This window comes from Orcinus orca, chromosome 9, assembly GCF_937001465.1.
Source record: "Orcinus orca chromosome 9, mOrcOrc1.1, whole genome shotgun sequence".
NCBI lineage: Eukaryota > Metazoa > Chordata > Mammalia > Artiodactyla > Delphinidae > Orcinus > Orcinus orca.
Window position 1 is genome coordinate 11,543,169 of NC_064567.1, and position 71,567 is coordinate 11,614,735.

Below are 71,567 nucleotides of genomic sequence, written 5' to 3' on the forward strand. Positions count from 1 at the left end.
AGCGGCCATGGCTCACGGGCCCAGCCGCTCCGCGGCATGTGGGATCTTCCTGGTCCGGGGTACGAACCCATGTCCCCTGCATCGGCAGGCGGACTCTCAACCACTGCGCCGCCAGGGAAGCCCAAGAGTTAATGATTAAACACAGTATCTGAGATAGTATCAATGCGTGAAATTATCAATGTGTGGATATTAACACTTTTTTTTTTTTTTTTGCTGTACTGGGGCCTCTCACTGTTATGGCCTCTCCCGTTGCAGAGCACAGGCTCTGGATGCGCAGGCCCAGCGGCCGTGGCTCACGGGCCCAGCTGCTCTGCGGCACACGGGATCCTCCCGGACCGGGGCATGAACCCGCGTCCCCTGCATCGGCAGGCGGACTCTCAACCACTGCGCCACCAGGGAAGCCCATATTAACAAATTTTTTTAAACATAAAACTTAAAGGTATAGATTACTAAAGATAATTATTTTAGTTAAAAAAATAATCTATACTCATAGTATACATTTCAACAGTTAAAAAGGATTAGAGGGGCTTCTAATTTCATTATACTTTATTACATATCTATCCATCACTTTATCCATCAATATATCTTATTTTTTGATACATTTCAAAGTAGGCTGCAGACATCAGCACACTTCCACCTAGCTACTTCAGCGTGCATAAAAGTAACAAGAATTAAATACTAGTTTACAGTTAACTTTTTTTTTAAAGTAAAATTTGCATGCAGTGAATTGCACAGATTTTAACTGGACCATTCCATGAGTTTTGATAAAATTTACATTGGTGTAACCCAAACTCCAATCAAGATAGGAAACATTACTATCACCCAGAAAGTTCCATCATTCCCCTTCCCACTCAACCCCATAGGCAAAAAGATGTTCAACATTATTAGGGAAATGGAAATTCAAATCACAATGAGATACCACTACACACCAATCAGAAAAGGTAAAATAAGAAATTGTAATAACACCAAATGCTGGTGAGGATATGGAAAAATTGGATCACTCATGAATTGCCGGTGTGAAGGGAAAATGGTATGGCTACCCCGGAAAAGTAGAGCAGTTTCTTTACAACACTAAACATTCGCTTACCACATGACTCAGCAACTACTCCTGGGCATTTACCCCAGAGAAATGAAAATTCATGTGCACACACAAACCTGTACATGCATGTTCATAGCAGCTTTACCTGGGATAGCCCCTGTGATATTGTGATTGATAAGATATATATATATATATATACATTTATATACACGTATTTGGATATTCAGATGACCAAAATATATTTCTCATATATATGTGGTTTTAGTTCCTGGCTCACAGCTTCCAAAAGCCTTGTAATTTCCTAAGCGTTGACAGTGATAAGGGTGTCTTTTGTGAATGAAGTGACTTTTAGAAGCACCTGAAGATTGGGGGGGCCTGGTTGCCAGGAGAACCAACCAAGTGATTAGAGGGTTGGAATTTTCAGTTCCACTCCCTGATTTCTGGGGAGGAGAGAGGAGCTTGAGGTTAAATCCATTGCCATTGGCCAGAGATTTAGTCAATCATGACTATGTAATGAAGTCTCCATAAAAACCCCATTTTCGGAGAGCTTCCACAATGGGAAACCAGGATGCTTCCATGTGCCACCATGCTGGTCCCCAAGCTCCATGAGGACAAAAGCTCCTTTGTTCAGGACCTCACCCTATGTATCCTTCATCTCCATGAGGACAGAAGCTCCTTTGTTCAGGACCTTGCCCTATGTATCTCTTCATCTGGGTTTTGAATCATATCCTTTAATATACTTTTATAATAAATCAGTAATCTAGTGAGTAAATGGGTTTTATTGAGTTCTGTGAGCCGTTCTAGCAAATTAATTAAACCCGAGAAGGGGGTCATGGGAACCTCTGGTTTATAACCAGTCTGTCAGAAGCACAGGTGACGACCTGGACTTGCACCTGGAAGTGGAGGGTGGTCTTACACGTGGAATGTAATGCTATCTCCGGGTAGATAGTGTCGGAATTGAGTTGAATTCTTGAAAACCCTGCTGGCATCCGAAAATTGCTTGCTGGTGTGGGAAAGCCTACACACACACAAACACACAAACACACTCACGCTGGAATTTGAAATTTTTCAGCCCCAAAGTGGAAACAACTTAAATGTCCTTCAACAGGTTAAACAAACTGGCACATCCATACCAAGGAACAGGACTCAGCAACAAAAAGAAAAAAGCTACAAACTACAGAGACACATAGTACCTTGGGTGGACCTCAGGGGGTTATGCTGAGTGAAAACAAGCCAATCTGATTCCGTTCATACAGCCCTCGTAAAATGACAACTATGTGAACAGATCGTGGTTGCCAAGGGTTAGGGAAGTGGGGAGGGAGGGAGGGAGGTGGCTATAGCTACGAAAAGGGCAGTATGAGGGTTCCCTAAGCTGGAAGCATTCTGTGTCTAGACTGTGGTGGTGGTGACATGAGTCTACAGGTTATAAAATTATACGGAATTAAACACAGACACACAAATGTGTGCATATCAAACTGACGAAATCTGAATGAGGTTGATGGATTGTATCAATGCCAATTTTCTGGTTGTGTTATTGTACCAGACACGCAAGATGTCACCATTGGGGAAACTGGATGAAGGGTATATGGAATCTCTGTATTATGCCTGACATTTGTGTTAAAAAAAAAAAAAGGGGCATTTCTCAAAGCATACACAAAAAAGTGAAGAGTGGGAAAGGGAGAACTCTTCACTTTTCATTTCACACCTTGCTCTGTTTTTTGTTTTTGTTTTACCACATGCATGCAATACTTTGTTGTCTTTAATTACCACTTGTGTTTTGGTTCTGTAAAAAAATATCACTTTTGGGACTTCCCTGGTGGTCCAGTGGTAAAGAATCCACCTTCCAATTCAGGGGACGTGGGTTTGATCCCTGGTCAGGGAACTAAGACCCTACTTACCGTGGGAAAACTAAGACCACGTGCCACAACTACTGAGCTCACGTGCCTCAGCGAGAGCCCACGTGCTGCAAACTACAGAGCCCACGGCGCCCTGGAGGCCGCACGCCATAGCTAGAGAGAAGCCCACACACCATAATTAGAGAGAAGCCCGTGAAGCTGGCGCACTGCAACAAAGACACACGCAGCCAAAAAAAAAAAAATATATATATATATATAATTTTAAAGAATTTTACCTAAAAAAGTTGTGTTTTAGGAGCATAACATTATTTGGTAAGCTTGGAATTTGAATTACAACACAAGGAAGTGGTTCAGTATTGAATTCTGAGCATTGACATAATTGCAAATTTTATATTACAACTGTTGATCAGAAGGAGAGGAGAGGAAGCAACTAAGCATGAAACGGTTTAAATTATAGAAAAGAGTGTTCCTTAATTGAAATAAAATAGAGCTGCATTTGGAGGCTTTTCCTTTTCTCGCTGTGATGGTTAGTTTTATGTGGCAAGTTGACTGTGCTAACGGATGCCCAAAGAGCTGATAAAACATAATTTCTGGGTGTGCCTGCGAGGGTGTTTCCAGAGAGATTAGCATTGGAATCCGTAGAAGAGGTGGTTCTCACCAATGCGGGTTTTCATCATCCAATCCATTGAGGGCCCGAATAGCACAAAAAGGCAGAAGGGAGAATTTGCTCTGTTTGAACGGAGACAGCCATCTTCTCCTTCCCTCGGACATTGGCTCTCCTGGTTCTCAGGCCTTTGAACTTGGACTGGAACTGACCCCAGCTTTCCTGGGCCTCCAGCTTGCAGATGGCAAATGATGGGACTCCTCAGCTTCTGTAGTCATGTGAGCCAATACCTCACAATAAATCTTTCTATATATTTATAGACATCCTATTGATTCTTTTTGGGAGAACCCTAATATAATCATTTTTTATTCTATTTGGCATAAGTTCAGACATTAAAATCTAGATCACACGTGTTAAGGATTAGTCTAGAAATTGTCTCATTCCTTCAGTGAAGACTAAATTCTTCTATTGGATTAGAAAAATAGGATGCTAGGACTTCCCTGGTGGCGCAGTGGTTAAGAATCTGCCTGCCAATGCAGGGAACATGGGTTTGAGCCCTGGTCCGGGAAGATCCCACATGCCACGGAGCAGCTGAGCCCGTGCGCCACAACTGCTGAGCCTGTGCTCTAAAGCCCATGAGCCACAACTACTGAGCCCACATGCCACAACTACTGAAGCCCACGCACCTAGAGCCCGTGTTCAACAAGAGAAGCACGCACACCGCAACGAAGAGCAGCCCCTGTACGCCGCAACTAGAGAAAGCCTGCGTGCAGCAGCGAAGACCCAACGCAGCCAATAAATAAATAAATGAATGAATGAATAACTGTAAAAAAAAAAAAAAAAAGAGTACTACTCTTAAAAAAAAGAAAAAGAAAAATAGGATGCTAGAGCCTTTAAAGGAAGAGTGGCCAGGACTGGGAAATCTGCCTCTACAATAAGAGATTATACCACATTAGTCTGGGATGACAAAGAAGTCCAGACCCTATCGAAACACAACGCATTCTGATGATCATACGGGGGCACAGAAAGAGCAGGGACTTTGGATTAATAACTGGGGGAGTGGGAAAGCTATTGGTTTGTGTGGGAGGGAACAGGGGTCATAATAGGCCAGGAGAAAGGCCTGAGTTTTCCTTGGGATCTGCTTTGTCGGTGAGGGGAAGGAACCATAAGGGGACGAGCAACGTCTTCAGGCCGTGGCAGCTCCGGCCAGTCTCCTTGCCTGGCCTTGTCCTGGTTAGAGTAGCTGGACCCCGTTTACATATCTGGATGCAAGCTCAGTCATGCTCTGGCTCCCTCCAGCCTTCAATCCCCAGGGGCTTCGGGCCCCAGCCCTGTCTCAGGCACCACGGCTGGTCAGAAGACAGTGCCCAACTGGTTAGGGGGCAAAATCCATCCGGCTTAGTTTTCTGTCTCTGACAGACTCAGGAAGCTTCTGGAGAAGAGAAAGAGGGACTGTTTCCTGCTCCCTCCACATAAGCTGCCCCAAGGTGGGCAGGGGGCTGGGAGCACACAGTGAGCTGCTCTTCTCAAACACCTAGAATGGCCAGGTGTGATCGCAGGAACAAGAACACACAAACACCAGGGAAGACACAGACCCAGAAATATGGTGCCTGATGGCATTAGGTTTATTTTGTGGGAAGCAGAGTTTGGGGCTCTCGAAAGGCACTCAGGCACAGAAGTAACGGCAGCCGTGAGACTAACGGTAGACGGTGTACTGCAGAGCCCCCCGCCGGCATCCCCCAGGGCCGGAGAGGAACCTCTGAGACAGGAAACCAGAGTCCCAGGGCCCCACGGTGGAGGAGGGGTGAGGAGATAGTCTGCTTTTTTATACCAGTAATTCTGCTGCTTCTGGGCTTCCTTAAAGTCTGGCAGTTGCAGCTGGAGGCACAGGGCCCATCCACTTCTCTCCTGGATGGAGAAAATCATGCCAGAGGCTGGCCGCACAGGCCCCTGGGGGTTCTCTAGGACGAGCTCCGCCTGGCTTCAAGGTACAGAGGCTTCCTTCTCTCCTGTGGGAGAAGGTGGCCCCCTCCCCATTCCACCTCAGGCACACCTGTGTCTGTATGAGGCTCCATTACTGGAAGGGCCTAGAATATCCTTTTTTGTCCTCTGAATCCATCCTTCTGGGCAACTGATATCACGCAGCGGTGGGGTCAAGGGCAGCTCAGCATGAACCTGTAACTTACCCAGAAGGTGTGCCAGCAGCTCCATCCGGTCAGAGCCAAACAGCATATAGGTTTCATCATCCAGGTGGGCCACAGTGACAGGCAGCCCAAAGGCCTGGAGAAAGCAGTCGGCGTGCAGGAAGGAGGGTGATGGAGCAGGTGGTTATTGGGCTGCCATTGAAGGCTGCACATCAATACTGGTCTGAGGTCACAAACACAAAGCAGCCAGAGGCGTCCGATAAGAGGCTCCGGGTCTCTAGGGAGAGTTCTGTCTCCTCTCTCACCATCTAGCTCCCTCCCTTCCTTTCCTGGGGTCCAGGGAAAGGAAGGGAGAGGGTGAGGGTGGCCTGGGAGAGCCAGGAGGGCTCACGGTTGGTGAGCAGCTTTTGGACAGGAGCATGGGGACCCTGTCTCAGCACTGAGGCTGGGGACACACAGAGTTGCTCACCCCGTATTTGCAGGCTGCATCAGTGGTCTCCTTGAGTTGGTTCTTCACCTGTGGTGTTGAGACCCTTTCCAGAAGTTCCCGGGCTCGTCCCGTGGACATGCCAGCCTTCTCTGCAGCCTGAAGGGATGGGGTAGGGAACACAACTGTGTCTGCATTAGTGGGGGAGGAGAATCTCAGGAAAAAACCGGTTTTTTAAATTTTGTGTCCCCACGTTATCCTGGCAATGCCTTTCCCCACCCATGAGTGGAGGTCTATCCTTGCCAACGGGGGCTGTTTTTCCCTTCAAAATCATGAGATGGGTGGAAAGAGTGGGTGGCAGAGGCATAGTTGCAGAAATTTAATGCCAGAGGGCATCTTAGAGACCAGCTTCCCAACCACTTTGTCAACAGATAAGCCTGAAGTCCAGAAACGGTACATATCTTGGTCAGTGTTGAAGAGCTTGTTAGTAGCAGAGCCAATGCTAGAATCTGAGTCCCCTGACAGTAAGTCTGGGGCTCGTGCCTTCCTACTTCTTAGAACTCCTGAATCAAGGGCTGGGCTCTAATTCCTATAGAATTTCCTGCGGACTCTGGACAAGGCACACGGCTACAGCTATGAGTGTCTGGCTTCAAGAGAACGTTGAAGGCTTCAGTTTGGGGTTTGCTGGGATCGGTGGCTCTTCACTTTAGCTGCACATATGAGAATCTCCTGGGGGAGCTTTTGAAAATCCCAGTTTGCATGTCATCCCTGAGTACAAGTACGTCGGAATTTCTGGGCCGTGGTGCGCAGGTGATTTTAACATACAGCCAGGGTTGACAACCACTGGGACCTGACCTCCACGACCTGGACTGGGAAATGCAAAGTCATCCATGACGTTGTCTTTGACCACATGAGGGAATTGTGTTCTGACCAAGGGTTCAATAATAGGGCAGTGGTTAACTAAACAAATCCACTGAATGGAATGCTATGTGGAAACTAACAATTATACTCTCCAAGAGTTTTAAATGGCATGGAAAAGGACTGTTAAATATTAAGTGAAAAAGCAGACCTATGCATAGACTTTGCAAGAATAAAAACATGAAGGATACATCGGCATGCTTTGTATGTTTAACTTTTTTGTGACTTGTCGTTTTATCTATTACATTTGAATATGCCTCAACTGTCTTTTGTAAACTTAAGGGAAAAAAAAATATGGTGTTGAATTTTCCGATTCAATCCTGCAGAAACACTTACTTTTCATAGCCCTATCTATGGCTGGCACACATTTTAACGTTTTGAGCTATTTCCATTTTTCTCACTCAGGCTTCTGCGTAATTTTGGCTTGAGTCAGTTATCTCTTTTTGTCTTTTTTTTTTTTTTTTTTTTTTGTGGTACGTGGGCCTCTCACTCCCGTGGCCTCTCCCGTTGCGGAGCACAGGCTCCGGACACGCAGGCCCAGCGGCCATGGCTCACGGGCCCAGCCGCTCCACGGCATGTGGGATCTTCCCGGACCGGGGCACCAACCCGTGTCCCCTGCATCGGCAGGCGGACTCTCAACCACTGCGCCACCAGGGAAGCCCTCTTTTTGTCTTTTTAAAGCCTGTTTTTAAAGTCTCCTGGATGTGATGGTGAGGTCTGTGTTGGAGTCTTTGGGGCCAAGACTTGCCAGTACTTCACATCTGCAGGTGCCAACATTCAACACCTCTCTCCCACTGGCTTCTTGCATCAAATACGTGCTACCCATGTAGAATGGTGCACTTCCTCTTTCAACCATGGGATAGTCTTTCGCGAGTCCTCTTACTTCCAACCCTTTAGTAATTTCGCCTATCAAAGATCCTTTCTCCCCTAACTATGACCTCTTCTACCCAATAAGAAAACGATGTCCTCTTTGCCCCCGGATGTCAACTGTCCTCAGACTCCCCACGGGAGGAGTGGGGACACTCACGGCCAGGATGCTCTGGGGCTCCGTGATGTCTTCGTCCTGGAAAAAAGAGGACACTCAGTACAAGGTGAGGGGCGTGATGGAGGACACTAGGTCAGTGAACGATGGGGAAGGCAGGACCTGGACTGAGCCTAGGACAGGGTCATCGAATCATCCAGGGTCTCCCTGCAAGTGGGTTCCCAGAGCCCCGCCCTCACCCGTGACCAGACGCGCATCCACAGTTCCCTGGACACTTTCTCCAGCAACTCCGGGTGCTCCAGTTTCACGATGGTGAGGAAGCGCATGGCTGTCAAACTTCCTGTGGGACAGAGGCACTCAGAGGTAGGGCTCCTCTAGCTTGTTTCCTCATGGAAGACCAGCTCTTTCCTGCTTCTGACACCGCCCAGTGCTCCAACGCCCTCAGGCTCCCACCCACGTTTCTGATAACCCGTTTGTCCTGCTCTCCCTCCCCTGACATCCTCAAACCTTCTGCTCCCTTAACTCTGATCCTGAGTTTTCCCAAAGCTTGTTTCACTTCATGGAATCACCCGAACCCCTCCCTTCTGGCCCTGCAATCTCCAAATCCACTCCTCTCTACTTGAGGCCCCATCTACATCCCACTCTCTTCACCTTTTTCAAAGATCACAAAGAAGAAATCCTTGGGTAAGTGGATGGGAACCTGGAGATACCGTCCCAGGCGCCTAACGTCATTTTTCAAGTATAGGGCTTTGCGGGGAAGCAAAGCTGGCGGCTGGTTTCCTGCAATCAGAAAGTTGGGCTCACTGGTGAGGGACGACCTAAGGGTCCCAGGACTGGGGGACCCCTACCGGGGCTTCAGGTAGAGGGCATGTTACTAGCTGCTGCCGCCAATATGAAGATCCAGTGGAGGGCCACTCCCCTGGGCCTTTGCAATCAGTCTTCCCTCAAATCCCTGCCGAAAACGCTGCGGCCTTCATACCGCTGTCTTTCATGATCCCTGCAATTAAGGTCGGGCGCAGCTGCAGGCTGACGTTCCAGATGTTCTTATACCGGCACAGGACCTGCAGGGCGGGGGCGAAGATAGAGAGTGAAAATGGCTGAGGGAGGGGAAGGGTGCTTCACGGCAGTCATCAGCCAGAAGCTATAGGCGCAGACAAGGGGTTATGAGGACGTCCTAAATTGTTTGGTTTGAAAGGGCAAAACCCTCTCCACTGCTAGAAATCGACCCCAGGACCTTTGCTCCTGTGGACAGTTTTTAATCTGTTCTTCACTCCACACACACCCCCACCAAACGGAAATCGGAGGGCTACGAAGAGGGCTTATATCCTGATTCTCTGAAGTTGATCATCTTCTTAACCACTGGGGGAAGCCCCTGCCTTAGGCTATAAGGGTTCGACCTGGAGCCAGCGATCGTACCCGGTTTACCGACAAAGTGACCTTCAGCCTGGCTCTCTATCTGCTTGTCCTAAACCGCGTCGGGCAGCGCCAGGACTTTCACGAGATTGCGGTCCCTACGCCCTTCGCTCGCCCTTCCCTCTGCCCTCGTCCTCCAAGCCCCGGCCGAAGCGGCTCCCCCGGCGTCACCTCGAAGGCCAGCCAGGAATAGGGGGACAGCACATCGTAGAAGAGTTCGAGAGTCCGCGGTAGCGGTCCCATGGTGCAGCTGGGCGCAGGCGAAGCTACCACGGCCCCGGAAGCGCGCTGGCGGGTACTTCCTTCCTCCTGCGCGCGGCGACCCCGCCCCGGCGCCCGGCGGCCCCGCCCCGGCGCCCGGCCTCCCCGGAGGACCGCCCCGCCCCGCCACGCCCCGCCCCGGCCGCGCAGCCTCGCAGGGGAAATCCGCCCCCGGGACAGAGTCAGGTGGTTGGTCGGAGGGTGGGGGGCTACCCGAGGGCGGCCGTGGAGGGCGAGGGTGAGGGGCGTCCCCTGGGGAGCGCGCCGCTGTGGTGACCCGCTCACCTCGTGGTCACCGCCCTGCCCTGGGGTGGAGTGTGGGGCAAAGGGGCGTGGCTTGAGATGCACTTGCCTCTTGCTTAGCTGTGCACCTCTGGCAAGCCTGTTGACCTCTCTGAATCACAGTATCCTCGTCCCTCGTAAAAATAGGCATAAAAATACGGGATATATAATGATAACCCTACCTATAGACTTGTGAGGAGTGAAAGAGTTCCTATTCACGTTAGTTATTAGTGTTAGTTGGCAGTTACAAGAACTTTCTGGGACTGGGGCAGAGTAAGAAGTGCCCCAATGATACTTTTGTTTGTTTGTTTTGTTTTTAATTTCTCAAGAGTTTAGGACGATGTCTGGAATCTATTTGGTAATCAATACATATTGTGAGTGAGTGAAGGAAAGGAGACCTTATTGCAACGATAATTGGAGGGATAATGGGAATGGTCTGCCCTACTTTTACCGGTAAGTATGTCATGTTGTCTTATACTGGGATTACATTTAATGCAAAGAAACAGAACTTTCTAAGTTCCATTTAATTTTATTAAAATTATTTTTAATATTACTAATTTTATGAATTTTAAAACATAATAAACATTTCACTTCTCATTTGTACGCTTTGGAAAAACAATCCTAGGCCTTCAGAATACAAGGACACAGTGGAAACCTTTACAAAGAGTAAAACAAAGAAAATGGAATGAGAAATGAGGTTATCTTCACTCACTTTCACATTAAACTAATTTCTTGATGATCACTGAAACTAAAAAAATTATACTTTGTTTTCCTCCAGTAATACTGATACTAATTTAAAAGTATCCAAGAGCTAATTTAGCCCGGTAATAAGATTTTATTTTGAAAATACCTTTATATTTGGAAATAATTTTAGACTTACAGAAGAGTTGTAAAGGTAGTACAAAGAGTTTCTGCATATCCTTCAACCAGCTTCCCCTAATGTGAACATTTTACATAACCATGGTATAACATCAAAACTGAGAAATTAACACTTAAAAATTAACTAGATTACAGGCTTCATACTGCACCCGTCTTTACACTAATGACTTTTTCTGCTCCAGGAACCAGTTCAGGGTACCCCACAGCATTTAGATGTCATGTCTCTTTAGTCTCCTCTTTTTTTTTTTTTTTTTCAAGTTTTTATTTATTTATTTATTTTTGGCTGCTTTGGGTCTTCGTTGCTGCACACGGGCTTTGTCTAGTTGCAGCAAGCGGGGTCTACTCTTCCTTGCGGTGTGTGGGCTTCTCATTGCGGTGGCTTCTCTTGTTGAGGACCATGGGCTCTTAGGGGCGTGGGCTTCAGTAGTTGTGGCTCACGGGCTTCAGTAGTTGTGGCTCACGGGCTTCAGTAGTTGCGGCACACAGGCTCAGTAGCTTGGCGCATGGGCTTAGTTGCTCCTCGGCATGCGGGATCTTCCCGGACCAGTGATCTAACCCATGTCCCTGCGCTGGCAGGTGGATTCTTAACCACTGCGCCACCAGTCCTCTTATCTATGAAAGTGTTTTGGCCTTTTCTTGTGTTTCGTGATCTTGACACTTTTGAAAAGTATTGGGCAAGTATTTGGTAGAGTGTCCCTCAATTTGGGTTTGGTGTTTTCTCATGCCAAGGCTGGGGTTATGGATTTGGGGGAAGTATACCACAGAGGTGAAGTGCTCTTCTGCACTTGAGTCAGGGGGTTTCCAACATAAACATGATTCATTGTCAGTGATGTTAACTTTGATCACTTGGTCACTGTTGATCAGTATTTCCCTCCTTTCCGTGTTGTATTCTTTGGAAGGAAGTCACTAAGTGCAGCCCACTCTGGGGGGTGGGGTTAGGGGTTGGGTAGATTAAACCCACCTTCTGGAGGGAAGAACATCAAAGAATTTGTGGACATATGTTAAAGCCATCGCAGTAATTAAGACATATTTTTGGGGGAGATACTTTGAGGCTTGCATAAGTCTTGTTCCTCAAACTTTCACCTACCGGCTTTATCATTTATCAGTAGAACTTGCCTGCAGCAATGATTACTGTGGTGTTCTAATCGAGATTTTCTATTTCCCTCATTTCTTCTACATTTATTAATTAGAATTCTTCCGAAAGGAGAATTGTCCCATTCACTCGTTCATTCATTTGATGATTTATTTATATCACTGTGGACTCGTGGATATTTATTTTAAGAGTCATAGAATGGTAAACATTGATCTGAGTCTCTGTATCCTGCCTCATGCACCATTATTATTATGACTATTATGAATTAGATTGGGCCCTGTTGTGGGTAATATGGAGTGTGAACAACAACAAAAAATATGTACACTTCTGTGCAGAATGATCTGCACTTTGCTGAAAGGAGTGTCTTGGTACTGATTAGTTGGAACTAGAAATAGTGGTGTAAGTCAATGATTTAAGGTAGCTAAAGTAACTAATAGTACTTAGTAACAGAGGAACTAAACATGATGTACTTATCAAGCTTTGGAGGAGGGAGAGAAAGGGTAGCGTATGGAAACTAAATCCCAGCTTTCACACACAAGTCAGTGAAGTAGCCTGCATTCAAAACACCGCTACAGCTTTAATCATGTAATTTCCAGTTACATATTTGATACCAGAAATGCTTTAAATAAGTTGCTTTTTAAAATCAGTAAAAGATGGATTATTAAATGGTAGGGGGCAACTGGTAATTTTAAACAAAATGTAACCGGGCCCATACCTCACACCTTACACAAGGAACATCTCTAGATGGATCAAATATTTAATGTTAGAGAAAGAAACCAATAAAGTACCTGAGGAACTTAAGGGAAAAAACCTTTAAAAAAAATTCTGGGAGTAGAAACAGCTTTGCTAACTAGTACCAAATACAGAAAGCCTTAGAAGAAAAGATTTATATATTCAATTACATAAAATTTTAAAAAAATCTGTTTGGCAAAATCCAGCAAGTCAAAAAATAACTGGGAAAAATATTTGGGTTCATTTCACAGTCAGAAAGGTAGTTATCCTAGTGTAGAAAGAGCTAAAACATCAATAAAGTAAAAGAACAGAAGCCCAGTGGAAAAGCAGGCAAATGATATGAACAGAACATTCACAGAAATGGACAAATAGATTGCTGTAAAACACAAACCTGCTTGTATACACTTACGAAAACTGTGAGCTAAAATTACATTATGATATGTTTTCATCTATCAAGTTGGCAGAGATCAAAAAGGGTTATGACTCAGGTAGTTGGCAGGAATCCATGGAAAATCATTGTCTTATGTAAGTGGTGGGAGTGTAAATCAGTACAACCTCTAAGCAGGGCAGTTTAGCAATATCTCTCTGTTTTAAAAATGCACACACCCTTTGACCTAGCAATTCCCTTTTTAAGAATTTATACTATAAACATGTTTACCTACGTGATGTGCTATGAGGTTATTCCAGCGTTGTTTGTCATAACAAAAGATTGGAAAACTACCTAAAGCTTCACCCATGTGGGTCTAATTGAATACACCAATATTTATAATATCTTCAACTTTAAAAAGAATTTGGAAGCTCTTTATGTGTTAATATCGGATAATAGCCTGTATATTGAAAAGTGAAAGACAAGGTGTAAAACAGTGCAAATAATTTGCTATCTTTTTCTGCAGGGTTTAAATACTCTCTAAGTGTGTGGATATACACATACCCATATATGCTCATTGATACTGATAGATGGAGAGCTAAAAAACTGATAAAACCAGTTGCATTTGAGGAGGGAAGCTAGGTGACTGGGGGCAGGGCAGGAAGGAGACTTTTTGTTGTATATCATGTTTACTACTTTTTGATTTTTGACCCATGTAAATATATTATCTACCCACTAAAGGAAGACAGGAAAGAAGGACAAAGAGAGGAAGGAAGGAAGAAAAATTAAAAAAGGAAGGAAGGAAGGTGCCTTTAGGAATTTGTACTGGCAGAAAGCGGGGGGAGGGGATTTCAAGGAGATTTACTTATATGATTTATTAGCTTTTGTATATTTTACTTTGATTTAAGGAAAATGTCAATTATGAAGGCCATGTGGCAACACATGTGACACAGTTTTAAGATATAATATTTTCCAAGATACAACTGAGTATTTACATCACTGGTTCTCAGCGCCTGACATTTTCCTAAGGAGATGCCAAGGGTAATGTGGAATTCTGTGTGCTAGCTTCCACACATAAGAAACCATCCCAAAATGCAAGAGACTCAAGTTGACATTATTATGATTCTAATCTTGGAATATGCTGTGCTATATTAAAAGAGGTAAACCTTGGCAAACCAGGTTTTTGTTTCTTGTGGTACGCGGGCCTCTCACTGTTGTGGCCTCTCCCGCCGCGGAGCACAGGCTCCAGACGCGCAGGTTCAGAGGCCATGGCTCACGCGCCCAGCCGCTCCGCGGCATGTGGGATCTTCCCGGACCAGGGCACGAACCCGTGTCCCCTGCATCGGCAGGCGGACTCTCAACCACTGCGCCACCAGGGAAGCCCCAAACCAGGTATTTTAAATACGATTAATAACAAATTTAGTTGGAACATCTTGTAGCTCATCAGGACATACCAGTGTGACAACATCGCAGCTGAGAACAGCTAATATATGCTGTCATTATACCCTTGTAAAATACGCACATATTGGACATAGGGACAAAACCAAAAAACAATGGAAAAAATGAAAATAGCTGTATTAGGGATTATACATAATTTTCTTAATTTCTAAGACTCCCTTTCAGGCTTTGATAATTTCTTTTTCTTCCCCCTTCTAAAACAGCTTTATTGAGGTACAACTGACATACGATAAACAGCACGTATTTCACGTGTACACTTTGCTAAGTTTCGACATATGCATACACCTGTGAAAGCATCACCACAATCAAGATGTGAACATACCCATCATCCCCCACGTTTCCTGTGTCCCTTGGCAATAATCACACCCCAAACAACCAGTGACCTGCTTTCTGTCACTAGAGGTTAGTTTGCATGAATCTTTCTGTCACTGTTAGATTAGACTTTTATACATTAAAAATACTTATATTCCAAAATAAATTTTAGAAGCCAGAGCCATTGTTTCCAGTTGTCACGATTGGGAGGTTGATTCCTGGAGATTAGAGAGAAGGAGCTCTATTAGGGATTGATTTTATGATTGACACCTGTGGAAAGGAAGGGACAAGAAGGGGAGGAGAGAGATGCTGGGCTGTGATGCTGTCTTAACAAAGGCCTCAGCCAACCCCCAAGGAATTCTGAAGCTGAGTTGGCCCTTCAGAGTTACCCCGAGTTGGGTGACTTGCTGGCCTGTTACCTGCCACCCCCCTCCCGCAATAAACCTGGCATAGGATGTAAGCTGCCCTGGGAAGAGGGCTTGACCTTGGCTGAGATGACTTCCCACCTACAGGCTGTCAGCTGGCAACACCCCACGAGATGGGGGTCACGTCTGAAAGGTGATCTGTGCAGAGCATCACAGCGCTCCTGATATAATAATTCTGACATTTTGCCCATCCTGGGGACTTCTTTAAAAATATTATTATTAGAGCAACAAATGTCAAATCGTGGAAAGGGAAGGGGTGTTGAAATATTTTTAGAGATTTTTCTTAGAATTTGAGAGGACAGTCCTTAAATTCAAGTGTAAAAAACGATTCATTGGTTCATCGATTCACACTTTCATTCCACTCGAGCAGGATTTCTCAACCTCAGCACTACTGACATTTTGGACTGGGTAATTCTTGCTGTGGGAGCTGTCCTGTGCATTGTAGGATGTTTAGCTGCATCCCTGGCCTCTACCCACTAGGTGGCAGTAGCATGCTCCAACCCCAGTTGTGACAAAATATATGCAAAGTGAAAGAAAACAGATGCAAAGGACTCCATATCATATGGTTTCATTTATATGAAGTTTTCAGAGAAGACAGAAAGCAGATCATCGGTTTCTCCTGAGGCTGGGAGTAGGAGTGGGTATTGACTGAAAATTGGCACAGCGGAACTTTCTTTTTTTTTTAAATTTTATTTATTTATTTATTTTATTTATTTATTTTTGGCTACGTTGGGTCTTTGTTGCTGGCGCGGGCTTTCTCTAGTTGCGGCGAGCGGGGACTACTCTTTGTTGCGGTGCGCGGGCTTCTCATTGCGGTGGCTTCTCTTGTGGAGCACGGGCTCTTGGCGCGTGGACTTCAGTAGTTGTGGCGCACGGGCTTAGTTGCTCCGCAGCATGTGGGATCTTCCCGTGTCCCCTGCATTGGCAGGTGGATTCTTAACCACTGCGCCACCAGGGAAGTCCACAGCAGAACTCTCTGAGGTCATATAATTACTAGATGTCTTCTCAGGGTTTGAATCACCCCACTGCATGGATGGACCACGTTCTGTTTATCCATTCACCAGTTGATGGGCATTTGGATTATTCGCAGCTGTTTACCATGATGAACAACGCTGCCAGGATTATTTGCATACAAGTTTTCGTGTGAAAAAGTTTTTATTTCTCTTGGATAGATACCTGGCAGTGAAATTATTGGGTCTAACGATCAGTTTATGTTTAACTCTTTGAGAAACTGACAAACTGTCCGCCCAAATGGCTGTTCAGGTAGGTACTATTATCACCCTGGTCCCTGTTTTATTGATGGGGAAACTGAGGCATGGAGAGATTCAGAAACTTGCATAAAGTCATAGAGCCGATAAGTGGTGGAGGTGGGAATTGAACCTGTGGAATTTGGAGCTGGTCTCTGTGAACGTGACCCTAAGCTTTGGTGGCCACTTCCTGGGTTGGAAACTGTTCTCAGTTTCAAAGAATGCACCTTGTGTTCTTTCCCTGACCAGATTTTGGTTTCAAAACTGCTAGAGAACATGTTATTCAGCTCTGTCCATGGGAATTGTGCCTGAAAGAATGTCTGTGATGTCCTTTTCCTTCTTTCCTTCCAAGGTCATTCCCTAAGCAAATTTCAGGCCACTCAAGTATTTCTGTCTTCGTGTTCCTTCCATGAGAAAAATGAACAAACCTAGCGAGTGTTTTGCAAATGGGATTTGTAAACTCTCCAGTGATCGAGTCCCTTTCTTGGACCAAGAAACACATCCTTAGGACAAAATAACATTCTAGCTACTGACTCAATGTGTGTGTCTGGTGGATTTTTTTTTTTTTAATGCGGCAGCTGGTAGCCAACAGTACACGTGCCAGTGATGGTGTGTGGGCCGCCTTGCAGCCACTCACGGGCCAGTTGCTCAAAAGACCCTTTGCAGCTGACTGGTTACGCCTCCTGATTTCAAAGGCCAGCGCAGTCATCACTCCGTTCTGCTTCCAAGATTTGATATGATCACCACTGTCTGTTCCCTTCCTTTGCTGAAGACTGCAAAAGAATGCCACAGCCCTGCCCCCCTCCATGCTCTAAACAAACCAGGGAGGAGATGCATATTTAGGCCTTTAGGTTACTGTACACATGCTTGACAATATGCACTTTTAGGGATTGTTCTTAAAGAGATGTGAACTGCCTTGAGAGAGTGTTGATCACAGTTAGGGTTATGGTGAGGTTCCGCTGGGGTCTTTGAGCTCTAATAATATATTCTTAGGGATGGGTGTTTTCTAGGTGTCTTTACTCTGGGAATTTTACTTGCCAAAAATCATACAGGCTGGTAGGAGGCACAACTGTGATCCTAACTCAGGTGCCAAATCTTAAGCCCTAAACCATACTGCCCATCAAGACTCCTATCCTCCAGAATCCCTTTGTGAACCTGCAGGTTATGCTAAATGTCTCTCTTCTGGGTTCTTGTACTGCCCTGTGCATTCTGTTACCATGTCTTTGCCATAGTATATTGAAATTTTCAGTTTCTCCCATTGTATTGCAAGCTTCTGCAGGGAGGAAGACATGTGTGTTGGTGTGTGTGCGTGGATGTGTGTGTGTGTGTGTGTTTTAACTTCAGGTACCAAGTTAAGTTAATCGTTCCCTTCAATTCATAGCTCACTATGATCATACATACAAGTCCCCACACTTTTTTTTTTTTTTTAACTTATTTTTGGCTGTGTTGGGCTTTGTTGCTGCGCGCGGGCTTTCTTTAGTTGCAGCAGGCAGGGTCTACTCTTTGTTGTGGTGCGCGGGATTCTCATTGCAGTGGCTTCTCTTGTGGCGGAGCACGGGCTTTAGGCGCGTGGGCTTCAGTAGTTGTGGCATGCGGGCTCAGTAGTTGTGGCTCGTGGGCTTAGTTGCTCTGCAGCATGTGGGATTTTCCCGGACCAGGGCTCAAACCCGTGTCCCCTGCATTGGCAGGCGGATTCTTAACCACTTCACCGCCAGGGAAGTCCACACACTTGTTTTAATTTAATTTTCTCTTCCACTCTTGCTCCGCCACTCATATTATTATGGCTAATAACAACATCACCACTCAGTACTTGCTGACAGGCATGAAGTGTTTTTATTAACTCTGCTCATGAACCCCACTGAGTAGTTAGTTACTATTATTATCTCTCATTCTTCAGATGAAGCTGATTAAACACAGAGGTTGAGAGACTTGCCCAAGGTGACCGAGCAAGTAAGCAGCAGAGGCAGGATTTGAAGCCAAGTGGTCTGGCTCCAGAAGCCCTGTTCTGTGCTTTTCCCAGACGCGCTGCTGTGGGTGATGACATCCCACAGCTGTTCTACCGCTGTTCTGTGTGGGAGGTGTTTTCCACATGCGTAGGTGGTGTTGGGCTACAGATCTTTTTTTTGTTTGTTTGGCATACAGTTTATTTTGACCATGAAGATATGGAACAGTTCCATCACCCCCCGAAATACCTCCTGCTGCCCACCTGTGGGCTACAGATCTTGTTCGCGTCTTCCACTTTTCTCTACACCCTCTCCACGGTGCTGTTTGTCCCTCTAGCTCACTGAGTGTGACTGCTCCAATGCCATCCTGCACCGGGCACCCACTATACCTTGCTGACCCGTCTCCTCTCTAGGGGTGACTTCAGCTCCGACCTCCACAAATCATGCTGTGAGGGCCATCCTTATCTCTGTCCCCCACGAATTTGTGCTGCAGTTTCTTTTTTGGAATGTACCCGGGAGTGAGTTTCTGAGTCAAAGCATGTGTGAATCTTTTATTTCACCAAGTCCTGACGGATTGCTCTCCAGAATGACGGTGCAATTTCACACCCCTTCCAGCAGCACCAAGCTTTCTTTTCTTCACATCCTTGCCAACATTTGGTAATTTTTGGCCATTCTGATGAACGTGAAGTAGTATATTATTGTTGTTTTAACTTGGATATTTCTGGTTACAGGTGAGGATGAGGACCTCTCCTGTTGTGCGTTTGAGTTTCCTCTGCCTCTGAGTGTGTGTGTGTGTTCCCCAGTTTTCCTTGTATAGTCTAGCTAGTGGTCTCCTATGTTGTGAATGTTTTCTCCCTGTCATCTGTGCCTTTCATTGAATGGAACTCCAGCCAATTTTTGAGCTTTTGGGATTTTGCCATTCCTCACCCTTTAGTCACAAAATTATTCTGTATTTTCTTCTATTAATTTTACCTTTCACATTTAGGTCTTTTATCCATTTGGATTTACCTTTGTATAAAGTAAGAGGAAGGGATCCAACTTTATTTTCTTCCAAACAGTGAGTCTCATTCATGGTACCACTTAATGAATGATCTATCCTCTGCCCACGTATATGTGGTTCACATGTTATCATATCTGAAGTTCCCGTGGATGAATGAGTCCATTTTTATGCTCATTTTCCTGTGTATTAGTCTCACTATAACTCACTAGCATGCCTTCATACATGGTTGAGGTTACTATGCCTTACGATCTAGTAGATGCCTCTATTCTTCTATATAAGTTTTAGAAATAAGTTGTTGAGTTCATTTAAAAATTAATATTTTATTTCTGGGAAAATCTTGTAGATTTGTTGATAAGTAAGTTCCTTGCTTCTGTATGATTCTTATTTACCTTTATATCCTTACTGCTTGGCCTAGTACCTCACATATACAGTAGCTAAGTAAATATTTATAGAACTGAACTATTGTTCAATTGATTTAGGTCTCCTTGCTGGGCAGGGAAGCGAGTGATGTGGTAATGGACGTCATATTTGAAGCCATCTTGTTTTCTTTTGAGCAAGGGGAGAGAGATGAGGAGAGCAAATGGCAGGGAGTTGACCCCTCTGTAACAGGGACAACTGCGACTTTGGTTTGATTTCTTATAAGATTGAAAATATTAATAGCTTCTGCCTAGAGTTGTTTTTTTTAATATAAATTTATTTATTTAAATAATTTATTTATTATTATTTTTGTATGCGTTGGGTCTTTGTTGCTGCGCATGGGCTTTCTCTAGTTGCGGAGAGCGGGGGCTACTCTTCGTTTCAGTGCGCAGGCTTCTCATTGCAGTGGCTTCTCTTGTTGCGGAGCACGGGCTCTAGGCACTCGGGCTTCAGTAGTTGTGGCTCGCGGGCTCTAGAGCGCAGGCTCAGTAGTTGTGGCGCACGGGATTAGTTGCTCCGCGGCATGTGGGATTTTCCCGGACCAGGGCTCGAACCCGTGTCCCCTGCGTTGGCAGGCGGATTCTTAACCACTGCACCACCGGGGAAGTCTTGCCTAGAGTTTTAGAGGTGGCTACACTCAAGGGTCAATAGCTGGGTTCCTAATGGATTTTCAGAGGAAAATATGAAGCTTAAACTGGGAGATGAAAGGGGAACATTTTTGTCAGTTCATACCTATGATTGAATTAATGACTTGTTTCGTATCGAATTGCGAATACCTCTGCGGAAAGGGTTTTTGCTACAGAAATGAGGAGGGTGCCATCTAGTGGCAATACATTTATACAACACCATTTGATTTTCAGTCCCAAGTAATAACAGGAAATGCGTTACTGTACAGTGGCTGCAGTATGTTAGGCACTATTCTAAGAATTTTGCACGTTACGACAGTAACCCCATGAGACAGACATGTTATTATCCTTATTTTAAAGATGAAGAAACTGAGGCTCAGAGGAGTTAGGCACCTTGCCCAACGTCACAGAGGTACTACTGTGTTAATATCTGGACTGTGTAGCTCTGGAATCAGTAGGTACAATCTTTCTGCTATTTTTCCCGAGAGGAAGAGGGAGTGCAGGGCTGTAATTGGCTCCTACCGCCAAGAGGGCGTAGATGGTGTGCATCTCTTCCCCGTGATCCATCCACTGACATCTCCTTGGTAGTTCAAAGTCCATCATGGTGGGAGAATTTACCCAATGGAAATCAGAAAATTCTACACATTAGGGATTTCTTTCTTTTTCTTTTCCTTCCTTCCCTCCTCCCTCCCTCCCTCCTTCCTTCCCCTCCTTCCTTCCTTCTTCTCTCTCCCTTTCTTTCTTCCTTCCTTCCTTCCTTCTTTCTTTCCTTCTTTCTTTCTCTTTTTCTTTCTTCCTTCCTTCCTTCCTTTCTTTCTTTCTTTCTCTCTCTCTGTCTCTTTCTTTCTTTTTTCCTTTCTTTCTTCTTTCTTTCTTTCTGTCTTTTCTTTCCTTCTTTCTTCTCCCGAGAACCACTTTGCCTACACACCCTAGGTGAAAATGTCTGAGAAGGCACACATTGCAGCACTAAGCTTTCTTTGAGAAAGCTGGAAGAGAGATTTGCAAAGTAATTAAAACCTAGTTTGGCGGGGGCAGGGGGGATAAAGAGATCTTAAGACTTTTCTTCTTGAGTTTTTATATGAGAACAGAAACGGGTAGTTTATGACTAACGTAGAACTCCTTCAAATGAAGACAGACATATTGAAGAGTGATGTGAAATTGTTCAACTGCTTTATGAGAAGGGAAAACAGAATAGTTGCAGGGTCTGTGTTGCATCACAAATGGCCAAAGAGACAGAGGAGTCAGGAAGAACAAGCAGAACCATTTTTAGAGGAACTTAAGCTAAATACAGCGGGGCCTACTTGACCATTGTTGAAACAGGCAAAGTAGAATTGGAAGAGCTAAAATTCAGAGAACACACGTGTGGCGATCTGAAGGCAAACAGATCACAGACTGAGGATGTTCACGGCGTTTAGGGGAAGTGACACAACGTTGCTACAGTTTTCGACTTTAGAACCCACAGAATCCTTTGGGCTAAAGCTACTAGAAATATTTGAATCATAGAATAACCCTACTCAAAACTTTCAATAGATGGGGCTTCCCTGGTGGCGCAGTGGTTGAGAGTCCGCCTGCCGATGCGGGGGACACAGGTTTGTGCCCCGGTCCGGGAGAATCCCACATGCCGCGGAGCGGCTGGGCCCGTGAGCCATGGCCGCTGAGTCTGCGCGTCCGGAGCCTGTGCTCCGCAACGGGAGAGGCCACAGCAGTGAGAGGCCCGCGTACCACACACACACACACACAAAACAAAACTTTCAATAGATGGTACTGACAAAATGTTGATAGTACTTGAGGCTTAATACATAGAGGATCCTCGTATATTTCTTCTCTTTTCTGTATGTTCGAAATTTTCCATAATTAAAATTTAAAAAGATAACCAAGCCCTTGTAAGCGATTATATTCCGTAGAGTGAATGAAATAAAGCATCAAGATCTGTCAGAAAAAGTAGGCCTGAGATGCAGTTTGCAGGGCTTTGCGTGCCAATCTGAAGATCTGTGGGTAACGGGAACCCATTGGAGGATTTTAAGAAGGTGGCATGTATGTGTATGTGCAAAGTTCAAGTGTGTTCATATCTGCTTGTAAAGGAAGGGCACTGGAGAGAATAGCATGACTGCAGTTGGAAGGTAACACTTGAAATCTGAATATCGCCTCAGTCATTTGGGTGATGCTATAGGGTGACCAACTGTTCTGGTTTGCCCGGATCCGAACGTTGTTCTGAGATGTGGAAATTTCAGTTTTGAAATCTGGATGGCTGGTCGCTTTAGCGTTGGCAGCAGATGAAGTGTACAAATTGTGAGTGACTTCTGTGTTTGAAAGGTGTTGATGGATAAGGAAACAGGAGAAAAAACAGGCAGCTGAACAGATTCTGAAGCCAAGAATAGAGCGTTTTAAAAGGGGTTGGGGGCTTCCCTGGTGGCGCAGTGGTTGAGAATCTGCCTGCTAATGCAGGGACACGGGTTCGAGCCCTGGTCTGGGAGGATCCCACATGCCGCGGAGCAACTAGCCCTGTGAGCCATGGCCGCTGAGCCTGCGCGTCCGGAGCCTGTGCTCCGCAACAAGAGAGGCCGCGATAGTGAGAGGCCTGTGCACTGCAATGAAGAGTGGCCCCCGCTTGCCACAACTAGAGAAAGCCCTCGCACAGAAATGAAGACCCAATGCAGCCAAAAATAAATAAATAAATAACTTTAAAAATAAATAAATAAATAAATACTCCGGTTCTCTGTTTAAAAACAAACAAACAAAAAAAAAGTCATCTACCACAATGTTCATGGAAGCTCTATTTACAATAGCCAGGACATGGAAGCAACCTAAGTGTCCATCGACAGATGAATGGATGAAGAAAATGTGGCACATATATACAATGGAATATTACTCAGCCATAAAAAGAAATGAAATTGAGTTATTTGTAGTGAGGTGGATGGACCTAGAGTCTGTCATACAGAGTGAAGTAAGTCAGAAAGAGAAAAACAAATACTGGATGCTAACACACATATATGGAATCTAAAAAAAAAAAAACCGTACTGATGAATCTAGTGGCAGGCCAAGAATAAAGACACAGACGTAGAGAATGGACTTGAGGACATGGGGGTGAGGGGGGAAGGCGAAGCTGGGACAAAGTGAGAGTGTAGCATTGACATATATACACTACCAAATGTAAAATAGATAGCTAGTCGGAAGCAGCTGCATAGCACAGGGAGATCAGCTCGCTGCTTTGTGACCACCTAAACAGGTGGGATAGGGAGGGTGGGAGGGAGATGCAAGAGGGAGGGGATATGGGGATATACGTATACATATAGCTGATTCACTTTGTTGTACAGCAGAAACTGACACAACATTGTAAAGCAATTATACTCCAGTAAAGATATAAAAAAAAATTAAAGGGTTGTGCTTTAGGGATTGCAAAGATGTGGACAAAACCTGGAGAAATTATAAGTGGCAAAAATATTTGGAAAGTTGCAATGTTCAAAACATTGCAAAAACTGTCATGATAAGTGTCTCTGGTTTACGGTGAAGATAAGTGGGGTTTGATGGTAAGTTTTGATGCCCCCTTGGGTTGGAGAAAGTACCAAGTGCAGGGTTGGTAAACTGTGGTTTGGGGGTCAAATCTGACCCACCACCTGTTTTTGTAGAGCTTATGAGCTGAGAATGCTTTTTGCATGTTTAAATGGTTGAAAAAAGTCAAGAGAATATTTCATGATGTGAAAATTATATGAAATTCACATTTCAGTGCCAGTGAATAAAATGTTGTTGGAGGACAGCCAGACCCATTCACTTACATGTTGCCTCTGGTGGCTTTTGTGCTACCGTAGAAGAGTTGAGTACTTGTGACAGGGACTGCATGTGGCCCACAGAGCTTAAAATAGTTACTGTATGGCCCGCAACCGAAAGTTTGCTGACCCCTGACCTAGTGCCCTGCTTTGTTCAAAATAGGGACTTGAATAATTGCCGGGGGGCTATAAAGCCTGGAGTCTTTCTGATGTTGTCCGGAGTGGGTGCAGGAGCGGAATCCTTCAGGGCACCCCCTCTCCCTCCCTTCCTCCCCGCTGGAGTGACTGAGCTGCTGCAGATTGAACTGTGTTTTTCCGGAGCCCCTGGTATGGGCCTAGCCCTTTCCGTGCATCCGGCCCAACCTGGGCGCTGGCTTTTCACATCTGACCTGCTCTGAATGTCCTCATTCTAGACACCTACCTCTCAACCTCACATCCCTTACCTTCAGACTATAAATGGCTAATGTTTATTGAGAGCTTACTCTGGACCAGACAGTGTTTTATCTCACTCATTTCTTAGGGTGAGATAGATAATCCTAGGAGGTAGGTATTATTATTGTTATTCCCATTTTACAGATACAGAAACTGAGGTTCAGAGTAATGCACTAACATGCCTGCGTCACACACCAGTAAGTAGCAGAGCCAGGACCCCAAGCTTAAGTCATCTGGACTCTGGGGACTGCAGAGCAGCAGGGCGAGGGGTGTGGGTGGGGAGTGGGGCGCAGCTGCCGCTCACATGAGATTTTTCCATTCATGTTCCACCTTGGAATTCTTTTCTCAGGTCCGCTCTCACTGCTGCTGCCACACCGAACCAAACCCAGCCCAGGGGATTATTGATGCTTTTTCTCCTTGAACTGTCTTCAAAACCACTTTTCTCTTATTTTCTCCTGATGCAGCTGAGAGAGGGCAGAACATTCTCTAAACACTTTACTGAAAACAATGAGGAAGACCAAATGAGAGATAAACCAGAAACTTAAAAAAAAAAGTCCATTTCCCCCTCAGTAAGGCTGGTTGACAGGCTAGCTTTGCAGACACAGAGCACCTCTGCCATACTGCACCCCAAACTGTGAAGGGTCCCACCCAGAAAGTTCCTCTGGAAAGCTCTGGGAAGATGTTCTGTTTGGTTGCTTGCTTGCAGGGATAATCCCCAGAGGCTTCTCCCAACGAGACCGGCCAAGTTTGTCTTCCGTGCTCAGCACCTTCCCACCTTCCCTTTCCCAGTACCTGCTGCTCTGTTCTCCACCCCTCACTGCTGTGCTGCTGTCTTCTGCCTGGGCCTGCCCTGTGTGGGCCACCTGAGCTGTGTCCCAGGCTCCAGAATGCTTCCGTCTTCCTTCCACTGATAGAAACGTCTAACTGCCTGTAACCTGTGACCTCCCCGCAGAGGACCCCAGAGATGGGCGTTTCCCCCCATCTTTCACCTCTCCTGTAGAAGGCACTGCCTTCCGGTCTAGAGGAGGGGTCCAGAGAGCTCCCCCAGCCTTCACACGTTGGGGACTGGCCCCCCAGCTTGTTTATCCCTTCCTCTTCCCACAAACCCATGTTACTGAGTGTGGAAGAAATTTCCATTCCTCCACCTTCCTCTAAGGAGTCCGCTTCTCTCCAGATGGATGAGGGAAACAGGAGCTGGGTGGAAGGCTCCCTCCCCCTCAGCGTCTCTTCCTTTCCTGCCCCGATGGCTTCAGATTTCTGCCCTTGGTTTCTGTCCTCTCTCAACTCAAGACTTGTAACTGGTTGATTGAACTTATGGTGTCTTGTCTCTTATTCAATAGATGCTTAGGAGCCCAAAAATAAAATAATGTAGATGTTGGCCTATAAGATAAAACTTGATCACTGGTGGACTAACGCTGTCCAACATTAGGCAGTACAAGACAAAACACAACTGCGGGCCAGATTTTGCTTTATGTTTCCAAATGGTAAGAGACAAAGTGAGAAGAAAGGGAAGGGAGAACAAAGTAACAAGAGAGAATAATGAAAGAGAATTCCAGCGGAATTCTCTCCCAGAAAAGCAGGAACCACAGTGGAATTTAGCAGACACTGAGGTACTAGAAGGGGAAGATGGTGCTGGACTGTGGGAAGATCTGGTGCCTCTCAAATCCCTGCCCTTGGCTTGACCCCAGCTGCTAGTTCAGTTCTCATCTGCAAGGACTCAGCCAGGTCTGAGACACCTGGCCCTGCACTGGGCCTTCCAGACTGGACTTCCACGGCAGCCAATATCCCCTTAGCTGCTGCACGTGGTGGATGATGTCTGGGATGAATTTGCGGGTAAAGAAATCCCTCACACTAACTTTCAACATCTCTCAGGGGACAAGGGTGTTGTGTAGAGTTTGCAAAGTGGATCCCTTAGGAATTCTGTTTTCTGTCCAACCAATTCAAAGACAGGGTATTGTGGCCCATTCTGGAAGTTTAGGTGTGTTTTACAGAAAGAAAGGAAAAAAAAAAGGGGGGGGGAGGGAAGGAGGAGTGGAGAGAACTTAATCTGGTTAAAGTAGGGCAACATACAGTATTGATAAGGATGTTATCATCCTTAAAGCCCTTGTTAGCTCTCTGCTGCCTTCGGCTTTTGCAAACAATGAGATAATATTTCTTTATAATAAGCACGGAGAGAGATTATACAGTTTATTTTCTTGGCAGGGTTCATATTAATGACATGATGACTTTAAATCAATTTTCTGTTTTTCAGTGGGTACGGATGTATGTAGTATTTGGAAAAAATGTATATTTCTCTATTCTTTAGGAATTGAAATGAAAACTCAAAATCAGATTTGTTTTGCTATAACAGTTATGCCAACCTTAAATAGTCCTAAATAGGTATCACTTAGGAAACCTATCAAAACAGTGTGTTTTCATAAACATTTTTCTTTACAGCTGAGTAAGTCCCAAGTTGTCTGAACTATAAAGGGACAAATGTGAGAGAGGGAGAGTGAGAGAGAGAGAGAGAGAGAGAGAGAGAGAGAGTGTGTGTGTGTGTGTGTGATTTTTTTGCCATTTAAGAGGTGAGGGACTCTCTGAAATATGTGCTTGAGGACCCAGGAACTCAGAATTTAGTCTTTGCTGGTGACCTTACAACCAGTTACAAGCCCCTTAAGCTTGATATGATCAGTAGCCTTCTTTTCAGTTACCTCCGTAATTCTGATTTTAAAAATACCAAATACAAGAAAACCCAATCTCCTAACTTGTAGTTCCAAGATGTCTGGGAGGTGGGGTGTCTCACTTTGTGACCAGCCTTCTGAGGCCTTGCTGACGTTCTCATTCTGGAGAGTGACAGTGAACAGTAAGGAGTGTTTCCTTGTCAAGCAACCCCTCCCAGGTACCCTGCCCCACCCCCCTGGTTACCCAGAGGTGACCCAGAACTGGAAAAGCCCGAGGCACGGGTGTCACGTACATTGTCACAAACCCAGGAGTGAAGCAAAAGAGACTATTCGCTGGTCTGGTCTCTTTCTCTCTATTTTCTGCTTCTCGCACATGTCACTCTTGTTACTTTGTTCTCCCTTCCCTTTCTTCTCACTTGGTCTCTTATCATTTGGAAACCTAAAGCAAAATCTGGCCAGCCGTTGTGTTTTGTCTTGTACTGCCTAACGTTGGACAGCATTAGTCCACCAGTGATCAATTTTTATCTTATAGGCTAACATCTAAATTTAGGAGATTGCATATATGTACACACAAAAGTCTGTCTTCTCTTGAAAAATTAGAAGATTTGGCAATATTGGGTCTGCATGGTGAATTGTTTGAAGTAGAATAGTGGCTGCCCATTTTAAACAGGTAGATATGCACTTTTCAGTGTTATAGTATCCACCAGTTCCTCTTGACCCTGAGGCCTCATGCCCGTGTGCTTGCCCTATTATAATTGTTATCATATAAATGGAAGGCTGATAAAATGGATTTCCCTAATCGCACATTAATTTTATTTCAAATTAAGTGAGAGATTTATTTTTATTATAAAATTGTATTATTAAATCATATTTGTTTAAAAATAGCACCAGACAAAGCAGTATACTGCCAAGTTAAGAAAGCATTGTTTAGAGACATGAAACTTCATGCAAAATTCAACACAAAGACTGGTACAAGAATGACTTTATTCATAATCGCCAGAGACAGAAAACAAGGTTCTTTGACAAATTCCGCATCTTCAGTAAGAGAGTCATGTTACTTATGTTACTTCTACTAATAGAGGAGAGTAGTATTGGTCACCAGCTTTCATGTATGACAAAGCAGTGAATTCACCTTTCTTATTTTGTCCCAAGTTATACAAGTTTGTAATAAATAACATCTCCCCAAATTTCTTGCACATAATTATTGATTTCCATTGATTTGGTAGCATCTTCTATTGGTGTTCATTCACGTTTATCTCTGATTTTTTTTTTTTTTTTTTTTGTAGCGCACAGGCTCCGGACGCGCAGGCGCAGCGGCCATGGCTCACGGCCCCAGCCGCTCCACGGCACGTGGGATCCTCCCCGTCCGGGGCACGAACCCGTTTGCCCTGCATTGGCAGGTGGACTCTCAACCACTGCGCCACCAGGGAAGCCCTATCTCTGATTTTAAGAGGTGAAAGCATAGGGGGCGTGTGGGCAGGCACCGTATTTATAGGGATGGGGGGCCGGTTTATTTTTTGATCCTTTCTCATTTGGGGAGCTAGAATGGAGGCACCTGTATTTTGGGGAGACTCTCACGGTGGAACCAAACACCAAAGGTTTCAAATTCTTAGCTATTAAGTTCAAAAACTTTGGTCCAGGTGTAGGATAGAACAGATTTGGAAGAATATGTGATTGGGGAACCATTTTCCTTTCACTTCTATCTCAAGCACCACCATGCAGACTAGAAAATGCTTTTCCAAGTTAGGGAGGAATCAGAGAAGTGGCAGGGAAGAGTTGGAGAGGGTAAGCATCTCTCTGAAAGGGGCCCTACGTCTTGGCCCATCACTCATGGCTGCGTGGAGGTGTCAGTGGCAGAGGGGGCTTTGCAAACTCGCTCCCGAGTCTCCCACAGCCCATCCACCCTTGGGAGAATCCCTGTATCTTCCTTGTGTTCGCAAAAAGGGTTTGGAAATTTGCTGATGGAGTTAGTAGATTCCAAGGGGGTCTGGTGGTCGGTCATACCAAGGAGGCTTTGCCAGCTTGGGTTCTGATGAAGCCAGTGCAAGGACAGAGGAACATCCACCTTCTGCCCCCTCCAAGTCTCTGTTTGATCCCCAAACACAGATACCTCACCTCAGGGAGGATAGGAAGGAGGACTCCTAAGAAAATCTTGTAATCCTAGGGTTCAAGCCTACTATGACTGAGAAAACACGAAAGAATAATTGGTTTAGGGAGCAGTGTCAACTCAGTGAGGGGGATAAACATGAACAAGATTTCCGCTTCAGTCATAGCGCTCAGCTCTGTGCTGTGGAATCTATTCCCATCCTGTTGTCGAACCCAAGTTCACGTGCCCGATGCACAGTGAGCCCAAACTGAAACAGAGTTTGGAGCAGAGAAAGGTTGATTAGTAGAGGAGGTGCCAACTCAGAAGATGGAGACCTAGATTCATCTCAAATCCAACCTGTTGGCTGGCTGGGGTGCGAGGTTTATTTTTTTGTTTATTTTTTTTGCGGTACGCGGGCCTCTCACTGTTGTGGCCTCTCCCGTTGCGGAGCACAGGCTCCGGACGCGCAGGCTCAGCGGCCATGGCTCACGGGCCCAGCCGCTCCGCGGCATGTGGGATCTTCCCGGACCGGGGCACGAACTCGTGTCCCCTGCATCGGCAGGCAGACTCTCAACCACTGTGCCACCAGGGGAAGCCCTGGAATGCGAGGTTTTTAAAGGCAAAAGAGGGCGCAGGCGCGGCAGCTCGGCCGGAGAGCGGCGGGGGTCGGGCGAGGAGCGGACGGCGCTGGCCAGGATGGTGCTGGAGAGCGTGGCCCGCATTGTGAAGGTGCAGCTCCCCGCGTATCTTAAGCGGCTCCCAGTCCCCGAGAGCATTACCGGGTTCGCCCAGCTCACAGTTTCAGAATGGCTTCGGTTATTGCCTTTCCTTGGTGTACTTGCACTACTTGGCTACCTTGCGGTTCGTCCATTTCTCCCGAAGAAAAAGCAACAGAAGGATAGCTTGATTAATCTTAAAATACAAAAGGAAAATCCCAAAGTGGTGAATGAGATAAACATTGAAGATTTGTGTCTTACTAAAGCAGCTTATTGTAGGTGTTGGCGTTCTAAGACGTTTCCTGCCTGTGATGGTTCACATAATAAACACAATGAATTGACAGGAGATAATGTGGGTCCACTAATACTGAAGAAGAAGGAAGTATAATAGTAATGAATTAGAGTGGAATTCAATTGTGTGCTGTAAAAACTTATAACAGTATTTTTCCATTCTTTGTTTATAGAAGATCTTTCAAATGGTGGTCTTAATTATTGCTACTGGTTGAATAATTATTTCTGCCAATTTATTTTCTTGTTACACTACTGTTTATATTTGATACTTTGTATATTCAAACAGTCATTTGTATAAAAATTAAATTGTGCAACCCTTTCATTCTGACTTCAAAGAATTAATGTATCTTCCTACAATAAAACCAACATGTTTAAATTTTAATTGAGAAAGCTTTTGACAGTGAGTCCAAAGCTGTTTGTTTGAATGTCAATATTTTCAAAAGAAACTGTACTTTAAAAATTTCTCTCTACATTATTAAATATATTATTTTTTAGTGCAAAAAAAAAAAAATAAATAAAGGCAAAAGAGGTAAAGGGGAGGGGGTCTTTGTGATCTCACCTTCCCGATAAGGCCTCCGTTGCAGACTTCCTGGCACCGTCACGTGACTCGGGGTGTCCTTGGTGACTGTGATTGATCTGTGAGCGCCTGCAAAGCAAACTAGTAAATCATGGCCTTGTGATCCCTTAACTTCTTTCCAGGAGAGAGCAAAAGCCTCGGCTGAAGCATTTTTTTATTTACTCAGAGCTTTTGTGGTGGTTCAGAAGCTTCATTTCTTAATTAGCCCTCCTGGTGTCATCAATTTTAAGTTCACTTGGGGCAGCTGGTTGAAGCCACAGGACATTAGCTCCACAGTTTGGGGTCATAAATCAAGGCATTAGTTTAAGCTAACCATCATGGAAAAGATTTTGTTGGGCTTGCTTTTCCTTTGTTTCTGCATTCCCTCACCTCCCTAGGTGTAACTGTTTGAATCTGCGCTTTGGAACTCAAGGAAAGGTCTAGGAGTCTAAAACCTTTTTCTACAAACAAGAGACAGGAGACATGGAAAGGTTTTTGTACCCAGTGGGACCCCACAGGGTCCTGCTCGGTTTCAATCCCGTAGTGATATCTTGGGCAGGTTGCATCTTTCCTAGTCTTTTTTGGTTATTACTACTCAATCCAAGTTAGTGTCATATTTGGTTTAAACCTTACCTTCTCCCTTTGTCCCAAGCACAGTTTGAGCTGAGACCCATCTGCTTGGGTTGGATGGGAAGGGGGTAGGCTCTGAGACACCGGTCTCTCCTTCCTCTTCCTCCAGGGTGCTGGTGTGGAGAGGGGGGCCGGAGGATGTCTCATTATTTTACTGGCTGCTGTGGTAAATGTACTGTCTTGCGGGTGCTGCTTCCCCTACACCATCTGGCCATGGTGCCTCTGGGGGCCAGGCATCCCTGTACTGGCTATCTCCTGAGGAGCACAAGTGAGTTCCTTGAGAGGGCTTTGTGGCACTGTCCAGCGTACTGCCCATGACTCATGTCACCCTCCTTTTCTTTCCCTCCCCTCCCCTTTTTAAAAGTATGACCAAGGTGGACAGTTGCTGTTGGGATCCTGGCTGGTTACAGTACGGCTGGCATTTCCTCATTTTGGTAAACTTTCAGGGTAAGTACGTAACCTTAGTTCTTGGCTGCTTTCTTTAATCTGTCCTTCTTAACCCTGTCTACATACCACAATTGCCTGAATTACCTGAAGGGCTTAAAAAAAAAAAAATCCACACCCAGGTCTCCCACCCTCAAAAATTCTGAGCCATCGATCTGGAGAAAATCTAAGCATTGGCATCTCCAAAGCTCCCCATTGCAAGTCTGATTTGGAGCAGGGGGTGGTTGAGAATGACTACAGGTAAAGGGTACTTTCCTGTGTGGTTTATAGTGTGGGCTCTAGGGTCAATTCTGGGGCAACAGGAACCAAGCCACCCAACATCTTCGTGGAAGTGACTGACTGACTTCCTGGAGGAAACTAAGAGGACAATTCTCCCACCAGGTAGAGGGATACCAGATCCAGAGGTTGAAAATTATAATATTTTTAAAAACTGAGATTTGAGCTTGTGAAAATCACTTCTACTACATAATGTTAGGAAAGCAAAGATATTTCTCATATCTCTGTGAAAAGGAGGAAAAAGAAGATAAGCCTAGAGGGTCAAATGTTCTTTATAAACTGAAAACCATTCCTATGTGCTTATTTGGGAAAGGATATGGGGACAAAAAAATATTGCTTGGATTTTAGTAAACAAAGAGTGTTGCCTGCCATTACAGTAAACAATGAATTATGCCCACCATCGAGCCGTCAGTCACTGTTGCCACCCCACTGTGTGCCCTGAGAGGAAATTCAGGATGGTGAAAAAAACTATCTGGCCCTAGATATTTAAGATGCTTATCAAAGGAATAATTTCAATGGACCCAGTCTTTTGCATCTTCCCATATGTAGAAAAGCACTAAAATCATTAACCTGACATGTCTGTTTTTTTGTGATTAGCAGTAATCTTTTGATGTTCAGCTACATGTTTTTTTGTTTTTTGTTTTTCCCCAGCAAAAACTATATATCCTGGCTCTTCCCTTACCTCTTTGGAACAGTTCCTTGGAGCTATATGAGAGGCTGTCTCCCAGTCCATAGTCCTCAGTAATGTCCCTGAATAAAACATAACTCTTTAGGTTGTACCTTTTGTTTTTTCTTAGTTGACAAATGTAATTAAAGAAAACAGCCTAGATGCCCTATGAAATAAACCACTGTAAGAACAAAGACCAGGGATGTGGAAGCGATGTGATCAAAGCCTAATGCGCTCCCAAGAGAACTGAAGTGTCAGCAAGGTTTGTGCTGGTTGTTCATAAAATAAGCAGTTATGTGTTTAAGGGGAAAATCTGCCTGGGACATCAAAGTCTTCACAGACCGCAAGTTGTAACAGAGTATCTTTTGAATGTAGCGGAAATTGTGTGTCCTGAAAAGACGGAAGCCCGGGCAAATGTAAGCATAACTGGAAATGCTGTTGTTCAATGTCCTGGAAATATGGCTAGGAAACGAAAAGATAAATTGTGTGAAAAGTTTTAAACATTGTGACGTTTGCTATTACAGCTGATGAGGTTACATATTTAGTAGTATTTAGATGTAATAATTAGCTCTATTTATTCACTCTGGGTTTGAGGGTTTTTTTTTTAATTAATTAATTAAAAAATTTTTATTTTTGGCTGCGTTGGGTCTTTGTTGCTGCGCGTGGACTTTCTCTAGTTGCGGTGTCCCCTGCATTGGCAGGCGGATTCTTAACCACTGCACCACCAGGGAAGCCCCAAGGGTTTGAGAATTTTTTTTTTTTTTTTTGCAGTACGCGGGCCTCTCACTGTTGTGGCCTCTCCCATTGCGGAGCACAGGCTCCGGACGCGCAGGCTCAGCGGCCATGGCTCACGGGCCCAGCCGCTCCACAGCATGTGGGATCTTCCCGGACCGGGGCACGAACCCATGTCCCCTGCATCGGCAGGCGGACTCTCAACCACTGCGCCACCAGGGAAGCCCTGAGAATTTTTATGATTGAAAATATTTTGGACAGCATGCCCATGACAGGCACAATACAAGGAAGTGAGTAAGAAATTCATTTTTGTAACAGAGGAAACTTTCGAACAATTTTATGTAGATGATGTTCCTGGGATAGATGATGCTCATATTGGACTTGCCATTAAATGTAAGTTTCATGTCGTAAGTTACATGAGGACACAGCTTTTACATCTACTCATTTGCATCATTCAGCAGAAATTGCTTTCTGCTGGAAGTTAAAAATGGAATACATCACAGACACAGAGCTCACCACCTGTAAGCTGGATCTCCTCCTAGGGTTTGGACCACAGAGTGTTCCAGGTGCTGTTTGATGAATTGGACACGTAACACAGCAGTCTCCTCACGGCAGGTAGGTTGAGAGGCTTAGTCATGGCTGAAGCTAAGGAGTATCATTGAACTGTTGAAACAAACTCATTCACATCATCTGAGGAAAAAGGAAAATCTTTGCTTATGTTAAGCAGCAAAGATTGTTGTCACATACTTGGCCCTTTGGGTTGACAGACACTTTGAATATTTCCTACAAAGCCATCCACAGTAGTTATACAGCATGATGGAGACAGTTATCTGGCACAGTGTTACCTGGTCCTCTTTTCTGTGCTAGAATTAGTTTCTCGAACTGTAACTGATGGCCTGAATTCCGTGATGGATACACTGACAACTGACTTTCCAAAGTGGTTTATTGATCTCAAACTCTGGAACTAACCTCCCACTGCTCTGTGCTCCTTTATCAATTCTTACCTATAATGTGGAAGATGGTCCATGGTGTCATACAGGATGGAAAATTTAGTACAGTGACACTAGAAAGTCAGACTCCTGCAAATACCTTAGCAATTGTGCAGAGACTTTTGGAAAATCTTTGAAAATGCCTACGTTTTTCAACAGCTCTTTTCCAATGTCAAACATCACTTCTAGTCAAGACTACCTGTCAAGGCTGAATTCTGAGTTCATATCAAACTTAAAACAAGATTTAGCAATGAAATATTGCTGCCAAAGAAAAAGTTGCAGATTTCTGGTTCCAAAATAAAAGTCAACAAATTGTGAAAGAAAATATTAGAAGTAAAAGATTCCAATTTTTATCTTGGTTTTTATTTATTTATTTATGGCTGTGTTGGGTCTTCGTTGCTGTGTGCGGGCTTTCTCTAGTTGCGGCGAGCAGGGGCTACCCTTTGTTGAGGTGCGCAGCCTTCTTCATTGTGGTGGCTTCTCTTGTTGCGGAGCACGGGCTCTAAGCGCATGGGCTTCAGTAGTTGTGGCACGTCGGATCAGTAGTTGTGGCTCACGGGCTCAGTAGTTGTGGTGCACGGGCTTAGTTGCTCCGCGGCATGTGGGATCTTCCCCAGCCAGGGCTCGAACCGGTGCCCCCTGCCTTGGCAGGCAGATTCTTCACCACTGTGCCACCAGGGAAACCCTTTTATCTTGATTTTTTTTTCAATTTTGAATTTGAGATACAATTGTCAGTATCACACATGCACATATTATGTTGTTTGGTTGCAGTCATAGTTCAGAAAAATACAGTTTGATTATTTTCCTGGCACTTGGTTTGTTTTTCTTACCCGGAAAATAGACCTTTATGTTCCTGGCTTCTGTAGTCCCTGGAGTTTTCAATGATCTCTTCAATTCACCTCTCGTGCAGGCAATGAATTATGTGGCTCTAAAGCTTAGCTAACAGTTTTCACCATAAGATGAAGTCAATGAATCCTTCTTGGAAAATCAAGCAATTACTTAATTCTTCCACTAGTGGGCGGGCACGCTCTTTCTTTCTAAATAGGAGCCTCAGGGAAGTATTTTTTTAACATCTTTATTGGAGTATAATTGCTTTACAATGGTGTGTTAGTTTCTGCTTTATAACAAAGTGAATCAGTTATACATATACATATGTTCCCATATCTCTTCCCTCTCGCGTCTCCCTCCCTCCCACCCTCCCTATCCCACCCCTCCAGGCGGTCACAAAGCACTGAGCTGATCTCCCTGTGCTATGCGGCTGCTTCCCACTAGCTATCTATTTGACGTTTGGTAGTGTATATATGTCCATGACACTCTCTCACTTCATCCCAGCTTACCCTTCCCCCTCCCCATATCCTCAAGTCCATTCTCTAGTAGGTCTGTGTCTTTATTCCTGTCTTGCCCCTAGGTTCTTCATGACCTTTTTTTTTTTTTCCTTAGATTCCATATTTTAGCATATGGTATTTGTTTTTCTCTTTCTGACTTACTTCACTCTGTATGACTCTATAGATGGAGAGATATACCATGTTCTTGGATTGGAAGAATCAACATTGTGAAAATGACTCTACTACCCAAAGCAATCTACAGATTCAATGCAAACTACCACTGGCATTTTTCACAGAACTAGAACAAAAAAATTTCACAATTTGTGTGGAAACACAAAAGACCCCGAATAGCCAAAGCAATCTTGAGAACGAAAAACGGAGCTGGAGGAATCAGGCTCCTGTACTTCAGACTATACTACAAAGCTACAGTAATCAAGACAGTATGGTACTGGCACAAAAACAGAAATATAGATCAATGGAACAGGATAGAAAGCCCAGAGATAAACCCACGCACATATGGTCACCTTATCTTTGATAAAGGAGGCAAGAATATACAGTGGAGAAAAGACAGCCTTTTCAATAAGTGGTGCTGGGAAAACTGGACAGCTACATGTAAAAGTATGAAACTAGAACACTCCCTAACACCATACACAAAAATAAACTCAAAATGGATTAAAGACCTAAATGTAAGGCCAGACACTATAAAACTCTTAGAGGAAAACATAGGCAGAACACTCTATGACATAAATCACAGCAAGATCCTTTTTGACCCACCTCCTAGAGAAATGGAAATAAAAATAAACAAAGGGGACCTAATGAAACTTAAAAGCTTTTGCACAGCAAAGGAAACCATAAACAAGACCAAAAGACAACCCTCAGAATGGGAGAAAATATTTCCAAATGAAACAACTGACAAAGGATTAATCTCCAAAATTTACAAGCAGTTCATGCAGCTCAATATCAAAAAAACAAACAACCCAATCCAAAAATGGGCAGAAGACCTAAATAGACATTTCTCCAAAGAAGATATTCAGGAAAGTCTTTGAGAACCTTTTCTATTTTAGGCGGTTGGCCAAGAGTTTTATCTACTCACTTTTACGGAGAGCTCTGAATCTTTATACTCATGGTCAGAAATACCTCAGAAAGCTTTTATAGGAAAATTCATATTGTCTCTCCTTTTTTTTTTTAAATATGAGATTTTGTTGTTGTTGTGTTTTTTGTTTTGTTTTGTTTTGGCTACATCGTGCAGCATGTGGGATCTTAGTTCCCAGACCAGGGATCAAACCTGTGCCACCTGCAATGGAAGCATGGAGTCTTAACCACTGGACCATCAGAAAAGTCCCTATATTGTCTCTTAATAGTGTATCTTTTAATTATCATGTTGGTTAATATTTATTTTTGAAAGACATATTGCAAATAAAAACTATATTCCTTAAATAGACTAACTTTAGGTGACTACAGAGGCTGTTTCCAAAGAATTCAAAACATCAGAATACTAGAATACCAGTAAACACTGTGCTTGACCTGAGAGCTGGTTTAGTACATCGAGCTCACCATTCAGAGGTAAGTAGACATCGTTAGGCGATGAGGACGTTGTTGAATATTAAGTACTGCATCTTGGATAGTCCCTTTACACTTGCCTTTGGATTTCTACTGAAGTTCTCTGCAGACTCTCTCTTTATCAGTGTGTAGTTACTTGCCTAATTACTTTCTTCACACCCAGTCCAGGAAGTGGTAATGAAATCTCATTTAGGCCCATCACACAACAATCTTTTTTTGCCCTAAGTTAAATGATTTCTTGCACTCAGGAAGTGTAGATACATACAATGACCATTTTTTTTTCCTAAAAAAAAAGTGGAGTTTCCTTCATTCATTCATTCAACAAATATTTATTAATTGCTGACTATATCCCAGACGTTGGATATAAACAGTAAGTGAGACAATTTTGTCTTTGTGAAACTTAGTTTAGTTTGTGTGTGTTGGTGGGGGGAGAAAATATGGGGGGAGAGGAGTGAGGGAGTTTGAGAAGGGCAGATGATATAATTTCAGATGGTGATAAGCACCATAAAGAAAATAAAGTATTGATTTTCAACAAGGTGCCCAAACTGCTTAATGGGGGGAGAAGAGTCTTTTCAAAAATGATGGAACAACTGAATATCCTCATGCAAAAGAATGAAGTTAGATTCTATCTCATACTATGTACAAAAATTAACTCAAAATGGGTCAAAGACTTAAATGTAAGAGCTAAAATTATTGAATTCTTACAGGAAAATATAAGTGTAAATTTTTGTGATCTTGGATTATACAAAGGTTTACTAGATATGACATATAAAGTGCAAGCAATGAAAGAAAATTTTCAAATATTTCAAAATTTTCAAATATTTCAAATATTAAAGCTTCGTGCTTCAAAGGACACTATCCAGAAAGTGAAAAGACACCCCACATAACGGGAGGAAATATTTGCAAGTCATATATATGATGAGTCTAGGACCCAGAATATATAAAGAACTCTTACAGCCTCAGCAATAAAAAGACAGCTCAATTAAAAAACAGGCAAAGCCAAACTATTACATTTAGGATGGATAAACAAGGTCCTACCGTATAGCACAGGGAATTATATCCAGTCTCTTTACCATAATGGTAAAGAATATTAAAAATGAATGTGTAAAGCTGAGTCACTTTGTTGTGCAGCAGAGATTAGCACAACATTGTAAATCAACTGTACTTCAAAAAAAGGAAACAGGCAAAGGATTTGAAGATATTTTTTCCAAAGAAAATATACAAGTGGCCAATAAGTATGTGAAAAAAAGCACTCAGCCCTATTAGTCATTAGGGAAATGCAAATCAAAACTACGATGAGCTACCATTTCACATCCATTCGGATGGCAAAAATAAAAGACAATTACAAGTGTTGGGAAGGATGTGGAGAAATTGGAACCCTCATACATTGCTAGTGTGAATGTAAAATGGTGCAACCACTTTGGAAAACAGTTCAGCAGTCCTTCAAAAAGTTAAACATTGAGTTACCATATGATTCAGAAATTATATTCCTAGGTAGGACAAGACAATTGAAAACATATGTCTACACAAAAACTTGAATGTGAACATATGTAACAGCATTATTCATGATAGTGAAGAAGAGAAAACAACCCAAATTGAGAAATGTTTAAAAATGTGGTATATCCTTTCAAAGAAATATTATTCGGCCATGAAAAAGGAATGAAGTAGAGATGTATACTACAACAGGGATAAACCCTGAAAGCACTATGCTAAGTAAAAGAAGCCAGAAACAAAAGGCTGATTCCATTCATATGAAATGCCCAGCATAGGCCAATTCATAGAGATAGAAAGTAGGTTGGCGATTGACAGGGACTAGGGAGGGGAAATGGGGAATAACTGCTAAAGAAACAGGGTTTCTTACTGGGGTGATGAAAATGTTCCAGACTTAGATAGCAGTGATTGGTTGCACAAATCTTGTAAATATACTAAAACCCACTGAATTACACACTTAAAAGAGTGAATTTTATGGCGTGCGGTTACATCTCAATTAAAAAAAGAAAGAAGAAGGGTGAGAGGATGGAAAGTGGGCATAGGGTGGTAAGTGGGTTATTTTAAACACTGGTCAGGGAGAGTTTTGATGGAAAGGTCATGTTTGAGTAGAATATTTGTTGAATTCATGAATGACTAGATGAAGCACACAGACCCCGCCATGCTCTCTATATGCTTTTCCTTCGTTTGTATATGTCCTTTCTCTGATACATACAATATTAGAGTGTGTCTCTACCCATTCCAATTCTACAAATTTGTGTGAAAGACACATTCAGGAAATGAAAATCGTCATTTCATGGAAATGTTTGCTTACAATGCTTCCCTGCAGAATCAGTTAACAGGAAAATCTCTAAACTCTAACAATGCCTTAATTGTCTTAAGGAAGGTGTGTTAACAGGATGTTAAATGAGGCTCTTGAATGTTTTCTAAACCATTCAAGTGGAATACAATTGGTGATAAGTGGCCACATAATCTGGAGAGAATTCTTAATTCATCTCTGTTGGAGGACGGAGGGAATGAAAAGTGCCCACCAACTGAAAAGTTATCTTTTTTTTTAAACATCTTTATTGGAGTATAGTTGCTTTATAATAGTGCGTTAGTTTCTGCTTTATAACAAATGGAATCAGCTGTACATATATCCCTGTATCTGCTCTCCCTTGAGACCGAAAAACAAGGCAGGCAGCTGCATAAAATCAGTGGATCAGTTTCTTTCTTTCTTTTTTTTTTCTACGCGGGCTTCTCACTGCTGTGGCCTCTCCCGTTGCTCCGCGGCCATGGCTCACGGGCCCAGCCGCTCCGCGGCACGTGGGATCCTCCCAGACCGGGGCACGAACCCGTGTCCCCTGCATCGGCAGGTGGACCCTCAAGCACTGCGCCACCAGGGAAGCCCTGGATCAGTTTCTTATAGGGTGACTTACTCACAGTGTGTGACCAGGAGACAACAATCCAGAAGCGTTAGAAGCTGCACTCTGCAACCCTGAGGGGCCCCTGGGACAACTTTATAGTTAACCTATGAGAGGGTGTGGGGGCGCGTGCTTGGAAAGGAGCAGGATGTGCATTCCTAAGTCAGGATTTATGAACGGGTAACTAGTCTTTGGGAGTTGGGAACACATCAGCACAGTTCTTCATTGTTGGGGGACTAACAGAGCATAAAGGCCACTTGGTCTTAATGCTTATTAAAAAATGTCTATTAGGGCTTCCCTGGTGGCACAGTGGTTGAGGGTCCGCCTGCCGATGCAGGGGACACGGGTTCGTGCCGCAGTCCGGGAAGATCCCACATGCCGCGGAGCGGCTGGGCCTGTGGGCCATGGCCGCTGAGCCTGCGCGTCCGGAGCCTGTGCTCCGCAACAGGAGAGGCCATGGCAGTGAGAGGCCCGCATACTGCAAAAAAAAAAAAAAATGTCTATTAACTACAAAGCCCTTGATGACAGGGAAGTGATATGCCACACAGCCCTGGGTAGGGTCAGCGTAAGGACTGGAGCAACTGTATGGAACCAAGATGGCGTCAGTTATGACAAGAGCCATACAACCTCCCACCTCTAACCTACAAAAGAGAGGATCCTTCAGTAGGGGCTGCATGAATTGGGGATGTTTGGTGAGCCAAGAAGGCTCATTACCCTCCTCTCAGGCACAGGTGGTAGGAGTGAATCAATCTCAAGTTATTTTGAAACGACCCTCTTGGAGGAGAGAGATTTCTAAGAAGCCAAAGAGTTCATTGCTTGCTTTAGAGTAGGATTTTTCAGCCTTGACACTACTGACATTTTGGACCTAATAATTGTTGTAGGAGTCTGTCCTGTGCATTGTTGGCTGGTCAGCTGTATCTCTGGCCTCCACCCACTAGAAATCACTGCCCCCCTCCCCCGTACCAGTTAATGTAATTGAAAATGTTTCCAGACTTTATCAAATACCCCCTGGGGGTGGGGGGCAAACATTGCCCCTGGTTGAGAAGCAGTGCTTTCAAGAAAGGTACGTGTTGTGTTGTACCCTGAAGGCCTACAAGGCCTGTGCGCATGCCCAGCTTTAAGACCGAAGAAAGAGCCCGGAGTCAGCAACAGGGACGTCAGTGGTTTAATGGATGGGGGATCTTACATGTTGGAGGCAAGGTCCTGGAGCCACACCCCACCATGTGCGGTGGACCGCAGGCTGGACAAGATGGCAGTCGTCCCTCCGGGGTGGGGGTGGTAGAGGTAGGGGGGTGGCCACGGAGGGGGAGAGATTGCTAGTTAAGGGGGAATTGATGTCAGATTGGCTTATCGGTTACCAGGGAAACTAGCAGAGGGGCAAGGTCAGTCGTGTGAGTAGGTGTAGGTGAAGCAGGCGCTGGTCGAGTAGGGGATGTACAGAGAACAAGAGAACAGCCACCTTGAGCAGCCTGGCCATACAGTACATGCCAAGATACCCACTGTGGGAGTCTGGAAAGTTCTCCATGAGTCAGCATATTAGTTTCTTATTGCTGCTCTGATAGATTACCAAAAACTTGTGGTTTAAAACAATGCACATTCATGATCTCATAGCTCTGGAGGTCAGAAGTCTAACATGGGTCTCGGGGGGGCTAAGATCAGGGTGCTAGCAGGCTTGTGTTTCTTCTGGGAGCTCAAGTGGAGAATTTCTGTCCTTGAACTTTCCAACTCTTTGAGGCTGCCCTCCTTCCTCAGCTCCCAGCTCCCAGTCAGCAATGATATCACCTGACGTCTGCTTCCACCATCACACCTCCTTCTCGGACTCTGACCCTCCTGCCTCCCTGTTATAAAGACACTTGGGATTACATTGGGCCCACCTGGATAATCCAGGCCAATCGTTCCCATCTGAAGGTCCTAAACTTCATCACATCCACAAAGTCCCTTGTTCAATGGAAGGTAATGTATTCACAGGTTTCACAGATTAGAATGTGGACAGCTTTGGGGAAGGTATTTTCTGCCAATGACAGTCGGTATTTGGGCATGGAGTAGCCAGATGGCATCAGCACTAGTTAAGTAATATTCTGTGCTTTCTGCAGTCCTCCCTTGGTATCTGCAGGTGATTGCTTTCAGGATCCTCGCGCACCTGCCTGCCCCACACCCCCAGGGTATCTGCAGATTCCCAAGTCCTTATACAAAATGGCAGAGTAATACAACGTAAATACTTTGTAAATAGTTCCCGGGTGCCCAGCAAATTCAAGTTTTAGTTTTTGGAAGTTTCTGGAAATTTTTTCCCCGAATATTTTCCACCTGTAGGTGCTTGAATCTGCAGATAAGGAACCTGGGGATACCGAGGGCTGACTCAACTTCCTTCTTTCCTGGCTCCTCCCAGGAATGGGAGGTGCCTGAGCTAGTGGGAAACGAGGTTGATGAAGAGATCTCACCCACTTCTTCCCCGGCCGTGGGGCGCAGCGGCTGTGTAGCTCAGGCCTAGCTGGAGGGAGGACGGACTTTAAATTAAGTGGAAGATAATGGTTTTGATTACAATAGAACTGAATTTTTTTTGTTTTTAACTGAAGGTTATGCTGTTTTAATTCCTGACTTGTCTGGAAAGCCACGGGCTCTACCTGGAAGGTTGCTCGAGGCTGGAAAAAGAACTTTTAGGCTGTAAAACCAAAGGCAATGATGGGGTGAGAAAATCGCTTTTCAGGGTCCCTTGCAGACTCCGGCTCGTTGAATAAACCTGCTACAAGATGATTTTGGGGGAGAGGGGATTTCAAAATTCTACTGATTCACCCCATGAACTAAAAAGACCCTCTTCCTAGAAGGGGAGAGGCGGCTGAGTGCGGAGCTGTCTGCAGCCGGAGGCCGAGCAGTGGGGAGGCCTCCGGAAGCCCGTGGTTTTCCCTATTTTCTCAGGAACGCCGGATGATTTTTCTCTTACGTAGAAATTTGTGGGAGGAAGTAGAGGAAGGAGAGAAGAGAAAAGAGTGGGAAAAGGCTGGAAGGACCCGGACTGAATTACTGGCACTCACATAGGGAAAAAGATGTAGACGGTCTTTCCAGTCTGTGCTGGCAGGAAAAGCCAGGGCATACGGCTCCACAGGAAGGGGCTCAGCTCACACCTCTGCAGCTCCGAATCCAACCAACATGCTTCCCAACGTGTAGATGTATGGCTGCCCGAACCCAGAAACTATCGCCAGAAAACTTCCGTGGGCTTCTTGAGGACACCAAGGAGATAGCGAAACCCCAGTTTGTCCCCTTGTGGCTGGACAAGCCTGCTTCCTTCACTCCTGGGACCTGCAACACAGTGGACCAAGCCATAGACAAAGACAACTGTGAGTGGCGACCATTATTAAAACCAAAGTTACCTATTGTTTTTTATTATATGGGGTGTGTTTATAGATAATTATAATGACTAGTTGAAGCATTCAAACATGACAGCTATATTCTATTCACAGTTCTTTCTGAAAGAGAGAGGTAATGATTTGGGGTGAGATGGCTTTGTTTTGCTTGTTGTTGTTTTGGAGATCATGGAGTCCCAAACATGGATGCAGGTTTCATGCGTGAAATGAGGTGCTGGTTTGTTTGAATGGAGTGGAGTAGTCACGAGAGAGTGCAGCAGGCAATGAAGATAACGCAATAAGATAAACAAATGTTGTGTGCCTTCCACATCAGTATAGGGCCTGGGGAAATGCGAAGCAGGAGAAGTGGGCCCGGCCCTCGTCAGAGCTCCAGGTCCAGAGAGAAGAAACACGCTCAAAAGTGATGTGGGGAGAGGCAGGGAGCAGTTAAGCAGAATTCACCTTTCTTTAGGTTCTAAATAGGAATGAACTTTGTTTTTCTTTAAATCAGTTTTTGTTTTTTAATGTATTTATTTTTTATTTTCGGTTGCGTTGGGTCTTCGTTGCTGCGCGCGGGCTTTCTCTAGTTGCGGTGAGCGGGGGCTACTCTTCATTGCAGTGTCCGGGCTGCTCATTGCGGTGGCTTCTCTTGTGGAGCACGGGCTCTAGGTGCGCGGGCTTCAGTTGTTGTGGTACGTGGGCTCAATAGTTGCGGCTTGTGGGCTTAGTTGCTCCACGGCATGTGGCATTTTCCCGGACCAGGGCTCAAACCCATGGTCCCTGCCTTGGCAGGTGGATTCTTAACCACTGTGCCACCTGGGAAGCCCAGGAATGAACTTTTAAAGCTTTACTCCAGGTGCTTGGCAGGTATTGGAAGTAGGACGTTTTTTATGTATCTACCCCTGTGGGTGTATGCTGCTTTCATGCCCACAATACTACCCAGGATGGGCAATGAAAAAAACCTGGATTTTTTCTTTCTCCTCAGGTGGGTGGGCAGAAATATCCAGCCGGAGCTGGATTCTGTCTCTCTGCATGTATTTCTAGCTATCTACCTGGGAACAGGTGCTTCTTACTTTTAAATTGAACGTTGTAAAGTCTCATTTTCTAAATTAAGGAGATTGTGCCTGGCCACACGTTAGGATCTTGGTAAGTAATTTGTTGAAGGAAGGAGAGTAGGGAGGAAAGAGGGAGGGAAGGAAGGAAGAAGGCAAGAAATAAGACTTACCTTAGGTGTGTTATCACACGACTTTGCTTCAGGAGGTGGCCCAGGAGATGATGGAAGAGCTAAGCTCTGGGAAGCACACTCCAAGGCTTAGGGCTGTGACTAGAGGAAACAGGGGGGTTACTCTGGTGCCAGATTTTCAAGGTTTGTGGTGGGAGGAGTAGAACCGTCCTTATTCTGTGACTACGGGTAAGAAATGTTACCGTGAAGGTGGGATGAGTTACCAGTGAGCTCAGGGACCCTTGTAACTCGATTCTCCCTGAAGAGCTGCTTAATTGCCTTTCTCTCGGTGCAGAAATCAGTAAAACCCAAGCAGCCTTGTGCTTTCTTCATTTACTGCCCTGCTTTAAGATCACTCTCTTCTCTCCCTGGAGCCTTGTTCTCCCCCATCTGTCTGGGTGTTTGATGCTGTTAGCCCTGTGCTCTGCACTTGTGGTTTTTGTTTCTTTAAGTAGGGCGGTGGGTTGTTACCTACATTCTGTGGTCGCCCCGGAGATGGCTGTTGCTCTGGCCTCACACACACCTTTTGTGCTGTACTGTGACCTCCAAAATTTGTCTGTTCCAAGGTGGCTGGAACTTGGCTGGGTGTAAACAAGCTGTTGAGAATATTAAATGTGCAGAGTCCAGGTGTGTGTAGAGTGGACGTTCGTCAGTATTTGTGGATTTGGGAAATTCTTACACGCTTATTGTTTACTCTTTGCCTGTCTTTATTCTCAATGCTGTCTTCATTTGTTGTCCAGTCAAGACCCCACGTCTATGATACACATGGTGGAGAGCATTGTTTTCTGTTTTGACAAGCGTAAGCCACTACACTTCTGAACAGGGGTGGCCTGATCTGGGCCGTCCCTAAAGGAGGCGATGCTTCCTGCTCTATTTGACTGGGGGTCAGGTAGGGAGTCCAGGTTGGAGCATTGCGAGGTGATGAGAAGAGAAATGAAGGAATAAAGTAAGATATATACCTTTCTTCTCCTTTTCCTTTCCCACATATATTGAGAAATACAAGGGTTCAGCAGAAAATGGGAACTCGAGGAGATACTGGAGCAGAGACAGGAATGCTCCACGATTATGGCCTGGAAGTCCCTGCATTTCCTGCCCCCCTTACAGGTAGGCGGGGCTGTGTCATTTGTTCTAGCCCTGAATGGAAGGAGATTTGTGACATCCTTACCAATGCACAGAAAAGCAAGGGCAGCAGCTCACAAGCTCCCTTCTCTTGCTAAGGTGACCCCTGGGCCTCGTTTGAGGTGGTGGAACATTAGCTCCAAGCAGCTTGAATGCCTGAGATGGAGAACAGCTGCGCTTGGAGGGCGTGGGCATGTAGAAGGCTTTGAAGGAGCAAGAAATAAATGTTACTGAACCAAAGTTGGGTTCGTTCGCCCACGCGCAGTAAAGCCAATCTACGGACACTGGATTGTGGTGAAGGAAAGTACAGTGTTTGCTGAAGGGCACCAAGCAGGATGGATTTCAGCAAAGTATTTTTAAAGGCAAGGTTTGGGGGGTGGGGTGCATCCCAGGGTATGTGATCAGCTCATGCACAATTCTGATTTGTTGATGGTGAGGTAACAGGGTGGTGTCACAGGGGTTAACAGTCTTAATCCTTAGGTGCCAGTAGGTCTGGGGGCTACGTGCTCGTGGTCATCAAGTAGTTAATTTGTTCAATTTGGTGGGAGTTTTAGCATCTGTGAAACAACTCAGGAAATGTGCATCAGATACTATTATCTAGGTACTTCAGAGAGGCGCTAAAGCAGAGGATATGGGGGAGGGGTCCATCCGGAAAGGCCCCATAAAGCCCTACTGCTCTGTTACAAATACGTGTTTTCTTAAGCCACTGAAACTTTAAAATTTTTTTTAACTTTAATTTTTTAAATTACATCAAATGAATTTCATTGATGTAATTTTCCAGTTTAAAAACACTTATGTAGCAGTTTATAATTTATAGAGCATTTTTTCCATAGATATTATTTCCTTTAAAGCTCACAGTGCTCTTCAGGTAATTTTTCTTTAACTTTTTTTTTTTTTTTGGCTGTGTTGGGTCTTCATTACTGCTTGTAGGCTTTCTCTAGTTGCAGCGCAAGGCTCTAGGATGTGCGGGCTCAGTACATGTGGCACACGGGCTTAGTTGCTCCGTGGCACGGGGGATCTTCCCGTACCAGGGAACGAACCCGTCTCCCGTGCATTGGCAGGCGGATTCTTAACCACTGCGCTACCAGGGAAGTCCCTCTTTTAACTTTGATTTTGACTTAATTTCAGACTTTTAAGACAAATCGCAAGAAGAGCACAAAGGATTCTTGCATATCCTTCGTCCAGATGATCGAAATGTTACCATTACTGCATTACTTGATTCTGTTTTTTTAATATAAAGTTATTTATTTATTTTTATTTTTGGCTGCGTTGGGTCTTTGTTGCTGCGCGTGGGTAAACGGCGAGCTGGGGCTACTCTTCGTTGAGGTGCCCGGGCTTCTCATTGGGTGGCTTTTCTTGCTGCAGAGCATGGGCTCTAGGCACCTGGGCTTCAGTAGCTGTGGCACGTGGGCTCAGTAGTTGTGGCTCGCAGGCTCAGTAGTTGTGGCTCATGGGCTGTAAAGTGCAGGCTCAGTAGTTGTGGCGCACGGGCTTAGTTGCTCCGCGGCATGCGGGGTCTTCCCAGAGCAGGGCTCGAACCCATGCCCCTGCATTGGCGGATGGATTCTTAACCACTGCGCCACCAGGGAAGCCCACATTACTAGATTCTTGTCTTTCTCTCTAAATGTGTATACAGTTGTCCCTTGGTATCTGCAGGGGATTGATTCCAATCACCCCCAGTTCCCCTGTGGATACCAAAATCGGAGGATGCTCAGGTCCCTTTTATAAAATGATGTAGTATGTGCATACAACCTTCCACATCCTCCCTTGTACGTTAAATCATGTCTAGATTATTTATAATACCTAAGTAAATGCTTTGTAAATAGTTGATAGTTGCCAGGAGCTGGCAAATTCAAGTTTTGCTTTTTGGAACATTCTGCAATTTGTTTTTTCCTTTTTCAATATTTTTGATCTGTGGTTGGTTGAATTCGAGACTGTGGAACCGACGGATACAAAACGCCAGCTGTATACATATTACTTTTTTTCTGAACTGTGTGAGAGGAAGCTGCAGATGTGATGCCCCTTCACCCCTAAAGACATCAGTGTGTTCCCTAAAAACAAGGACAGTAGGACCATGGGTTCTGCAGCCTATTCTAGACGAAAACAGACAAATTTTGTGGAATTCCTAAGTGGGGAAGGTTGAGTACAAGTTGAAGCCGCAGACCAGAGGTCACAGCCCATTAGGGAAAGCCAGGTCAGAACTTGGAAGCATAGAATCTTAAAGAAAACAGGTTTTTAATTTTGTAACTGATGTTTTGATATGATATGGTATTTAGGGGGCCAGATAAAGAGTTAATGGGATTCCTACCTTCAGGTGTGTGGGTAGAAGTGATTTCAGGAAAATCTGTTTCCTAAGGAAGATAAAACTGGACTTGCTTTTTTTTTTTAACATCTTTATTGGAGTATAATTGCTTTACAATGGTGTGTTAGTTTCTGCTGTATAACAAAGTGAATCAGCTCTACATATATCCTCATATCCCCTCCCTCTTGCGTCTCCCTCCCACCCGACCTATCCCACCTGTCTAGGTGGTCACAAAGCACAAGCTGACTCCCTGTGCTATGCAGTTGCTTCCCACTAGCTATCTACCTTACGTTTGGTAGTGTATATATGTCGGTGCTACTCTCTCACTTCGTCCCAGCCATCTTGAAGGTCCCCCCTGGACTTTGTTTCTACTTTGTGCCATGGTGGGCTACTATTATCACTGTTTATTGACACGTTTTCAGTAAAATCACTTCTGTCTATTCCAGGCCTGAAAATGTGTCCCTGGCAATGATGACGTTCTTTAAAAGGATGTAGTTAATGAAAGTATAGGAAGGTGTCTTGGGCGGGGGGGGGGGTGGGTGGGAGGGAGGGAGGGCTAGCAGTTGCAAATGACACCCATTGAACTAAAGGAACATTGTCGATACAGTTCAAAGTCAGGTTAGGGTTAGACACTGAGGAATGTGCTGCCCCCTTCTCTTCTGACAGTGACTTGGGCTCGTTCATCCCAATTTCCAGAGCTGTGTCCTTTTCACCCCTTCTTCCAAATCCACCTCCACATGAGTTTTCAATCTGTGCCTGGGTTCTGGTTTGAACGAGCCACTGATTTATTTGCAGACATCCGGGACCTGGTGTGCAGATGCAAATGGCAGTTTTCTCAAGAAGTGTTGGTGGCAATCGGATCCTTTTCTGATTTGCATTCTCAAGGCCTGCAGGTTCTCAGAAAACCACATCTTACAGGCAGTCTGGTGAGGGTTATTTTTAATCTCAGATGTAAATGCCAGTCCGTAATAGTTCTTCAAACGGAAAGAGCTTTCGCTTGCAAGGCAGAGGGTAGTTAGAGACAGTTATTAGTTTAGCAAAAATCTGCGTCCAAAAAGGAGATGGGAGAAAGGACTTTGGGGACACAGAGGGCTTGGGGTTCCAGAGTGAGATATGGGACGACACAACTTTAGAAGTCATTGGCTTTTTGAAGCTCTTATTGAATAGTGAGAACAGAGGGGTTTGCTCAGGGAGAGAGAAAAAAGTGCAGTATGGCTCTACCTTGGGCTTTTCAAGCACCTGTATTTCTCTTTCAAAGTCAGTCTCATTATAATTCATCCCCATTTCTGATATCGGCAGTGCCTTCTGAGAGTCCGTCTCATCTATTCCCACCACTTCTCAGCCTCTTGTCCTTTGCCTCTCACTGGTCCTGCCTGGAGACGACGTTACTCCAATTTCTAGTCCAGCGATTGGAATTGGTTTCTGTGCAGATGTATGCCCTGCGAGGAATTTTTGAGATCCCAGATGAGATAAGATAGGGATGAATTTTTACATTTGCAAATCAAATGTGTGAAAAAGCAGCTTACATTTTAAAGTAATTGGTTTAGTATTCGAGTAACCCCCCCACCCCCCAGCCACCTGGTGGGTGAAAACATAATTCTGGGAAAACTCACTCACTGCATGTTACACTCATCCCACTCAAGATAGTCTCTCGTGCTTTGCGCCTGTCTGCTAGTTAAAGGTAGAAGTTGGTCTCCAAGCCAAATAACTATCCAGTCACCAGCCCATCTTTCCCATCTGCAGAGTTACTACCTGTAACCCTCTTTCCTCTCACTGTGACCCCTGTGTCCAGTATGTCACCTTTTCTTCTCTCTTAAACTGCCCCTTCTCTTGCTCATTCTCCTGGCGCTAGTACCTCCATCTGTGTGTTCAGCTAGGTTTGTTGTACAGAATCCCATTACTTGATGGCTGGAAGAGTGTCTCCATGGTGAGATAGGCACAAGACTTCAGGGAATCGGCCACCATGCCTTCTTATATACTTGGCGGGCAAGTTGGAGTGGGCTGGGATGGCCTGTGTTCTACTTTTATCTTTTCTCTGTTTGTTCTCAGCTCATATGAAAAAAATTCCCAAGGTAATGGTGAGGGACATGCACACTGCTGTATAGAGTACATGCTAAGAGGTCCCATATGGATGTTTTTCTTTATTTTAAGGAAAACAACACTTAACTAACAACTTACTGATAAAACCTCTCATCTCTAGCCCAACAATCAGCTTTCATGAATTTAAGCTTTCTGGAAATTTTCTATGAAACTACTGAGAAAAGGGAATTGGGAGCTGCCACTGTTTCACCAACTTAAAGGATTGATAAACTTTCCAAAGAGGGGAGTCACAAAATGGAATTAACAGGGCTTCCCTGGCGCAGTGGTTAAGAATCCACCTGCCAATGCAGGGGACACGGGTTCGAGCCCTGGTCCGGGAAGATCCCACATGCCGCGGGGCAACTAAGCCCCTGCGCCACAACTACAGAGCCTGCACTCTAGAACCCGTGAGCCACAACTATTGAGCCCGCATGCTACAACTACTGAGCCCGCGCTCTAGAGCCCGTGCTCCGCAACAAGAGAAACCACTGCAATGAGAAGCCCGCGCACCGCAATGAAGCCCCCGCTCACCACAACTAGAGAAAGCCCACGTGCAGCAACGAAGACCCAAAGCAGCCAAAAATAAATAAATTAATTAAATTAATTAAAAAGGAATTAACAGGTCTGTTAACAGGTGATTAAAACACTGACATAAAACAAAAACAAGATCAGCCTGTTATCAATGGAGTTAATGTTCCAGTTCAAAAATTTCTTTAGAAATTTCCTGTAGAAAACGAGTTTGGGGGCATTTTTATGATCCAAAATTAAGATATGGGCCATACAAGATGGTCCATGATAAAACATTGTAGGCATCAAAGATTAAGCTGCTGAAATATGCTTAGAGGTTCTTGCATAATAAAAAAGTTTATAGAAGGTTTCTGATTTTAAATGTTAGACCAAACAGATGCATTTGCCTCCCCTTTTGAGACTCCATTGGCAGAAAAATCTTAATGATGAAGAGAGAGGCTTGGGGATGGCCAACAGCAGACTAGAGAATTCATCCCATTTCTTGGATGTGGACCATCAATGAAAATGTATCATAGGCAAAGTGGAGTAGAGGATGCTCAGAATAGGCACGTGGTTGACCTCTGGGAACGTGCAGAGTTAGCTCATCAACTTGCCACATCCAGGGCCCTGGATTTAGGGTTCCTAGCTTTGGAGAGTGAGAGTGAGGTATGGTGCAAAACCAGAGGTATCATTAAAATTTTGTGTGCCAGATAGCTGCTTCAGTGATCCCTTCCAACTTTTCCCCACCCCTGCACACAGAACCGTTGGCAACCCCCATATGGACAATTCATTTCTAGAGAAATTGAATACATTTCCCAGGAAGAACTAGGGCTTCTAGTGCCGGTGTGTGCACATAGATTAGAGTCCTTCTTATTGTGACATTTTAGATTTCCAGGCTAATGTCAGATTCCTCACTCTCATACCTCCAAGAAAAGCCACTTGTCAGAAGCCAGTCCTGGTGAACCGGATGGATGACCCAGTTACAAAGCAGAGCTCTCCGTCAACCGTTCTGTTCAGGAGACTGTCTTACTAGGGAATAACACTTTTTATGCAAAACAGCCTTTCATTTTCCCTCATGAATTAGTAATCAAGGATTATCAGAAATAGCAAAATCCATAGCTTGCAAGAGATAGCCAAGATAAGCTTTCAGAGTAAATGACCCCTGAAGAAATAAAGATCAAAGGACACTTAAAAATTCAAACTTATATCCTCAGAGAAGATATTGTATCCATAAAAGAAGAAAAGGATGCTATTACAAATAAAAACAAGAAGAAGCTTTTAGAAATTAAAAATATGATTTAAAATTACATTCAGTTAATATATGACTTCAGTAAAAATAAGAAGAAGTTAAGGTAATTTCTCTGAATGCAGAGCACAAATCAGTGATAAAAACGAGGACAGAAAGGATAAGAGACACAGATGTTTCATCCAGGAGGTCTAGAATCTGACTGAGGAATTTCAGGGAGCAAGATTAGAGGAAATGGAGAGGAAGCAATTATTTTTTAAAAATAGAAGAAAATTTCTGAGTGCTGATGAAAGACATGGTCTTTTGATTGATAAGCCCTGAATTAGTCTTACATAAGTTTCATCAAATGGAACATTTGAGACTAACTCCTAAGCCATGATCATTCTCCCCTCTTTCTCATTATAAGTACCCTGCTTTTCTTAAGAGTACAAGCACACACAATGAAAAATAATTTCTTCTGCAGATTTCCTTGCAGGGGTGTCCATATACCCAGTTTTGCATGTAATGTAGAGGTGATACCTCAGTGTGTCACAGCCATCCTTGTGGCCATGAACAGGAGGTTCAGAAACATGCTAAGTGTGGATTGCATAAGAAGCTAGAAGGATCCAAGCTCTTTAATAACTTCCTGGAGCATTTTGTCCAGCCTCTAGACTTTAAATTACATTAAAAATATTAGGCATGGGCTTCCCTGGTGGCGCAGTGGTTGAGAATCCGCCTGCCGATGCAGGGGACACGGGTTCGTGCCCCGGTCTTGGAAGATCCCACATGCCGCGGAGCGGCTGGGCCCGTGAGCCATGGCTGCGGAGCCTGCACGTCCGGAGCCTGTGCTCCGCAGCGGGAGAGGCCACAACAGTGAGAAGCCCGCGTACCGCAAAAAAAAAAAAAAAAAAAAAAAAAAAAAAAAAAAATTAGGCATGGGCTTCCCTGGTGGCGCAGTGGTTGAGAGTCCGCCTGCCAATGCAGGGGACACGGGTTCGTGCCTCGGTCCAGGAAGATCCCACATGCCGCGGAGCGGCTGGGCCCGTGAGCCATGGCCGCTGAGCCTGCGCGTCCGGAGCCTGTGCTCCGCAACGGGAGAGGCCACAACAGTGAGAGGCCCGCATACCGAAAAAAAAAAAAAAATTAGGCATTATATGGTTACTGTAATTACATCCAGATGAAGTGTAATGCTGTGAGCCACTAAGGACAAAAAGACAGAGGTACATGTCGCATTCTGATTTCTGATTAGTAACAATGAATGCTCAAAGGTAATGAAATTTCTTCTAAGTACTTAAGGGAAATAATTTTAGACCTAGAATTAACCAAACTACCAATCAAGAGTGAGGGCAAGAAACAAACAACAAACCAACCCCAAATCCTTTCAAGGACTGAGAGAATTTACTTTTTTATGGTAACCTTTCTGAGCAAGTGACTTGAGGATATATTCTAATGAGAAAGGTAGGAAATAAGAAAAGGTTAAAATAGTGGCTACAGGGAGATTGGGGGTTGGGGGGATTGAACAGATGTTGTTTAAGGGTACAGACTTATAAGGGGTCGTAAATAAATCCTAGCGATCTTATGCATAGTGTAGTGAATATAGACAGCAGTACTGTATCATAATCATTAATCTTGCAAAGAGACTAGAACTTAATGATTCCAACCACTAAAAAAGGGATAATTCTGTAACATGATAGAGGTGCTAATTATCACTACAATAGCAATCATATTACAATATATAAATGTATTAAGTTAACAGCTACATCTTCACTTTACACAATATGTCAAATATATTTCAATTAAAAAAAGAGTAAGACATGAGATCTAGGAAACAGTTGATGGATATAACCGAGACATTCAGTGAAGGAATTTCCAGTGGGACATTCAGTGAAGGAATTTCCAGTAGTGATGAATATGAGTCAGGGTTAGGAGCTATTTGTCAAGAATGGAATAGGAGGATGAAGGGCTTTGAGAAAGCTGCTTCTGGGAAAAAAAAGTGGATTACATCTAACTGATAGTAACATGGTCAAAAATCTGAATTCCTTTGAGGAAATGGTAAAGTGTATACTTATCATTTTTTGGGGTGTGTGTGATCTAAACAACATAAAGGAAGACAATTGAGCAGAATTACAAACCCAAACTAAACTTTGCCTGCTGTTGAGTCAATGATGAAGTGTAAGAAAATAAAATGCATTTGATTTTTATGTTGGAAACAATCTCCTTTTATCTGGGTCTATTGACTGTGTCACTGAACTTAACGGAAAGCTCTTTTAGGTCCTAAGTCCAATAATACTTTTTTTTTTTTTTTTGCGGTACGCGGGCCTCTCCCGTTGCGGAGCACAGGCTCCGGACGCGCAGGCTCAGCGGCCATGGCTCACGGGCCCAGCCGCTCCGCGGCATGTGGGATCCTCCCGGACCGGGGCACGAACCCGTGTCCCCTGCATCGGCAGGCGGACTCCCAACCACTGCGCCACCAGGGAAGCCCCCCAATAATACTTTTAATAACAACATTAGGAATGCTGCTTGTTGGTTTTCCACATTTAAAATAAATTCATAGATAAAGCATAGAAGACTGAACTATAGTTACAGAACAGCATATTACAGTGCAAAAGGGGCATGTTGCTTTCAGAAGTTAGAAAGTAGAAAATGGGAGAAGTCATTGGAAGTCAAGGGGAGCTAATATAGTCTTTTTTGTATCATGTGGAGTTGATAGTCATTAACTATAAATAGTAGAACAAGAAATTGCAACTTAAAATCATTCAATAATTTTGAGGCAACAAGAATAAGGAATACAAGTAGTAATATAACTCTTAAAATTTGGGAGGAGGAGAGGGGGAATTTGAGGGCAATGGAAGTGACGTTTCAGTCCTTATCTTTTACGGTGATGGGTCAATGGATATTGTTTACAGATGGATAAAGCAATGCACGTATATGTGTGCATGTATTGGGTACATGCACTTGGACCTATGACAGGAACCACCCCAAAAGTAAAGCCAGAAATCAACAAAAACATAGCTTCTGGGAAGTGGAAATTGAGGTGAGGAGGGAGACCGATGGTTTTCACAAAACACCTTTTCAGCATTTGATTTTTTTTTGTCCCAAAGCTGGTATTACTTTGATAATAATAATTTTAAAAAAGTGAGACAACTTTAATTTCATTTCTGTAATTTTTGGGGGGAGATTTATAAATGAGGAACATTGTTATGTTTTTATAAGTATTGGTAATCTAATTTTAAAAAAGCCATACCTGAGAATTTGAGTTATGAGGCTTTTAATAGCTTTCTAGCAATCAGGCTATTTCACAAGAAAGTAAAACCTCACAATATTACCAGAAAACAGTGACAAACAATCGTGACATGTGACATGTACTTCCCCAATTATCTATTACTTGCTTTGGGGGGCTGCTTGATGAAGAATCTAATTGTTTCCATCAATATTTTCTCACAGGTGATGGCTTTTTTTTTTTTTTTTTTGGCTGTGCTGTGAGGCATGTGGGATCTTAGCTCCCCGGCCAGAGATGCAACCCGTGCCCCCTGCAGTGGAAGCCCGGAGTCTCAACCACTGTACCGCCAGGGAAGTCCCTCACCTATTTCCAGCTGCCCATAGCTATGTTTTGATATTTATTGACTTAACGTCTTCATTAAGACATTAAGAATAATGAGATGGGAAAAGGTGTTGACAAAATTGGCCTACCAGTTTTCTCGGCATCCAGTATGTTATTCAGAATTCATTTGCTAAGGTGAAAAAATACCATGCCATCATTTTGGATATCAAGTACTTAAAAAAAATAACAGAATCTTTAGGAGGGATCAAATCACAAATAAAGATGAGATGTTTCACACCTGAAACAGTCATGTTCCTTCCTGGACAGCTTTCATGGTGTCAACAAAAAGTCGTATTATTTGTTGGTATCTCTTAAGGACGGTACATGTGAGGAATGCTGTCTAGTGCAGCTAAGTCTTTGGCCCAGTGAGGACTCCACCCAAGGTGTCCATGTTTATCCATTGTCCTATAGACTGGTTATGAAATGGGGAAGGGCAGTTCACCCTTTTTTTGTCTCAGGACGGTGGCCCTTTCCACTCCAGGTCATGAGCAATGACTCCATCTAAAGTCCAGACCTGCTCTGAATAGATTCAAGTGATCTATAGGCTCTCTTTCACACTTGAGAGTTTCAAGGTCTTTATTGATTTTGCTCTTTGCCTATATTTTTCCCTTCTTACAAGTCCATGGACGTTGAAGTTCAGAAAATGGGACCTTTAGGACAAGCTTCTTCTTCCTGATAAGAAAAAGAAATAGTGCTTCTATTTCAGAAGGAATTGAACCTAATTCTTTGCAGATAGGAAGAGAAGGAGGAATAAGCTTTATTTGGTGAATTTATTATAGATTAAGCTCTGGAGATTGGTGATTCAACTTTAGTTGCTACCCTTATATGGCTTTATAAAAAAATAACGAAATGGCCATCTTGTATCATTCATTTACCATGTATAAATTATCTTAACTATTGTTCTGGACTCCCTTGTGAGATTAGCATTATTACTCCTCTCACTTTTAGATGATGAAGTTAAAATTTGGAAAGTGTAGTTGTTTGCTCAAGGATAAACAGGTTATTCTTACCATTCCTTGCACTTCCCACACTTGTGGTTATTTTGTTGTCATTGTTGCTACTATTGTTGTTAAATAATTCAGTTTTTTAAAAGATTCAGCCCAGTTTTCTTCTCTGAGCCTTCTCGTAACTACTGGTTCCTCAGATTTTGTTTTCAGTTGATTTTTAGTCTCTAGTTTTTTACATCTCTTTCTGGCCTTCTCAAGTTGACTGTAGGTAACGTTACCCTTGCTCTAGGGCTGAGTGAAAGAAATTCTTTCGTTAAAAAAGTCAGCAGATGATATGGGGGATGCTCCTTTATCACTAATGTACTAGAACTTAGAGAGGCGGCTTTCTAGAGCTTGTCATACCAATAGTGATGGTAAATTAGAAACAATTTTTTCGTGTATAGAAAATAAAGGACTCAATTAGATGTTTTACATTTTAGATTTATACATGTTGACCGAAAAACATGCACAACCTAAAAGTTGAGAGTTATGTTCTATTCGGCAGACAAAACTGAGGCCTTAAGCCCGGGACGCAGCATCTCAGCTAACTCTGAGAGACTGCTCCGAATAGGTAAAGCGGGGGGGGGGTGGGGGGGTGGGGGTGGGGGGGGTGGGGGGAGCCAGGATATAGGAGTTTTTGCAACAAAGACCACCTAGTCGGAACATCAAAAGATTACTATCAATTAAAGCAAACCAGATATCTCAAGTTAAGGAATTTAGCACAAGTTAAAGAATTTAACACTTTTCTATGTATGGGAAGATGCAAGAATCTGGGCTCACTGAAATCATTCCTTTGATGTGCACTGCAGCTATTGGGGTCAGTATACTGTGCTTTCTCATCCTGGGTTTCCTCAGGCTGCACCGTCAGGGGGTGCCTGCAGTATCTGATGGTTTGATGGCGGGCATTGTGTTTCCATCCTGAATTCCCTCAGGGCTCCCCATCTGGGTGGCTGTAATGTGATGGCTCGATGGCTGCAACATCCTTTGTTTACTGATGACGGCAGGTAATATTTTTCATTCACGTAAGCAAACACTATTAAGCAGACAAAGATTTTACGTTGGTAGAAATCTCACTGAACATTCTTCAGTATGAAAAAAATTTATTTCTAGTTTAAGAAAAGGAAGGAAATCTAAAAAAAAAAATTCAACAAAGCAGACTTAAACCACTTTATAAATGTAAGCATAATGAAGAAAGCATAGGAGATCAGAAAGCTCAAAAGGGAGGGATGTCAATAACAAAATTGATTTATACATCTAGCAATAAACAATCCCGTTCAAAACGCACAAAATAGGAACTCATTCTAAAACTTCCAAATGGAGGTTCTCAATGCATCTTGGCAAATTAAAGGCTCTGAGGAGAGCTGTGGTGATAAACCTGTTTGCTATGGTTAATACAGCATTTCTTAAATTTATTGGACCAGAGACACATGCCCTCATAACCCAAGTTGACACACATTGAGAATACTCCTGGCCTTCAGAGGATGGCCATCACATATCATATGCTAGTTCTGGATAACTTGAGAAAAAAGTCTTTTTTGCCACTTGTGGCTGAAACAGACCAAAGATGGGGAAACACACGAGTGGCAGTGGCCTTTATAGTAAGCATTTTTCTTTTCTTTTTTTTTTTTTGCGGTACGCGGGCCTCTCACTGCTGTGGCCTCTCCTGTTGCGGAGCACAGGCTCCAGACGCGCAGGCTCAGCGGCCATGGCTCGCGGGCCCAGCCGCTCCACGGCATGTGGGATCCTCCTGGACTGGGGCATGAACCCGTGTCCCCTGCATCGGCAGGCGGACTCTCAACCACTGCGCCACCAGGGAAGCCCTATAGTAAGCATTTTATAGGAAGCCTGGTGTGCTTTATACAGTAAGCATGACTTCATTCTCAACATTTAGTAACACATATCACAAAACACCTCTGATTTTATTTTTATTCATTTCTTGAATAGATTATATGTTTATACCATTGAAAATTCAGAAGATACAAAGATGTATACAGCAAAAAATTCCCCTTCTCCTCTTGTCTCCTAGCCACACAATTAACTTCTTTGAAAGAAAATAATGTTATTAATTTCTTATTAAAATCTTCCAGAGAGAATTTATATAGGAAAGCAAACATACGCTCAAGTATTTTTAAAAAACCCTTTTAAATACAAATGATAGTATAGTAAAGGCACTGCTTTTTATTTTTTAAATTTATTTTTATATATTTTTTTGCGGTACGCGGGCCTCTCACTGTTGTGGCCTCTCCCGTTGCGGAGCACAGGCTCCGGACACGTGGGATCTTCCCGGACCGGGGCACGAACCCGTGTCCCCCTCATCGGCAGGCAGACTCTCTCTCAACCACTGCGCCATCAGGGAAGCCCAAGGCACTGCTTTTTAAACTTGTTTTTTGGCCCTAATGATACATTTGGAAACTGTTCCTTATCCACATATAAGCACATTTGTGTCTTTCTTTTCTCTTCTCCTCCTTGCCCTCTATTCTTTCTCCTTTGTATGGATAGCTGTTAATGGATGTTTTGGTTTTACTGTTTTTTCTATTATAAAGAATATTGCAACAAATGTCACTTTTTGTGTATTCAAGTATATTTGTAAAATAAATCCCCCAAATAAAATTGCTAAGTAAATGTATGTACCTCGATAATTTTTTTAGCATTTCCTTTTTCTTTTTGTAAATTGAAGTCTATTTACCATATAGTGTAAATTTAAGGTGTGTAACATGTTGATTTGAAACATTTATAAACTGTGATATGATTGCCATTGCAGCAATAATTAATACCTTTGTCACATTACATAATGATCCTTTCTTTTTAGTGGTTGCAATCATTAACTTCTAGTCTTTTAGCAAGTTTGATGATTACAATACAAAATTGTTAGCTATATTCACTACTGTGCATTAGATCTCTAGAGCTTACTTACTACTCCTTGCGAATTTGTATCCTAAACAATTTCTGTCTTAACCTCCTACCCCGCATCCTCTGGTAACTACCATTTTACTCTCTGTTTTTACAAGTTTAGCTTTTTTTGATTCCATATACAAGTGATATCATAACTGTACTTCTCTTTCTCTGCCTGACTCATCTCTCTTAATGTAATGTCTTCAGGGTCCATCCATGTCGTTGCAAATGGCAGGATGTCTTTCTTTCTCATGACTGATATACCTTCATAATTTTCATAGGTCTTACTAAACTGCATTTGAGGAAGTAGCAATTAACACTCCATCAGTTTGTGAGATTGCGTGGTCCCTGTAATCGCCAGCACAGTGTGTGACCAAACTTTTTGATCTTTGCTAATCTGATGACTGAAAATTAGAGTAGTCTTAATTTTTCACTTGTTATAAGTTATGCTTATGGCTGAGCATTTTTAACTTTTTTTGTTTTTTAGGTTTTGGAAAGCAATTTCATAAAATTGGAAATAAACATCAAGATGTTAAGTAAAAACAAAATGTCACAGAAATTTATATTCAGAGCCCAATTTTCTTCAACCACACATACGCACATTTAAAAAATATTAGCAAAAGCTGTCTCTGGGTTGAAGGATAATGGGTGATTTACAATTTTTATTTCTGTATACCTTTTTGCATTTTGTAAGCTTTTAATTTTAAAAAGCCATCTTCATTTTCTGTAACTTCCAGATCATATTCTTTGCCAATGTTTAAATTTAGTAATTGGTCTTATTGATTTATATGAGCCCTTTATATATTAGCAAAATTAGGGAGTCCCCTGGTTGCCTAGTGGTTAGGGTTTCGGGCTTTCACTGCTGTAGCCCAGGTTCAATCCCTGGTCAGGGAAGTGAGATCCTGCAAGCCCCATGGCGTGGCCAAAAAAACCGAAAAACAACCCCCCCGCAAAAACTAAGGATCCTTAATTAAAAAAAAAAAATTAGCAAAATTAGCCTCTATCCAGGATGTGAGCAACAGATACTATTTCTCAGTTTTTTATTTGTCTTTGACTTTGCTTGTGGTAGTTTTTGCCATATGGAATCTTTATTTTATGTAATCAGGTTTAATAAACTTTTATGTTTTTTTCTTGTTTTATTTTTAGAAAGGTCTTCCCCAACTCCAAAGATAATTTTGAAGTCTCCAAGTTTTCTTCTAGCATTTAATTTTTTTAACATTAAGTCTTTGATCCATTTGGAATTTATCCTGGTATAAGATGTGGGAGATGCATCCAAATTTGTCTTTTTCCAGAAGGCTGTCTAACTGTTCTAACACCATTTATTTGAATAGTCCATCATTTCCTTACTGTTTTGCTATACTACTTTTATCATATACTAAATTCTCATATTTCTGGACTTTCTACTTGGTTTCATTGGCTGTTTATTGTCCTGTATCACACTAGTTTGATTATGTTAGCTTCATAACATGTTTATCTCATGGGATTAATTCTCCCTCATTTTTTTTGATTTGTATTCAGAATGCTTCTAGATATGCTTACTTTATTTTTCCACATGATGTTTGTAATCAGTCGGTATAGAAAAAATTTGGCATTTGTGTATATCGCACTGAATTTTGATTCATTTATGGAAATGTTACATTTAATGACATTGATTCTTTCCACTCAATGACATGGTAGCTGTTCTACTTCTTCAAATTTCCTGTTGTGTACCTCTGGGGCATTTTATAGTAGTCTTCATGTAGATCTTGCTTATTTTTTGTTAACTTTATTGCTAATATTTTATCTTTTTTTTGCTCTTATAAGGGTTTTTTTTCCCTTCCATATTTCATGCTATTATTATTTGTAATAATTTTTTCAGTTGTTTGAGTTTTTATTTATACCATTATATATTCTACATATAATACTTCTGTCTTTTCCCTTCTAATTTTTAAAAATCCTTTCAAATTATTTCTCTTTTATAATTGCATTGGGTAGTATCTTGGGACAACATTAATTAATAGGGTGAAAGTGAACATCTTTGTCTTTTTCCTGAATTTAATATAAATAATAGTGTTCCCTCCTTAATGATGCTGAGTATCAGGTTAGGGTAGATATATTTTATCATATTAAGAAATTATCCATCTATTATTTTATTAATATTTTAAAAATAGGAATTGATGTTGAATTTTGCTCATGTTTTTAAAGTATTTATAAAAATTACTATATGATTTTTCTCCTAAGTGTTAATATGTTAAATTGCATTGACACATTTTCTAATATTAAACCATCTTACTTTTATGGAATAAACTTGTATATTGGATCTCTTTGAGTTTTATTTAGCATTTTTGCCTAAATATTGGTAAGTGAGGTTGGTTTGTAGTTTTCTGGGAGACAGTTTTTTGTGTGTTTTGATATCAAAATTATATTGATTTTATAAAACAAATTTGGAAGCTTCTCTTAATTTTTATTCTGTGAAAGAATTTACATAGGCTTGAAATTATCTGCTTTTAAAAAGTCCTCGTAGGGCTTCCCTGGTGGCGCAGTGGTTGAGAGTCCGCCTGCCGATGCAGGGGACACGGGTTCGTGCCCTGGTCCGGGAGGATCCCACATGCTGTGGAGCGGCTGGGCCCGTGAGCCATGGCCGCTGAGCCTGCGCGTCCGGAGCCTGTGCTCTGCAACGGGAGAGGCCACAGCAGTGAGAGGCCCGCGTACCGAGAAAAAAAAAAAAAAAAAAAAAAAGAAGTCCTTGTAATTCCCTTGTGAAGACATTTATTCTTAGCACTTTGGGGGTGTGGTTCTTGACAACTTTCTCTAGTTCAACTACAATGACTAATTCTGTTGGAGTCAATTTTAGTAAACTACATCTTTTCTAGAAACATCTATCTTATCTTGGTTTTCAAACTCTTATTATAGTTGAACAAAATAGATTCTTAAGAATCTTGTAATTTTTCCAGTTTGTGGTAACTTTTCCTTTTTCAAAAATTTTGTGTATTCCTTTGTCTTTCTTTCTCAATTGTATACGTTAACACTACTAATTTTGTCTTTTTGCAATGAACCAATTCTTATATTCATTTTTAATTCTCTACCTTTTGATATTTCATGAAATGAATATTTAATGAATTATGTTTATAAATCGTGTTTTCCTTATGATTTCCTTAGATTTATTTTGTAATTATTTTTCTAAATTCTTGATTTGCGTTTATCATATTTAAAATTATTTCTTTTTTTTTTTTGCGGTACGCGGGCCTCTCACTGTTGTGGCCTCTCCCGTTGCGGAGCACAGGCTCCGGACGCGCAGGCTCAGCGGCCATGGCTCACGGTCCCAGCCACTCTGCGGCATGTGGGATCTTCCCGGACCGGGGCACGAACCCGTGTCCCCTGCATCGGCAGGCGGACTCTCAACCACTGCGCCACCAGGGAAGCCCTGTTTAGGATTTTTAAAACCTTTTAATTGAAGTATTTATACACAAATACATATATACATGTATAGCCACTTAATTTTTTAAACTCTTCATTGAAGTTATATAACTCATCAATTTTCACAAACTAAAAATAAGTAACTTGCACCCAGATCATGAAACAAAATATTACCATGGTACCAGTGCCCCAGAAGTCCCCCTTTGCTCCTTTCTAGACAATAGTCACCCCACATATCCTGTCTTAAAATTGCAGAGAGCAGTTTCGGTAATGCTTATATTGTTAAAAATGGTACCGTAATATCTATCCTCTCTTATATCCGTGTTTATGAGATTTCATTTTTGTGATTTATCTGAATTTGTTCTAGTACTATGTAGTATTTCAGTGTGTATGAAAATGCAGTGAACTTTATTGGAAAGCAGTTTGGGAGCATCTATAAAAGCTGAAGATACGCATATTCTGTAACTGTGAAATCCCACTACTAATTATATATTGACCAGAAATGTACATGTGTTCAACATGTATATTTTGAAATTGGACATTGAAAAACAGCTCTTAGAATTTTGAGTAACACATTCAAATTCACGATTATGATCTGTTTGTAATATCTTCTTTTGCCTAGATTTATTTATTTAAAATTTTTAAATTTTATTTGAACTTAAAAATAAAACCAGTTTACCTATTTTTCTCATCCCTCTCACCCCCACCTCTTACAACCACCAATTTGTTCTCTGTATCTATGTTCATAGAAGGGCACTCTTTCTATTGAAACATTAGAAATGTAGGAGAAAATTAGTGGTTTTATAGATTTGCTAATGGGAAGGTGAAGGAATGACCTCCTAATGACTTCCTTCTATCAAAAAAGAAAATGTAAGGGCAACTTCATCAGTTGAAAATAAGGCAGAGAGATGATAGACTGGAGGTTTAGGACTGAGGAAGAGATATGAGATAGTCATCATGGGTAGTTAATGAATGACTTCTTTAGGGAAATACAGGATAGAAATGCCCGGTGATGTTACTCATTTGAGGCTGAAGAGCATGAATCTGTAGGAACATAACTTCAGTTGTGAGAGATCTCAAGCAACACCAGGCTGCTTAGAAATAAATGTGGGGGGCTTCCCTGGTGGCGCAGTGGTTGAGAGTCCGCCTGCCGATACAGGGGACACGGATTCGTGCCCCGGTCCGGGAAGATCCCACATGCCGCGGAGCGGCTGGGCCCGTGAGCCATGGCGGCTGAGCCTGCGCGTCCGGAGCCTGTGCTCCGCAACGGGAGAGGCCACAACGGTGAGAGGCCCGCGTACCGCCAAAAAAAAAAATTTTTTTAAAAAGAAATAAATGTGGGGTGTTAAATAGTTGGGTTCATCTAGATGTGCAGTTATTCCACATGATGGGGATGATGGGAAACAGGGACCAGGAAATGAAAGTGTTTTATAATTCATTTATATAAAAAATATATTAGGGAAAATTTCAAACATACCCTGAAATAGACTAGTATAAAGAACCACCATGTACCTGAGACCTTGTTTGAAAAAAATCATCAACATGAGACTCATCAAAACCTCTCTGCCCCTTTGCCCTGCTGAATTATCTCAACGCAAATCTCAGACATCATCTCACTTCATCTGTATATGCTGAAAACATTTTTAAGGGTGTGGGTATGATTAACCAGTGTTCCAAACTGCTGTGAAGGAAAGTGAAGAGGGGTTGATAGAGGGACAGAGAACCTAGACATGTCAGTGGATTGAAAGCTGGCGATTTTCCACGGCAGCCCTTGAGCTAATAAAATGAAAAATACGAGGTAGTGATAGGAGTGGAGATGTTTAACTTAGGATTTTGAAGGTTTGCATTTTCATAAAAAGCGATGGTTTCAATCAACTCATTAAGATACATGGTTCTTTCCCTCAAACGTTGCTCACTTACCTAGTTTTCTTTGTAATTAAAAAAAACTATAAATGTTTTAAAATTTTGAAATTAGTGCATGCATGTTCTAAATGGTTCAAACGCAAAAAGCTATAAAATTAAGTGTAAATGTTTCATTTATCCCCAGACACCTGATGCCACTATTCAGAAGTCCTATGTTAAATCATTTTTGGTACATCCTTCTAGAAACATTATATATACATATATATACACAAGAAGCATTTATATTGCATTAAAAACATAAATGGAATCACAGAATATCTGCTTGCATTTTGTACTTAACAGCATATTGGCGATCTTTTCATTTCAGGACACATGCATCCGTCTCACTTTAAAAATGTTTGCATAAGTTTCCATTTCAGATATGAGTTCCCTCATTAATGAATAGTCCTGCAGTGAACATCTTCATGCACATATTTTTTTCCATATATATATATTTATATATATATAAACCATATCTTATCTATGGGAAAAGTTCTTAGTAATTTTTAGGTTAAAAGATATTTTATGTACTGTTAATTTTGATAAATATTCCAAATTATTCAGATTATGTCTTTGGAGGATGGAGATAAAATGCATTTCCAGCTGTTACTCAGAAAGCTTCCCGAATAATCTGAATCTGTTTAAAAGACATGTGGATGGGGAAAGAGAGGAGTTGCCAGAAGTTCAAGTTGCAAAGCCTTCCTTTATTTTGGTGGCTACATCAACTCTGGCTACACATCAGGATCACCTTGAGAACTGAACAAATTGTCCAAGTTCAAACACCAGAAATCCTGGCTTCACTGATCTGGGGTCAGGCCTGGACATGGGTGTTTTTTAAAAAAAATTTCCCCTAGAGATTCTAATGTGTAGCCAGCGTCCAGAACCACTGCTTTAGATAGAGAAAGGGGAGGTAGAAATGGAAGACTCAGGTGAAGCATATGTCAAGCATCACTAAGATTGTGCCCATGAAGCAAAAGGGGAATGAAGGTCCAATTCCAGTACAAAAAACACATCGAGTGAAAGGATCAGATCAGGTTTGGGGAAGAAAGGAGGCAGGAAGAGAGAGATCTAGGTGAGGGAAAGGCAGAGCTGGTTGGGGTAGGTGCTTTGTGTGTGGCTCATCGAGTCCACTCTTAAGTAAAGGTGAACGCAAGCCTGAAGCCGCTTCCAGGCTTTTCTCAACCCAGGGTTGTCCTGTATCAGTAGAATGGAGTGGCCAGCAGGATAGGCAGCCATGATGATTTTGCACAAAGTATTCTAGGAACTATTGATATCAAAGATGTCGGACATGGAAAGAAATAGAGCATCTGCATTGAAAATTTAGAAAATGAGAAAATAGCTGATAGCTTTGATGGTCCCCACATGAGCCTCCATGCTGGGGTCCCTGGAACCAGTGGCATTGCTTTCCATGTGTAGGGTGTGTCTCTTTAGAGAGATGATCAGCAGGGTGGCAGGCAGGATGAACGTGATCAGAGGAACAAAGATTCCCATGTTAAAGAAAAGAACCAGGCTGATCACGTTGGTCTCAGTGAAGTAATTTTTCTTAGTGGAGTTGAAGGAGGGGCTAGAAAAAGGATGGTTGCAATGCATAGTGTAGATGTTTTTGAGGAAGAACACACTGTGGCCCAAGGAAACAAACACTGATAGTCACAGAAACCAGGGCATCCATCCAGAAATTCTCTACTTCAGCTTGAGGAAAAGGGGGTAAGAGAAATCCGCCATCTTCACGAAGTAGAAGAATCTAAGCCAGGCAGCAAACCAGAGGCTACAATCATTTAAGAACATGAAACTTCCTTTGAACGTATCATATACGATGAATGTCTTGATTATAAAAGTGTGGGGATGTTGAACTGAAGGTGAGTTCTAGCATCATGAAGCTTTGTAGCACTCTTCTGGATACGCTCAGGAGAAGCAGGATCTTGCCACTTGTGGAAACTGCCTTGTTGTGAATCCATCCTGCTGTATTTATAGCCACAATGAACCCATTTGCAGTGATACGAGGGACGCATTCGGTGCCTATAACGATTCACATCAAAATGATGCGAGATGGTGACAGTTGATTTTCTGGGGGATTGCAGGTTTCAGTCATCCTGAGTTGTTGCTTCTCTTTGGTGTCTGGAGGAAAATGTCTCCCTAGCATGTGATGGGCAGATCTCCCACTATTCACGACAAAAGAAGAAGCAGTGGATGCATCGTGTCCGTTGGATGCACTTGTGTGTGAGTTCAATCCTGGGGCCCAGGGAGGAACTTGAGTAGACGCTCCTTTATAAATCACTAACATAGCGTTGAGAGCTGTGTTCTTTAATAGCTCTAGTTAAGTCAGCCATCTGTCCACTAAGTCACCATATAACTGCGTTTCATGTGTGACCTCAGGGAACTGATTGAAAGTAATAATAACTTCAGATATTTATAGCTATGGGCTAGGCCCTGTCCAAACACTTTATACCTATCATGAAATTTAAGCCTTACAACAACCCTCTGAAGAAGGTACTTTTATTATCTCCATTTTGCAGGGGAGGAAACTGAGGCTAAATAACTTGTCCAAAGTCAAAGAGGGAGAGGGAGACGGAGAAGGAGAGAGAGAGCTGGGATTCAAACCTGAGTCACATGGTCCCAGAGTCCTTGTTCTACCCACTATGTTACCCTACTTACCCCTGTGGATCCTGTTGTGTGCACCAAAGACTGAAGGCAGGGTTGGCTTAACTGTAACTTTTTATCCTGATGGTCTTTTGCGATGCCCTCAGGGCTTAAGGGAAGAATAATTGAGTTGGAAAAAAAACCCACCTGTGAGATTTTTTTTTTTTTCACTGCTCACACAGAACACTTTCCTTTGGATACTTCTGGTCATTAAACACGTGTGGTTTTTTTTCCCCACAGCAAGCAATTCTGCAACGCTGTCTCGGTGCCCTACAATTTAACTCAATTCTGATACTATCTACCTGGAGATGACATCAGATCCACAGGTTAAGGGCTCAGTCCCGCCAGACTGCCCTCCATTTCAGATGCCAGTCCCAAGTCTAGGTTGTCACCTAGACTTATTGGCTATAAGTTAGAGTTATGACCCTCTTTTTGGTTTCAGTTAATTTGCTGGAGTGGCTCACAGAACTGAAGAAAACAGCTTATTTACATTTACCGATTTATTATAATAGGTTATGATCATAGATGAACACCCAGACGGAAGAGATGCATAGAGCAACGTTGTGGGAAGGGACATGGAGCTTCCACGCCCCCTTTGGGGTGCCACACCCCGAGCACCTCATGTGTTCACCAGTCTGAAAGCTCTTTGGACCCAGTCCTTTTGGGTTTTAATGGAGGCTTTGTTAAATGGGTGCAGTTGATAAAATCATTGGCCATTGGTTATTGTTTGAACCTCCAGCCTCTCCCCACTTCCTGGAAACCTGGGGGTGGGACTGAAAGTTCCAACCTTGTATTCACAGTTGGTTTTCCTGGCAATCAGTCCCCCTCCTTAGGTGTGTTCCAAAAGTCACCTTGTTAACATAACAAAGGCATTTTTGTTGATCTCACTGAGGAAATTCCAAGGGTTTTAGGAGCTCTGCCAGAAAAGGGGGCAAAGACCAAATGTATTTCTTATTATAAATCACAATATCACAATAGTAAAGCAAGAAGACAGTGATTTTCTGAGACAAGCCTCTTTTACAAAACAAATTGAGAGATAATAAATCTCTATATAAAAATGATTGTACACACACACACTTGTGGGCACACAAACACACATTTACCATTCATTTTAAACAAATCACTGGGAAAATAAGGGTTGAAGGAAAAGTTCCTTGTTCCTTTACAAGGTAGGCACATCAACATAGGGTAAAAATAATACCCCAAGTCACCTAGTCTATTTTGGAATATTAAAACCAAAAGAGATGAAGAATCAGTTTTATCTTGGGGAAGTTGTTTCTGATTTTAAAATGTAAGCACAATACACATGATGATAAAATGGACTTCTCAACTCAGAGTAAAGTAACTTTTATGAGTGAACATAACTCTAAAGTAATGATAATGAAGTAATTCTAATAAAGGGAAGGTTGGTGTGTGAGATGTCTCCAAAATGTTTCATAATATTTGGTTTTCCCTTTACTTAGGACTTCTTTTAAACAAGGTGAAAACTTAAGGTTTTCTGCCCTGTTTTGGACAAGTTGTTATGATATTTACCATCTCATCTTTAAATCTCTAATCTTGAACTCCAAATGTTTCCCTCGAATACAGTGTACAAGAATAAACAACTGCTCCTCTCTGCTTGTTCCCACCCACTTGTACAAGTCAGTCTGTAGTGTTTCAGGACCTCTGATTTGGTTTTCAAGAGGCTTTTCCTTGCCACTGGCTCTCTTCCATTTCCGCTGACCCAGGCTTCCAAGAGTGTGAGGGATCATGGGATACACTCTCTGAAGAGTTCGATGCCTCTCTTTTTCTTTGTTTTGCTCATCACTGTATTAAAAAAATACAATTCTAACTGAGTAAATTTGAAGATCGCATTGGCTTTATTCAATGATTTATGAATTGGGCAGCATCCCATCGAGGAAGTAGAAAGGAGCTCGGAGGAGCTGTAAAAAATGGAAGAACTTTACAGGCAGGAGGGGGCAGAAAAGGGAAGTTTCTACCTAAGAGTGGATTGTTTCAGGCAGGGTCACCTTCCTTTTGGGGGGGGAAGGTGGGGGTCACCCCTCTAGTGCTGACCAGGTAATTCCAGATCTGTTGGTTAAAGGTCACATTCCTGAGAGAGGCTGAAACTGCAATTAGGTTAGATATTAAGTCTTGGTTTGCTGATGTGGGACTTAGCACAAGTGACTCCGTTTGGGGTTTGTTGTTTCTTTATTAACAACTGTAGCTCATTCCTAGCTCTTAACCCCAGTACCTAGATACTTGCTGGTGAATGAATGACCAGTGAATTCAAAATTTCAGAGAAGTTCTTTATAATGAGAGACAGGCAGAGAAATGGCAGTTCCACCACCCAGTAAGTGTTGAACTCTTGCAGGTCTGATGCCCAAATCAAGTGTGGGAACGTGAACAGTGAGACTGCATGAAAACACAGCAGTTCTTTGTGTTTCTGTTAGAGAAACACTGGTGGGAGACAGAGGACAAAGGAAGGAGACACAGGACTGGAGTAACCTCAGCTGGGGGCCGGGTTTCACAGCGTTGGGTGCTGCAGAGAGGTAGTCAGCAGGAGCACGGGCTGTGTACATCATCAAAGGCATCTTTTTAATTTTATTTTTTTTATTGACGTATAGTTGATTTACAATCCTGTGCCAATCTGCTGTATGGCAAAGTGACTCAGTTATACACATATAGACATTCTTTTTTTATGTTCTTTTCCATTACAGTTTATCACAGGATATTGCCTATAGTTCCCTCTGCTATAGAGTAGGACCTTGTTGTTTATCCCTCCTATATATAATAGTTTACATCTGCTAATGCCTTACTCCCAGCCCTTCCCTCTCCCACCCCCTTCCTCCTTGGCAACCACAAGTCTGTTCTCTATGTCTGTGAGTCTGTTTCTGTTTCATAGATAGGTTCATTTGTGCCATACTTTAGATTCCGCATGTAAGTGGTATCACATGGTATTTGTCTTTCTCTTTCTGACTTACTTCACTTAGTATGATAATCTCTAGTTGCATCCGTGTTGCTGCAATCATCAAAGGCATTTTAGAAGAGGCTGTGCTTGCCATAGCTGCTGGCAGTGTTGCTTCCTGCAATGGAAAGAAGAATGTTGTTGATGGGAATTCCCAAAGTTAGGCTAAAGTGGGGGTGAAGTAACCTTTCTAGGCGAAGAGGTGATCTTTTAAAGTAGAACTGGTGGACCAATACCTAAATGGCATATCCAGTTTGCTAAATATATCCTGATGTATTCAAGTGTATTTCTAACCAAGGAAAACTCATGAAGAAAGCTGTAGCATTAAGGACAGAAAGAATGGCTTTAAAAAGTCCAGTTTATTTGGTTATATTTTTAACTTATGATTTTGAAGTTGTTTTTGACGCAGAGATGCGTTGTAAAGACAGTACAGAGAATTCCCATATACCCTTCTCCCAGCTTCCGCATATGCTCACATCTTACGTAAATAACCATGGTACAATGATCAAAGCTAATAAATTAGCCTAGTTACAATACTATTAGTGAAACTGTAGGCTTGATTTGGATTTTCCAGTTTTCAACTAGTGTCCTCTTCCAAGATCTAATTTAAATTGTCAGTGTTTTGTTTGTTTTTAAGTCATTTTAAAAAATGTATAGTGGTATTTCATTGTGATTTTAAGTGGCGTTTCCCTAATGACTAGTGATGTTGAACATCTGTTCATATGCCAATTGGACATAAGTATATCTTCTTTGGTCAAGTGTTTACAGATTTTTGCCTGTTTTTTAAAAATTGAGTTGCTTGCTTATTGTTGAATTTTTAAAATTCTTTATATATTCTAGTTATAAGATCTTTAACACCTTGTGCTTTGCAAATGTTCAAACCTGAGTCCATGGTTTAGCTTTTCATTCTCTTAATAATGTCTTTCACAGAATGAAAGTTTTCAACTTCGAGAAGTTTCAATTTATTAAT

The 71,567-nt window shown here is 43.0% G+C and overlaps 3 protein-coding genes and 1 long non-coding RNA gene across 10 annotated transcripts; 2 read left to right on the top strand and 2 right to left on the bottom strand.

The window, feature by feature from the left end:
• Positions 1-4,882: 4,882 nt before the first annotated feature.
• Positions 4,883-9,718, bottom strand: GSTK1 (glutathione S-transferase kappa 1). 7 transcript variants are annotated; one of them, XM_033432298.2, is made up of 8 exons: positions 9,555-9,717; positions 8,950-9,031; positions 8,622-8,750; positions 8,210-8,310; positions 8,016-8,051; positions 6,113-6,229; positions 5,686-5,835; positions 4,883-5,407 (listed from the first exon to the last, which is right to left on the bottom strand). In XM_033432298.2, the coding sequence occupies exons 1-8, from the start codon at positions 9,624-9,626 to the stop codon at positions 4,898-4,900; spliced, it is 1,197 nt and encodes a 398-aa protein (XP_033288189.1). In that variant the 5' UTR covers positions 9,627-9,717; the 3' UTR covers positions 4,883-4,897. The 7 variants fall into 7 exon arrangements, with proteins under 7 accessions (XP_033288189.1, XP_033288188.1, XP_049570683.1 ...); XM_033432297.2 differs by having other exon boundaries at positions 9,486-9,673; XM_004272112.4 differs by having other exon boundaries at positions 5,088-5,407; positions 5,686-5,779.
• On the top strand, positions 9,703-37,507 carry LOC117202282 (uncharacterized). Its single transcript, XR_004484510.2, has 4 exons — positions 9,703-10,379; positions 28,568-28,734; positions 31,925-32,007; positions 33,078-37,507. It is a non-coding gene; the product is annotated as an uncharacterized LOC117202282 (long non-coding RNA).
• On the top strand, positions 30,002-30,868 carry LOC101272860 (CDGSH iron-sulfur domain-containing protein 2). Its single transcript, XM_004272115.4, has one exon. It carries the CDS (start codon positions 30,064-30,066, stop codon positions 30,469-30,471), a length of 408 nt encoding a protein of 135 aa, XP_004272163.1. The 5' UTR covers positions 30,002-30,063; the 3' UTR covers positions 30,472-30,868.
• A 28,574-nt stretch (positions 37,508-66,081) lies between the features above and the next one.
• Positions 66,082-67,153, bottom strand: TAS2R39 (taste 2 receptor member 39). Its single transcript, XM_049714999.1, is given in 2 exon segments — positions 66,082-66,828; positions 66,830-67,153. Coding segments are annotated over 2 exon segments (1,071 nt in total).
• Between the last annotated feature and the right edge of the window lie 4,414 nt (positions 67,154-71,567).

Coding starts and splice junctions, on each gene's coding strand:
- GSTK1 (XM_033432297.2), bottom strand. CDS start 9,626: ATGGGACCGCTACCGCGGACTCTCGAACTCTTCTACGATGTGCTGTCC. Junction 8,311..8,621: donor CTTTGTGATCTTTGAAAAAG/GTGAAGAGAGTG, acceptor TCTGTCCCACAG/GAAGTTTGACAGCCATGCGC. Junction 5,408..5,685: donor GCTGCTGGCACACCTTCTGG/GTAAGTTACAGG, acceptor TTCTCCATCCAG/GAGAGAAGTGGATGGGCCCT.
- LOC101272860 (XM_004272115.4), top strand. CDS start 30,064: ATGGTGCTGGAGAGCGTGGCCCGCATTGTGAAGGTGCAGCTCCCCGCG.